This window comes from Emys orbicularis, chromosome 3 (genome assembly GCF_028017835.1).
Source record: "Emys orbicularis isolate rEmyOrb1 chromosome 3, rEmyOrb1.hap1, whole genome shotgun sequence".
In the NCBI taxonomy this organism is placed as follows: domain Eukaryota; kingdom Metazoa; phylum Chordata; order Testudines; family Emydidae; genus Emys; species Emys orbicularis.
Window position 1 is genome coordinate 86,429 of NC_088685.1, and position 67,223 is coordinate 153,651.

General features: G+C 45.6%; 1 protein-coding gene across 2 annotated transcripts; it reads right to left on the minus strand.

Moving 5' to 3' along the window:
• Window positions 1–8,125: 8,125 nt before the first annotated feature.
• GPN1 (GPN-loop GTPase 1) lies at window positions 8,126–59,968 on the minus strand. Of its 2 annotated transcripts, XM_065400591.1 has the most exons (14): window positions 59,846–59,968; window positions 59,628–59,721; window positions 56,514–56,553; window positions 53,115–53,181; window positions 51,143–51,180; window positions 47,014–47,092; window positions 46,816–46,910; window positions 45,860–45,905; window positions 40,034–40,180; window positions 31,034–31,116; window positions 27,445–27,484; window positions 24,615–24,705; window positions 23,073–23,183; window positions 8,126–8,922 (listed from the first exon to the last, which is right to left on the minus strand). In XM_065400591.1, the coding sequence occupies exons 1-14, from the start codon at window positions 59,954–59,956 to the stop codon at window positions 8,837–8,839; spliced, it is 1,128 nt and encodes a 375-aa protein (XP_065256663.1). In that variant the 5' UTR covers window positions 59,957–59,968; the 3' UTR covers window positions 8,126–8,836. The 2 variants fall into 2 exon arrangements, with proteins under 2 accessions (XP_065256663.1, XP_065256664.1); XM_065400592.1 differs by lacking the exons at window positions 53,115–53,181; window positions 56,514–56,553; window positions 59,846–59,968 and having other exon boundaries at window positions 59,628–59,691.
• Between the last annotated feature and the right edge of the window lie 7,255 nt (window positions 59,969–67,223).

The following is a 67,223-nucleotide window of genomic DNA, read 5'->3' on the forward strand; positions in this document are numbered from 1 at the left end:
TGGAAGATTCAGGTGCTTTTAGGCCTTCTGTCCTGGGGTAAATTTCACCCTAAAGGTGAAGAAGTGAGCTGGAGATGCTGGTCCCAACACAATAACACTAGAAGCTGGACTAGTTCCTTGTGCTGGTGACTGACAACAGGCTAAACTGACACAAAGTGTGCTCAAAGCATTTGTAACAGCAAGTAAGGCTGATGTATCCAACTCTTACAAGTAAGAGGAGGCAAAGCAGCCAATGAATTAATCACACAGAAAATCTGGATGAGCACCTTTTTTTTGTCCAGAAGCAAAGCAGTGACTTCAGGCTCTTAGGCCAGCAGTGGTCAGGAACACAGTGAATACACCAGAAGAGGTCTTACAAATACTGGATCTAATGCAAACCATTTGCGGGGCAGAGAAGAGACAAATGGGGTGATATCCTGAAGGTTCTCTACCCTAATGAAGGGAGGCCCTGATTCATGCCACCTGCCTAGCCAACACAGGGGAATTAACAGAGAGCTTCAGTACTAGGAGGGAGGTTGGAGGAGGGCTTACAGCACCTTGAATTTCCTGCCCAGTGTCCTTGGTCCATTTGTAAACTTGATCCATCCACGTCTTTGTCCCCAGCTGTTCAGAGGAGCAGGGCAGGACTGTCCCTGCACTGTTAATGCGGATGAAGACATAAACTAAGGTACAACAAAGATTGTTATTAATCAGCATCTACATTTTGTGTAGAGATGGGGCCAGACAAGGGGGTGGAGACTATGGGGCTCCACAGACCCAATTACTGCCCCCAAGTACAGCATTGGGTGGGGACGGAGGATGCCCTTCAGGCACTTACCCATCTCATTTTCCTTCCCATAGATGAGCTGGTTCATGTTCTCTCTTTGTGGGTGCCTTGATAATACTGGCTGAGCTTTAGCCCTTTGTAATGGAAGGATTTTTCGGGTTGGAATTGGAACATGAACAAACCCTGCAGAGGCAGGAGGAAGGGGAAACCTCACTCATTCTGGCACCCCACAAAACAAGCCACCACAGACAATAACTAGACAGAAAGGATCTCCTTGTGCTTCTCAGGTACATACAGGATCACTGCACCCACCATAGGGAGGTGAACACCAGCCATTCTACACATGCATAGTAGTATCACACTTTGGGGATCTTCTCTGGAAGCTTTAAGTCTATGACCAGCCCACACTTTTCTGCTGAAAGTCTCTAGTTCCAAACCTCTAGTCTCTAGTCAAAATAAGGGCCTGGAACCCACAGAAAGAGGCCAGAGGATTCCCAGGCCTCATCAGGAAAGCTTTGGGTTGATGTTTGTTAGAACCCCTTTTGATTGTTGGAGACTAACTTTCTCAGAAATGACATACTATCACTGCTCAATTGAGGAAATGCAGTCAATATGACCCATAATCATCACTGGTGTTAATGACCCAGGTAAGAGCTATCCTCATATCCTCATCACCATTAATGACCTGAACTTTCACCAAATACAGCCCCAGTAATCAAAAGGAGGCAGAAGATCTGGGACTTCCGGCCCTCCATGGGGAAGATCCATCTAGACTGTCTGCACAGCTAGGGCCCTTCTCTCCCTTATGCCCCCACTCTCCCAGTTACTATAGTATAATTAGAGCTTGCTACAAGAATTCTCAGCTGTGACCTCAGCACCTGAAAAATCTAAAGGGTACTTTCCACCCTTGGAGCTTAAAGTGCCTGAGCATTCCTCTGTGTGCCATGTAACAGGGGGTCAGCCGTCTTTTCAACTTGATCATGGAATTGCTGAAAGTCATTGTGGTTAGGGAGAGGAGCTACAGATGACTAGTCCACATTATCAGACAAAGTGATGTCAGAGTCCCCGAGTCACTATATCAATAGGAACAACTGGTGGAACATACTCCGTTTCCAAGAGAGTGTCAGTAATTATCAAACACTGGAGAATAAGCTGGAAGTGGTTCCCATACAACTTGAGTACATAACATAAAAACGGCAATACAGGGTCAGACCAATGGTGCATTTAGCCCAGTATCTTGTCTTCCAACAGTGGCCAGTGCCTCAGAGGGAAAGAACAGAACAGGGCAATTATCAAGTGATACATCCCATTGTCCAGTCCCAGCTTCTGGCAGTCAGAGGTTTAGGGACATCTAGAGCATGGATTGTGCCCCTGATCATTTTGGCAAATAGCCTTTGATGGACCCATCCTCCATGAACTTCTCATTCTTTTTTTAACCCAGTTATGCTTTTGGCCTTCTCTACATCCCCTGGCAACAATTGCCACAGACTGATTGTGCATTATGTGAAGACATATTTCCTTATGTTTCTTTTAAACCTGCTGCCCATTAATTTAATTGGGTGACTGCTAGTTTGTGTGTTATATGAAAGGGTAAATAACACTTCCCTATTCACTTTCTCCACACCATTCATGATTTTATGGACCTCTATCATATTCCCCTCCTCAGTCATCTCTTTTCCATCTTTATTCTCTCCTCCTATGGAAACTGTTCCATACCCCTAATAATTTTTGTTGCCCTTCTCAGTACTTTTGCCAATTCTAATATCTTTTTTTGAGATGGGGAAGACCAGAATTGCACATAGTATTCAAGATGTGGGCGTACCATGGATTTCTATAGTTATTACAATATTTTCTGTCTTAGTATCTATCCCTTTTCTAATGGTTCCTAACATTGTTAGCTTGTTTTGACTGCTCCTGCACACTGAGCAGACGTTTTCAGAGAACAATCCCCAACGCCTCCAAGGTCTCTTTCTGGAGTGGTAACAGCTAATTTAGACCCCATCCTTTTGTATGTATAGTTGGGATGATGTTTTCCAATGTGAATTACTTTGTGTTTATGAACATTGAATTTCATCTGCCGTTGTGTTGCCAGGTCACCTAATGTTGTGAGATTCTTTTGTAACTCTTCAGAGTCACCTTTCGATTTAACTCTCTTGAGCAGTTTGAGGTCAGACTAGATGATCATAATGGTCCCTTCTGACCTTAAAGTCTGAGTCTATGAGTATCATCTGCAAATGTTGCCACCTCGCTGTTCACCCCTTTTCCCAGAGCATTTACGAATATGTTGAACAACAGTAGCCATAGTACAGATCCTTAGGGGACCCTGCTATTTACCTCTCCACTGTGAAAACTGTTTATTCCTACCCATTGTTTCCTATCTGTTAACCAGTTACTGATCCATGAAAGTCCAAGAACACTATATCCACTGGATCACCCTTGCCACATGCTTGTTGACCCTCTCAAAGAATTCTAATAGATTAATGAGACATTTCAATTTATAAAAGCCCTGTTGACTCTTCCAATATATCATATTCATGTCTGATAATTCTGTTCTTTACTACAGTTTCAACCAATTTGCCTGGTACTGAAGTTAGGCTTACCAGACTGTAATTGCCAGGATGACCTCTGGAACCTCAACATTAAAAAATAATAATAAAAAAAATCAGCAGTACATTAGCTATCCACCAGTCATCTGGTACAGAGGCTCATTTAAGTCATATGTTACATACCAGTTAGAGTTCTGCAACTTTATATTTTTGTTTCATTAAAAGCCTTGGGTGAATGGTCCTGGTGACTTATTACTGTTCAATTTATCAATTTCTTCCAAAACCTCCTCTCTTGCCACCTCAGTGTGGGACAGTTGCTCAGATTTGTCACCTAAAAAGAATGGCTCAGGTGTGGGAATCTCCCTCACATCCTCTGCAGTGAAGATGGATGCAAAAAAATTCATGTAGCTTCTCTGCAATGGCTTGTCTTCCTTGAGTGCTCCTTTAGCACCTTGATCGTCTAGTGGCCCCACTGATTATTTGGTAGGCTTTCTGCTTCTGATGTACTTAAAAATATTTTGCTGTTAGTTCTTGTGTCTTTTGCTAGATGTTCTTCAAATTCTGCTTTGGCCTGCCTAAATTATATTTCTGGAATTGACTTGCAAGAATTGTCTTTTCCCCAGTAGAATTTGGGGAATGAGAATGCATTCATAGTGTCTTGGAAGGAGAGGAGAGAAGAACGGGAGAATGAAGCCTCTTAGAGTGCCTGGTTGTGGCTTAAAGCTAATAAGGCCACATAACCATAGCGGGTTAATGGTAATAACCAAAGTGGTCTTCAGTATACCAGAAGCAAGTGCCACAAGATCAGGTAGGATTGTACCACATGTCCCTCAGAGGTGGAACATATCGAGGGTGCAACGCTCGAATTACATGAAAGAGGTGGGTGTGATGTTACACCCCATATTCTTCATAGAAATATGGTTATGATATGCATATGGCGTAAGTAAGGTATATTTTATGTAAGATGGCTCATGTAAGGTATCATTGGAAAGGTTATGATTTACTGAATGCAATTATCCAATTTGTATGCATGTATTATTTCTGTATTTAAAGTTGGGAATATTGATTATGTAACAATTACAAATGTGTGTGTATTTGCGAGACACCCACCAGACAACCAGCCATCATAGCCTTGATAAGCCTTCCTGAGAGGCATCCTGGGACATAGCTGTGACACTACCAGATAAGGTGATAAGATCACCTGATACAAAATACCACCTTGGACACTGCTGGTACTTTTCTTCTGTAGGGAGATGGGGATCAAACAAAGGTTTCCTGCCTTAGGTAAATCCTTTTAAGGCTGGGGAAGGGGTTAATCTGGACTCTCCTCCATTGCCTACCCAAGAAGAAGGACTGCTGAAAGAACCAGAAGGGACGAAGGAACTAACCTGAAGGGAAAGTCAGGGGTGAGTCCTGACTGAGACTTGGGTCCAGTCTGTAAGAAAAAATAACTGGAACTCTAAGCTACTGAAATGCTGCAACTTACTTAAAATAACATTTAGGGGTGAGGAATTGCTTCTTGAAACCAGTCTCTGTAAGATCTTAAGTTTAGTATGCATGTTTTGTTTTATTTGCTTTGTTATGTTTTCTATCCCTTATAATCACTTAATCTACCTTTTATAGTTAATCAACATGTTTTTGTTTATTAAACCCAGTTTGTGCAATCCATATCAGGGGAGAAGGGACAAGAAGCTGTGCATCTCTCTCTTCACATTGAGGGAGAGGGTGAATTTTTATAAGCTTGCACTGTGCAGATTTTTCTATACAGCGAAAGACCGTATTATTTTGGGTTTATTCCCCAAAAGGGGTGTGCATGTGAGTGCTGGGTGAATCCTCTCACACAGAGCTGACTTCAGTCTGTGTCTGCAGCTGGGTGTGGCCCTACCTGTGTGTGTGTGTGTGCTGCAAGAAGCCGGAGAGCCTAATTCAGCAAAACATGGAGAGGGAATCCAGGCTGGTGGAGCAGGAGGGGCTCAGTGAAACCCCAGTACATCAGGTGGCATCCCAGAAGGGGGGGGTCCAAACTGTCACAGTAGGTTCTGGTTACAGCAACCAAATATATCAAACCCAGATCTTCTGCAGATTCTTCAGCTGTGGAATATATCTCATAGGTAGGAGCTCAAGGAAACTGCACTGATGAAGTGGAGGTGTTGCCTGTAGGCGATACCAATGGAGTCATCAGCAAGCAGGGTCAGATCCAGAGCCATAGGTGCAAAGTCATAATTCTCTCGAGAGCAATGCTGCTGCTTCTCTTTTTCTTATATTTTCCCTTTAGTAACAGAGAGAAGAAAGAGAAACCCTGACAAAATCTGTTTCTAGAGTTGATGGGGAGGAAGCAGCTGGCACCAGGGATGAATTTAGGCCATGTCTACACTACCAATTTTTGTCGAGAAAAGTAACTCTAACCATCGACCCAACGATCTTCTCAGTTCCTTCTTGCCAGCAATTCCAACATAGGGGCAGGAGAGCAGGTAATGGAATGGATGTGAGCAAAACATCTCGAAGAACAACAGTTATGAAAAGAAGGTAACCGTTTTTTCTTCTTTGAGTGCTTGCTCATGTTGATTCCATTCTAGATGGCTCATAAACAGTATCCTTGGAGGTGGGCTCAGAGTTCACAGTCTAGCCGTTTGCAGTACTGCTCTACCGAAGCCAGCATTGTCCCAGGCCTGTTGGGTAAGCACGTAATGGGACGTGAATGTGTGGACAGATGACCAGATGGCCGCCATACAGATGTCCTGGATAGACACTTGGGCTAGGAAAGCTGCTGAAGAGGCTTGCGCTCTGGTTGAGTGGGCAGTGACAATCGCTGGAGGTGGCACCTTCGTCTGGTCATAGCAGTAGCAAATGCAGGTGGTGATCCTAGAAAAAAGTCTTTGAGTGGACACCGGACGACCTTTCATTCTGTCAGCCACCGCGACGAACAGCTGTGTTGATTTGCGGAATGGCTTGGTCCGTTCAATGTAGAAGGCTAGCGCCCTTCTGACATCTAGGGAATGCAGCCAACTTTCCTCCTGCAGCTTATGTGGCTTTGGAAAAAAGACGGGCAGATAAATGTCCTGGCCCATATGAAACTGGGAGACCACCTTGGGCAGGAAAGCCGGGTGTGGATGCAGTTGGACCTTGTCCTTGTAAAAGACTGTATAGGGTGATTCCAAGGTAAGTGCTCTGATCTCAGAGACCCTGTGGGCTGAACTTATTGCGGCCAAGAACGCGACCTTCCAAGAAAGGAAGAGGAGAGAACAGAAAGCCAGAGGCTTGAAAGGGGGGTGCCACAAATTGCAGGATGTAGCCCAAAGGAATTGTGTTGAGCACCCAACAGTCCGAAGTCAGGTGCGACCAGGCTGACCGGAGAGGGCATAGACAGTTGAGGAAAAAGCAGGAGGTGGATCCTGGGCAGTGGCTGGGGTGTCATCCTTGGGCACATCCTCAAAATGCATGTTTCTGGCTGCCCTGGTCTCTAGAGGGGGTAGGCTGGGCAGAAGAGCGGGAAGACGAAGTGTGCTGTTGCCTAAACCCCTTGTCTTTCTCCTCCTTTCTGTAGGAGCTGGACTGGGGGACACCCCACAACCTTGACTGAGGCAGAGGAGGTAGAAGCCAGAATGGCGTTCTAGCTTGTTGAAGGGTGGGCAGCTCTGCAGTCATAGGACTGAAAAGGGGGGTTAGTGGGTTACCGATTGTTGTAAGAAGCCATAAATCCAGTGTCATTAATAAGACCACGATTTTTAGCATCCAGCTAAATTATTAAATTAAGTTCCCAGGCTCGTTTTTTAAGGTGGAGTGCAAGTATCCCATGTGGATGAGGAATGAAGTCAGATATGGAGTGGTGGTTTTGTGAAAAAGTGTTCGCTCCTATGATATGGCTTTTTACAACAATCTGTAACTAACTAACCCACTTTTTTGTCCTATGACTACAGAGGTGTTAATGGGCCACTTCACTTTGAATAAGTTCCCAGACCTGAAGAAGAACTCTATGCAGCTCGAAAGCTTGTCTTTCACCAACAGGAGTTGGTCCAATCAATGATATTACCTCAACCACCATGTCTCTCTAATATCCTGGGACCAGCACAGTTACAATACTGCAAACAAAATAGAAATAAGGAGCACATTTTTAATAGTGATTATAATTAACCATTGGAACAATGTACCTAGAAACACAGTGGATTCTCTCACTTGAAGTTTAAAATCAAGACTGGATATCTTTCTAAAATATATGATATAGCTCAAAAAAGAAATTATGGGACTGATGTAGTAATTACCGAGTGCGATTTAATGGCCTGTGCATGTAGGTGGTTGGATTACATGATATTAATGATCCTTTCTGGCTTTAAAATCTACGAAAAAAACCTCCTGATGAAGGATAATGTATATAGAAAATAAATGTAACTCTAGGTAATGGGAAGATTTCCCTCTTCCCGACTTGGATAGCACCCTTCATTTTGCTTGTCTTGGGGGTCAAAAAGTTTTAGAACTATTTGGAATAAGAATGAAACTGAAGAGCAATTGTAGGTGGGCAGCACAGTGCCCACACCACTATGCAGGGTATTAGTTCATTTCTGACTCAGAGGGAAGGAGCACCAGCTACTGAATCACTAACAACGCTTCCTGTAGCATCTGCGTTTTCAGTGTCTCTGGTCACCAGATGAAATGCTGTTTAGCTTCACAGCTCAAGATACTATGGCTTCAGGCACGCAGCTCACTCCCAGTGTTGTGCCTCTGGGTGTGCTGCAAGCATGCAGAGCAAGCTTATTCAATGAACCTCCCATAGCAAGAAAGAGTCCAACTCTGTCATTCCCAATCACCACTAAGCCATTTGTCAATAGCAAAAAATACTTTATAATAAATTACAGAACAAAATAAAATGTCAAACATGGGATTGCAGTGACATTTCAGTTACCCTGTTTCAGTAACTCAGAGAAAACTCCATTTAGAAACAAGTTCTTGAAAAGACCTTTCTAGCCTCTGATCAAATTTTAGCTGCAGAATTTAATAGGGAATACATTTAAAATTGAGGCTCTGGCTGTTATCACACAAGACTATTGCCCCAACCCTCTGAATTTGAGCCACCACCATAACTAAATGGAGACAATTCTCAGAAGAGCTTTCCAGCAGAGGTCTCACCCATCCCCTGCACCCAAGAGAAACCATGAGCTTTGAATGTGGGGATGGTGTTGAACTCCCAGGGGTGGACCAAAACTCCAGACAATAATGCTGACACACCAGGAATTCAAGTTCCCAACAAGGCGGAGCAAAACTATTTGGAGAAAAGGGAAAAGTGCAATCCTTATTTTGTTTTAAAAGTCACAATGGCAAAAGGTTAAACACCTGAAGTCAGAACTCCAGCTCACAGTAACCAACTGATTTTGCAAGTACAGATATTTAAGTATCAGAGAAAGTGCTTCACGGAAGTTAGATTGCATACAAGGCTGCACTGGTGTCTTCACAGCACAGAAGGTGGTGGACAGTTTGCTCTTGCTGTTCTCGCCAGTCGAAGGGTTTGCAGCGCTTTGCTTCTGAAAGTCTCTTAGTGGCTACTTCTATTCTGGTACTTCATCCTTGTCTCCTGCATGAAGTTTCTGAAGGCTGGTTCTTCGTGGCTTTCCTCAGTGACTGGGGGGGTGGGAAACAAAACATAATTCAGTACTAAGCCAGCTCCTACCCTGCTTAAGGTTCTGAGTTAAGGTGGGAGTAAGGCTACTGGGAACACTTAGAGTAAGATGGGAAATGTCTGTCTAGGTCATCATCTACTTGCAATTCCCTTCTCCTTGGCCCACTCAAGTCCTAGAAATTCCCAGGAGAGGAATATGAGAAGCTAGAGAGAATTGGACAGGGAAGGGGAACACAGACACAGTCTCTGCCTCTCCCCCGCATGCTCCCTGTCCCCGTCCCCCCCACACACACACTTTAGTTGAAAAGTGTCTGGCAATTTAGTAGGATCCCCATGGAACAATGGGATTGAAAAACCTACATCATATGACACTGTACCTGCCCCATAAGGCATTGCAAACCCTTCCCAAAGCACCCTGCAGCCAGTTGCACAGTGGGATAGCTACCCACAGTGCACTGCTCTCAGTGTCGATGCGAGAGCTGTTAGTGTGGATGTACTCTGCCAACACAAGGAGCATAATGTGGACATGCAAAAGTGGTTTAATTAAAGTGCTTTAATTAAAACAGCATAATTTTTGGCAACAAAACTCTGCAATGTAGACATAGCTTAGGACAGGCCTGCACAACTCGTAAAGCAGCGAGGGCCATATTACTCCAAAGAAAACAGTTGAGGGCCGACCCCTCCCCCCAGCGCCGCCCGCCCTGCGGAAACAAACCCTCCTTCCCCAGCGCCGCCCAGCCGAAACAGCAGTGGGCCGAAAAGGAAGGGTTTTTTTTTTTTTTTGGGGGGGGGGGGGGATACTTTATTAAGAATTTTTCAATTAAAGCAAACAATTGTATGTATGGCACACTAGGAAGGCACTGACAGTGTGTGGAAGCCTGTAGTGTAGAGGGGGAAAGAAATGGCGTGCATAGCGTGACCAGATCACAGCAGTAAAATAGGACCCACCCCCTCCCTGCTCGGCCCCACCACCACACCCCTCTTCACCCCCTAGCCCCCCCGCTGGCTTGCTGCGTCCCTCCTAGTCAGTCCCCCACCCACCACTCGCCTCCTTTCACCTTCTCCCTTCCCTGCCAGAAACCCCCATGCCCTCTCCTAGAACCCCTGCTGGCTCACTGCTCGCCTCTTTGCCCACCTACCGCTTGCCCACCCGCTCGCCTCCGACTCACCGCTCACCCCCTCCTAAGTATAAAGCCTCATTCAAAGACCTGGGGTCACTATATTGCTGCACACGGCAGTCAATCAATGCAGTTGTAGATAAATCTCTGCATTATGCATTTTTGTATAACTTTTATATGACTTTGTATTGAACCTTGGTAATGTGTTATAGTGGGCCCCTGAGGTAGTATAATTAAGGTAAAAGAAAAATGTCTTTTTGCTAGAAGTAGAATAAGATCTTCCCCCCACTTTGTCATCGATTGCCCTGTTGAATGAATGAGGTGTGAATGAGGAAGGCATGGAAGGCAGCACCTCCAGACAGCTGCAACCCTTGGACAGGGGATGGGAGCCAGACCAGATCAGGCCCAATGCTGCTCGCTCACCCGGATGTAATGGGCCAGTGGTAGCCACTCCATAGTTCAGACTGATCCTAACTTACAACTAAGATCCATTTTTAACTTCCGTGTAACTTCTCAAAAAATTACCAGACCCCCTGAGCTCTCTTAGGCCAGGTAGGATTTGTCTGGGAGGTTTGGTAACCTTCAGAAAAGGGGTTTTGCAATTAAGGTATTTCACAAATATCCATCATTCCCTTTCTGAACATTTTCCTAGCTTCCTACCCCAAAATGGCTTGGCCCCAAACACCAGGTGTCTGGCTGAGTCGGACGGGGACCTCTGGGTGTTACTGGGGGAATCACAAAGACCCTGTGTCATGTTTATAACATTGACTCTGTAAATTATTGAAACTGCCCTTCTGCTGAGTCCTAGCTCTGCGGCAAGGGCTGCTCTGCAGAGGAAGAGGTGGGGCCCTGGATCGGGTGGGATGTGGCTAAGATTCTTGGGGGCAGGGCAGGGGGGATGGTGAGGAACAGGGAAGAATGATATGGCTGTGGGGTTGGATCCCTGAACTGTTCATTTCTAGACTATCCTGCCTTTGGGTTTTTAGGGAAGCTGTCGAGTATTTGTAAGTGAGATTTGTTGATGGGCTTTTAACTGGGCTCCTCTAAAATTTACAGCTTAACTCTTCAGCTAACAAAGTGGTTCGGATTTATGTGCAGTATGTCATAGTTCTCTCTTCTCTAACGCGGGGATGGACATTTGATTTGATCCTGTCCTCACTTTGCCTTTGCACTGCTGGGGACAGACTCAGCTGCACAGGTTCCCAAAGTGTGGTGGGATTGAGTCCAGAGAGCTGGGTGTGTGCACATGGGGCCAGCTTCTTCTGACTGTGAGATAGAAAGAAGCTAAATATACATTTAAACATCCTCCTAAGGTGGCTTTTCCATGGAAGCAGTTGCTATAGTGACGACAGGCACATGAACCCATGAGGCAGTCCCTGCATTAACCAGTTTTCCACACTACGAAAATGTTGAAGAACCCCTGATCCAAACACAACAGTCTGTCTGGTCCTGGGATTAGCAGTGATTCCCCCCAGAGACTGTCAAGCCTTAATGACCCAGTTTTCTTTACCACCCTGGGGCAGTTACTTGAACATTTGGGACCGTCGGGGGCATTCTGGCATTTCCCTCTCCCAATTGCCCTCCCACCACTGCCCGCCTGCTCACCTCCTCGCCCCCCCCCCAGCTCATCTACTCACTCCCCGCCACTGCCCACCCGCTTGCCTCCTCAGCCTCCCTCCCCCGCCGCCAGCTCACCTGCCCCCCGGCCACCGCGCGCCCGCTCACCTCATCCCCCCTTCCCCGCCGGCGGCTCACCTGCCCCCTGGCCACCGCCCGTCTGCTCACCTCCTCATCCCCCCTCCCCCGCCGGCGGCTCACCTGCCCCCTGGCCACTGCCCACCCGCTCACCTCCTCATCCTCCCTCCCCCACCGGTGGCTCACCTGCCCCCTGGCCACTGCCCGCCCGCTCACCTCCTCAGCCCCCGTCCCCCGCTGCCGGCTCACCTGCCCCCCTGCTCGCCTCCTCAGCCCTCCCTCCCCTGCCGCTGGCTCACCTGCCCCCTGCCGGCGGCTCACCTGCCCCCCCGCTTGCCTCCTCAGCCTCCCCTCCCCCGCTGCCGGCTCACCTGTCCCCCCACTCGCCTCCTCAGCCCTCCCTCCCCCACCGCTGGCTCACCTGCCCCCCCGCTTACCTCCTCAGCCCCCTCCACCCCGCCGCCGGCTCACCTGCCCCCGGCCACCGCCCGCCTGCCTCCTCCGCCCTCCCTCCCCCCCCTGGTCACCTGCCCCCCCCGCTTGCCTCCTCAGCCCCCGTCCCCCGCTGCCGGCTCACCTGCCCCCCTGCTCGCCTCCTCAGCCCTCCCTCCCCTGCCGCTGGCTCACCTGCCCCCTGCCGGCGGCTCACCTGCCCCCCCGCTTGCCTCCTCAGCCTCCCCTCCCCCGCTGCCGGCTCACCTGTCCCCCCCACTCGCCTCCTCAGCCCTCCCTCCCCCACCGCTGGCTCACCTGCCCCCCCGCTTACCTCCTCAGCCCCCTCCACCCCGCCGCCGGCTCACCTGCCCCCGGCCACCGCCCGCCTGCCTCCTCCGCCCTCCCTCCCCCTGGTCACCTGCCCCCCCCGCTTGCCTCCTCAGCCCCCCTCCCCCGCCGCCAGCTCACTTGCTTGGCCTCTTACCTTCTGCTGCTGCCCCTGCCTCCTGCCGCTGGCTCACCCTCACTCTCCAGCCTGCCACTAGCCCCTTCACCACCCCGCCCACCTGCGGGCCAGCCAGCCGTTGGCTTACTCACTCACCCCCCGCAGGCCGCACAGTGAGCCCACGCGGGCCACATGCGGCCCGCGGCCCGTATGTTGTGCAGGCCTGGCCTAAGACATAGCCTTTCCTATCCATCCACACAGCTAAAACTTTCATCCAAGTCTCACATCTCAATTACTGAAACATTCTTCTTGCTAGCCTTGACAAATGCAATCTTGCCTCACTTGTATCCATTCAGAATGCTGGCTGCAAGGAATTTTCCTAGCCTCTCTCTTTGACCAGGTCACCCATCTCTTGCATGCCTCTTCTGGCTCTCCCTTCTCTATCACATCAAATATAAACCTGCTTGCATTTTCAAGGCCCTTCACAGTCAATCCCCATTTTACCAATTATCTCATTTGCTAATGAGCTGTTGATGCTTGCCTCTGGATCCACCCCTGGTGGCAGCCTCCACTGCACACTTGTTACACTTTCAAACAAGCATTTTCTCCAATGCTGCTCCTCATACTTGGGAGGTGCTCCCCCAAACTTCCACTAAGCTATCTCATTCTCCATTTTCAAATCCCTCCTCAAAACTCTTTGCCATGATGCCTACAAAAAAGTTGACAATGGTTAGGCTACCAGTGAGCTAAGCCCACTGTTTATCATGCTGACTCCATGTACTCCTCCGTCCATTTGTTATCTTTGTCCTATATTTAGGAAAGTACTGTCTTTCTGTTCTGTGTTTGTACAGCACCTTGCACAATGGGTCACTGGTCCACAAAAAACGGTTACTAACCTTCCGTAATGGTTATTCGAGATGTGTTGCTCATGTTCATTCCATACTAGTTGTGCACACACCACATGCACAATTGCTAGAGATTTTTCCCTTAGTGGTATCTGTAGGGACAGCCCTAGCGCACCCTGGAGCCCCGCACTTATGTGCCCGTATAAGGGGCGCCACCAGCCCCGCACCCTCTCGGTTCCTTCTTGCTAGCAACTCTGATAGAGGGCTAGGAGGGAAGGCCATGGAATGGACATAAGCAATACATCTCAAAAAACAACAGTTACAGGAGGTTAGTAACCGTTTTTTCTTCGAGTGCTTGATCATGTCAATTCCATTCTAGGTGACTCACAAGCAGTGTCCCTGGCAGTGGGCTCGGGGTTCACGGATGTGTCGATTGCAACACTGCTCAACCAAAACTGGCATTGTCACGGACCTGCTGGATGATGGTGTAGTGGGATGCGAAGGTACGGATCGATGACCACATTGTGGCCCTGCAGATGTCCTGGACTGGAATCTGCACAAGGAATGCTGCTGATGAAGCCTGGGCCCTTGTACAGTGGGCTGTCACAATGGCCGGCTCGTAGCACGCCCAGATGCAGGCAGTTATCCAGGAGATCTTCAGATGATACTGGCAGACCTTCCATCCTGTCCACCACCTCTATAAAGAGCTGTGCTGATTTGTGGAAGGGATTAGTCCTTTCAATGTAGAAGTCCAGGGCCCACCTAACATCTAAGATATGTAGTCGACGATCCTTATCTGATCTGTGAAGCTTCAGAAAGAAGATGGGCAGAAAAATGTCCTGGTTGTTATGGAACTGTGAAACCACCTTTGGCAGGAAGGTTGGGTGGGGGTGCAGCCAGACCTCATCTTTGAAGAACACCATATAAGGGGTTCTGAAGTCAGGGCTCTGATTTTGGAGACCCTTCTGGCCAACCTAACTGCCACCAAGAAGGCCGCCTTCTATGACAGTAGTAGCAGGGAACAAGATGCCAATGGCTCAAAGGGGGGCCCCCCCATGAACTTTGACAGTACCAGATTTAAGTCCTGTGGGGGAATCAGGTCATGAACCTGTGGGTAAAGTCTTCCCAAGCCTTTACGGAACCTGACTGTCATCTCGTGTGAGAAGACTAATTTACCCTAGCCGAAGGATGGAAGGCCGAGATGGCCACCAGGTGTACCTTGACTGATGATAGGGCCAGACCCTGGTGCTTCAGGTGGAGTTGATAGTCATCTATGCAGTCCATCTTGGACTGAGATGGGGAAAGACCCCAATCGGAGGCCCAACAAGTGAAGTGCTTCCACTTGGCCAAGTAGGTCACCTTGGTAGAGAGAGTTTCCTGCTACCCAGTAAGACTTGCTGGACTGGCTCTGAGCAGGCCCGTTCCTCAGGGTTCAACCACGCAGCAGCCAAGCTGTCAGATGCAGGGACGTGAAGTTCAGGTGAAGCAACCAACTCTGGTTCTGCGAGATCAAGTTGGGAGCTATGACAGGGCTGCTACCGAAAGGTCTGGAAGTGTGCCATATCAATGCGGGTGTGGCCACGCTGGGGCTATCAGGATAATCCTCACCTTGTCCCTCTTGATCTTTAAGAGGACCTTGTGGACCAAGGGAGTCAGTGGGAAGGCGTACAGTAGTCCCCCTGCCCACGAAAGCAGGAAGGCATCAGACAGGGAGCCCTTGCTGAGCCCACGCATCCAGCAAAACTGCTGCCATTTCCTGTTCTGTCTGGAGGCAAACAGGTCCACCCGGGGAGTCCCTGACCTCTGGAAGATAGTGCTGACGACCTCTGGATGAACGGACCACTCATAGTGAGAGGAAAATGACCTGCTGAGGAGAACTGCCAGTGCATTCTGGGCCCTTGGGAGGTGTGATGCCTTGACGTGAATGGCATGTTCCACACAGAAGTCCCACAATTGAAGAGCCTCCTGCCACACATCCGAGGAGCGAACTCTGACTTGCTTGTTGATGTAAAACATCATGGCCGTGTTGTCCGTCAAGACCTGCATTACCCTGCCCGATAGGTAGGGATGGAACATCTGGCAGGCCAAGCGTATCACCTTGAGTTCCCTGACATTTATGTGCAGGGAGAGTATGAGCCTCCCACCCCAGGTCTGAAGCATCTGAGACCAATGCCACTGACGGGTACGGGGCAGCAAAGGGGACTCTGTTCATCATGCACGGTTCTGTCCACCAAGTCAGTGATGCTAAAACAGTCAGCAGGATTGTGAGAATTAGGTCCAAGTGGTGCCTGCCAGGAGAGTAGACTGACACTAGCCACATCTGCAGAGGTCTGAGACGCAGCTGCGCATATTGCACCAGGTAAGTACACACTGCCATGTATTCCAGCAGCTTGAGGCATATCTGAGCGGTCATGAGTTGGTGGGCCCTGACATGGATGATTAGGTCCGACATCGCCTGGAACTGGGCCTCCACAGCCGGTATGCCCTGGCCTGAGTGGAGTCAAGCTCTGCTCCTATAAACTCCATTCTTTGAACCAATTGATTTCTGCTCATTTATAACCAGACCCAGCTCCCAACACATGGCCCATATAACGCTGACGCTGTGTTGGACCTGAGCTTGTGAGCGGCCCTTGATTAACCAGTCATTGAGGTATGGGTAAATTTGCACGCCTCGATGTCTCAGGTAAGCTGCAACCACCACCATGCACTTTGTGAAAACCCTTGGGGCTGATGAGAGACCAAAGGGGAGTGCAGTTAATTGATAATGGTGCTGCCCCACCACGAGCCAGAGGAATCTCCTGTGTCCATGGAAGATGAAGATATTGAAATATGGATCCTTTAAATCGAGGGCGGCGTACCAGTCTCCCGGATCCAGGGAGAGGATGATGGAGGCCAGACAGCATGTGGAACTTCAACTTCCTGAGATGTTTGTTGAAGCAATGCAGGTCCAGGATGGGCCTGAGGCCCCCTTTGGCCTTCGGGATTAGGAAATATCGAGAATAAAACCCTTTGCCCCTCAAATCTTGAGGAACTTCCTCTATGGCCTTCACGTGTAGGAGAGCTTCCACCTCCTGGGTAAGGAGTTGCTTGTGAGAAGGGTCCCTGAAGAGGGACGGGGTTGAGGAGTAGGAAACTGCAGGGTATACCCAACTGCCACGGTCTTGAGTACCCAACGGTTCAAAGTTATTAGGGACCATGCAGTATTGAAAGGAAACAAATGGTCCAAAAACAAAAGAGGGGATGGATCCTGGGTCAAGTCCGGAACACCGTCTTTGGGTGCACCCTCAAAAGGTCTGCCTCAAGCGACTGGGGTACCTTCCCGAATTTGACAGAGGCAGAGGTGGACAGTGCAGGAGTTGGCGCTTATAAACTTTCCCTTTTTTCTTATAGGGATCATCCCTGGGAGGTCCTGAGAACCTGAGAGGCAGCTGCAGCCGGAAATGTCTCCTGGAGGCCGGGGATGTGTACAGGCTCAAGGAGCGCAGCGTGGCCCTAGAGTCCTTCAGTCCTTGGTGTTCGTCTGTTTCGAGAAGAATGCAACCTGGGAGGTCTTGGACTGATTGCTGCACCTTGTGAGAAAGACCCGATAATTGCAGCCATGAGCTGTGTTGCCTGGACACTGCTGACGCCATTAATCTGGCTGCTGAGTCGGTCACATCCAAGGCAGCCTGAAGCGAGGCCCTGGCCACCAACTTGCCTTCCTCCAAGATGGCCAAGAATTCCTGCCTCGATTCCTGTGGCAGGGAGTCTTTGAACCTGGCCATCGAGTTCTAGATATTAAAATCGTACCTCCCAGCAATGCCTACTGTTTGGAGATACGAAGCTGTAGGCTGACTGTTGAATATACCTTCCAACCAAACAAACAGAGTCTCTTTGCACCCTTATTTTTAAGGGTGGCACTTGCCTGCCCCTCCCTGTCCTGCTCATTTGTTCATACATATATTCACACCCCTTAGCTGGGACATAATATTTCTTCTCTGTCCATTTTGAGGTCGAGGCAGGAAAGATGGGGTCTATCACAGCCCCCTAATCAGCTTCAACACCCTTTTGTGAACTGGTAGGGCCACTTTGGAGGGGGCCACTGCAGCTAAAACGTCAAACAGGCTGTCCATGGGCTTGAGCTCCTCTGCCTCCAGTCCCAAGTTTGTGGCAACCCGCTTGAGGAGCTCTTGGTGAGCCCCGAAGACATCCGGTGGAAGGGGATTGGCCGGATCCACAACCACCTGGTCTGGGGACGATGAGGAAGAGGCCACCACCATAGGAGGAGCTGGCTCCTCCTCCACCATCGGGGTTGCCTCCACTTGGACCACTGCTGGGGTCTCAGTATAGGGGTACGAGTCAAGGTTCGTCACTGGCTGGGGCGGGGCTGTGGTTCGCCTCTCAGATACCACCAAGGACGACATCTGGGACTAAGGTCCCAGCATTGATGGGAAACACCCTCACCACCCCCCGGGTTCCAATACTGCCAGTACACTGGCCACTGCCCTTGTGGCCAAGCGCCTGCAGAAGGTCCGGCACCGAAGTCCGGTGTGTACAAGCGGATGCCAGTGTCTCCTTGTGGGAGGGATGGATTCACACCTGTACTCTGACGAGGACTCTTCCCTCAGAGACAATGGTGGAGCCGTTGCCACTTCCGCCTATCGGCTGTGATGGGGAACCAGGGAGTGGTGCCAGGAAGCTGGAGATCAGAGCAATGGAGTAGGCGATCGTTGCCATGGGACCGGAGATAGGTGTCACGAAGCTGGGGATCGGTGCCGTGAAGCTGGCGACTGGGAAGCCGGCGACCGGTGCGCCAAAGCCGGAGACCACTGAAGTGGACCCATAGAGGGTTTCTTTCTGGTGGGGGCTGCCATCGACGATTCCGCCGGTTGAGGTTCTTGGGTGGCACTGGGAGCGACATTAGGTCTCTTGACTCCTGGAATGCCTCCAGCGTCAATGGGCTCGCAAGTGTAGGGTGCCCCAACTGCTCCCAGGAGTCAGTGGTGGATCCTGGACCAGCCTCGGTGCCCTGGGTGGAGTTGCCACCGCTGATCGCCGCTCTGCAGAGGACAAGTGGCCCAGCACCTTGTCAACCATTCCCCGCCTATTCTTCTTTGGCACTGGGGAGTGCCCTCTTTCGGTGTGCTGTTTCTTGTGCCTTCCCCTCAGCACTGGAGATGGCAAATGGTGCTGGGGATGGCCCGGTGCTGGTGAAGCACTCCGTACCGAGGCTAATGTGCTCAGCACTGAATTGGAGCGGCACATCTCTGAAGTTGGACTGAGTGTAGCCTATACCTCCAGAATGAGAGATTGTATCCTGGAAAGCAGTGACTGTCTGAAAAGGACTTAGGAATCATAGTACACAAATAATTGAACATGAGCTCCCCATGCAATGCTGTGCCAAAAAGTATAAACAGGGAAGCAGTGTGTAAGAGTAGGGAGATTATTTTACTTTTGTATACAGCTTTAGTGAGAACAATACCAACTAATGAATCCAATTCTGGTGTCCACATTTTAGGAAGGCTGCTGAAAAACTGGAGAGGGTGCAGAAGAGAAAAGTTATTGGAAGCTTGGAAAAAAATGCCTTAGAATGAGATATTACGGGTATGTCGATTACACACATTTTGGTGCCTCTCAGCTCTGGCTGACAGAAATAGAAATAGCTACATAGATCGTGCTTAGAAGGTGTGGCTTGGACGGGAGCTTAGGCTCAGAAGCATTTGGAAGATATGATTTGGTCAAATACAAGTTATTGGGCTAGATACAGGAGTAACTGGATGAAATGTTATGGCCTGTGTTATACCGGAGGTCAGACTAGATCTGATGATGCCTTGTGGCCTTAAAATCTATGAAACCTGAAACTAGAAACATTTAAAACAAGAAATAGAGTTTAATTAATCTTTGAAACAACTTACCTAGGGAAGTGGTGAATTTGCCATCATTTGAATTGTTTAAATCAAGACTTGATATCTTTCTAATAGATACGTTATCGCTCAAACAGAAGTTAAGGGCTGAATGCCGGACTTACTGGGTGAGGTTCTCCAGCCTGTGGTATGTGACTTCAGATCAGATTATCATAATAGATTTTATTTTAAGGCCGGAAAGGACTATGAATTGTAATGTTGTAAAAAACGTTTTTGCAGCACTGCCCACATGAACCACTCAGGCAAGAATCCACGATAGGGACATAAAATATTTTTTTTAAATTGTACCAAAAAGTGACAATTTGGAATTGCCAAACAACCTTATCTATTGTCATCCTCTCCTACTCCCACCCTTTCACCCATTATGCTTGTAGCTACCTTCATTATAAGTCACATCTTTGGGTACAGTTCAAAACAATACGAAAAAAAATTCAGAAGTCAGTTAAGATTGTTAATTGACAATAGTTGGGGTTGGATATTCTATGATTCTATGAAATTATTTACTTATCAGACAACTTTCAAAATTCCAACAGGAATAGCAAGGTCTAGTACAAACGTGTATTTCTTCACAACAAAAAAGCCTTAAATTCTACAGCCCGGCAAAACTTTTCACATGAAACTGACAAAATGCCATCAAAATGTTTTGCAAATTTCTGTAGATTTCACCAAATTAAAAGGGTAAAAAAACCCTTAACAATGAAAATAAATAAAATAAATAAATAAAAAATCCCCCTCAACTTTTCATTTCAACATTTTCAAAAAGAAATGTTTTGATATTTTGGTTTGAAATGACTTTTCATGTCAAAATTTCCTTTAATTGTATTAAATACACACATTTTAAAATGGCTGAAATCAAAATGAAACATTTCATTTGACTGGAAATGAAATTTTTTGGACTTTTTCATTCACCAATTTAAAAAATAAGAGAAAATCCATTATTTGCCCAGCTCTATTTAATTGTAATTCATGGATGATATAGGCTTTAATATAACTATCTTCATTTCGCTATATAAATGTTTTAAAAGGGGCATCTCTCCACCACCCACAATTCTCTGCTTAATTCATCTATAACTTCTAATTCACTGGCTAGAAGGGACTTTACAAGATCATCTAGTCTAACCTCCTCTATAACACAGGCCATGGAATTTTACCCAGTTCCTCCGTATGCAGCCACATAAATTGTGTTTGGCTAAAGGATATTTTCCAGAAAGGCCTCCAGTCTTGATCTGATGATACCACCCCACTAGACTCTCCTCTATCCTCAAACCCGTCCCTGCCTCCCTGTTTGCTTGCTTCCTAAGAAATGCCCATTCCATCTCCAATAAGAGTCTGAAGTCTTTTCATGTCCTTCTCCCTCCAACCCATCGTGCTCTCAGAAACTCAGATTCCCTTCAGACACAGCTCCTGCTGCCTTCTTCTCTCATCCTCTACCCTCAAGCTTCTATGCAACTCCCGTCAAAGGAGGGGGATGCTAATCTAATGTAATTCCTCCAGTTACCAGCCCCTTTGATGCCATCCCCTGGAAAGGTTCACATATATTAGTTCATAGAATCATAGAATATCAGGGTTGGGAGGGACCTCAGGAGGTCATCTAGTCCAACCCCCTGCTCAAAGCAGGACCAATTCCCAACTAAATCATCCCAGCCAGGGCTTTGTCAAGCCTGACCTTAAAAACCTCTAAGGAAGGAGATACCACCACCACCTCCCTAGGTAACCCATTCCAGTGCTTCACCACCCTCCTAGTGAAGAAGTTTTTCCTAATATCCAACCTAAACCTCCCCCCCTGCAACTTGAGACCATTACTCCTTGTTCTGTCATCTGCTACCACTGAGAACAGTCTAGATCCATCCTCTTTGGAACCCCCTTTCAGGAAGTTGAAAGCAGCTATCAAATCCCCCCTCATTCTTCTCTTCTGCAGACTAAATAATCCCAGTTCCTTCATCCTCTCCTCATAAGTCATGTGCTCCAGCCCCCTAATCATTTTTGTTGCCCTCCGCTGGACTCTTTCCAATTTTTCCACATCCTTCTTGTAGTGTGGGGGCCAAAACTGGACACAGTACTCCAGATGAGGCCTCATCAATGCCGAATAGAGTGGAATGATCACGTCCCTCTATCTGCTGGCAATGCTCCTACTTATACAGCCCAAAATGCAGTTAGCCTTCTTGGCAACAAGGGCACACTGTTGACTCATATCCAACTTCTTGTCCACCGTAACCCCTAGGTCCTTTTCTGCAGAACTGCTGCCTAGCCACTCAGTCCCTAGTCTGTAGCAGTGCATGGGATTCTTCCTTCCTAAGTGCAGGACTCTGCACTTGTCCTTGTTGAACCTCATCAGGTTTCTTTTGGCCCAATCCTCTAATTTGTCTAGGTCCCTCTGTATCCTGCCCCTACCCTCCAGCGTATCGACCACTCCTCCCAGTTTAGTGTCATCTGCAAACTTGCTGAGAGTGCAGTCCACGCCATCCTCCAGATCATTAATGAAGATATTGAACAAAACCGGCCCCAGGACCAACCCTTGGGGCACTCCGCTTGATACCGGCTGCCAACTAGACATGGACCCATTGATCACTACCCGTTGAGCCCGATGATCTAGCCAGCTTTCTATCCACCTTATAGTCCATTCATCCGGCCCATACTTCTTTAACTTGCTCGCAAGAATACTGTGGGAGACCGTATCAAAAGCTTTGCTGAAGTCCAGGATTCTCCATGGACCAACAGACAAAAAGGATTTTTGATTAAATACCCTGGTTTTAAATAAACTCTGGGCCGTTTCCTGATCCAGCAAACATACAGGATCCCAAGTCCACAAAGGGCCCTAATCCTTAGGGAAGGATTGGAAGGACTAGGCCTACTGAGGACACATAAGACCATGTGCTTGGTCTATGCTGGAGCTGTGATGAACATGAATCCACAAGGAAATCCCTTAGATGGGCTGTTGAAGGACTGCTCCTGCCAGAGCCCATGTTAGGGTTGGGGTGATCTCTGGTAAGCTTATTAGCAACTGTGTAGGTTCTTTATTGTTTTTAATGTGTTTTCCTTTGTAGTGTTTTTACCTTAAGAATAAAATGGGCTTGCATAAAAAGAGCTGTGCTGTAACTAACGATAACTGTAGACAGTCGCACTGTTTTTCATGTCTGAAGAGAAAGCATGCAGCTGTGCTTGGGCAGCCTGCCTCTGCTGGGAATAATACAGTGAAGGCAGGGAACTGTGCAGCGTGGGAATACCGGAGTCGAAAGGGAGTGCTCGAGAAAGGCAATTGCTGGAGAGCTGGAAGCATGAGAGTTACGTGTCCTTGATGGACTACTGAGGGGAAACAGAGGTGCAGAAAACACGGTGGGCACAGGTTTCTCTTCCACTCTTGTCATTTCCAACCTTTCCTCCTTCACCCCATTCTTTTGAAGAATGACTCCATCTGACTCCCCTCTTCCACATCACAGTTACCTTCCTCTCCCTGACTCTGACCCGTTCACCTTCATCTCCAATTTTGGATTCATAGCTCTCGCTCCTGCTCTCTTCACAATTTCCCACCCTCAGTATCTCTAATGGCTACACTGATGACCTGTCTGATCCCTGGCCTCCCACCTCATTTGGCCTTCAACCCTGAATCAGCTCTCTCACTCACCATAACAGCCATGCACTTGACCTCTGATCTCCCCTCTCAAGGGGCATGTTGTGTAATTCCAAGCCACAGGCAGCCTCGCTTTCCCTTACCTTGATGGTCAATATCATCAGTATCACTCTCTCTCTCTTCATCTTCCTCATCCAAAGTTCCTCGTGTCATGATCAAGTCAGAGGGGCCCAATGCAGAAATGTCAGAAGAATCTAGTGAGAAATAGAAGCTTCTAAAAACAAAGTCTCATACTGACAACAACCTAATTCCCTAATATTTCATAACGTAAGCATCTGCACACAGCAACCACAGCTACTGATACCTACCCTACAAGTATGGACCACACCCCATGGTCCCCATAGACACAAATGGGGGAGGGATAGACGGGGGGGGAGGGATAGCTCAGTGGTTTGAGCATTGGCCTGCTAAACCCAGGGTTGTGAGTTCAATCCTTGAGGGGGCCACTTGGGGATCTGGGGCAAAATCAGTACTTGGTCCTGCTAGTGAAGGCAGGGGGCTGGACTCGATGACCTTTCAAGGTCCCTTCCAGTTCTAGGAGATGGGATATCTCCATTAATTATTATTATAATTATTATTATTACAAATACATGCGCTAGAATGTGAGATGCTACACAGTAGCATGTTCCCTATAGAACCCCACAGATTACAGCCCCACCCATATTGTTGAATTCTTGTTGGATGCCAATTTAATTGCTATGTCACCCTGCCTGGAATGTTTTATCAACGCAATCTATTTATTTCTAGCATGCCCACTCTCCTATTGGCTAGGCACCAGGGTTTCTTCTTTCCCTGATCTTCTGCTGGGGCTAACGCATAGAACAGAGGTTCTCAAACTGTGGTCCGTGGACTACCAGTGGTCTGAGAGCTCCATTCAGGTGGTCCGCGGATAGTTCCCTCTAAGGTGTGCGCCTGGGTGGCTGCACACGAGAGAATGAAGGGACACCCACCTAATTAGTGGAGCTGTGCAGGCCTGGCTCCACTAATTAGGTGCCTGGACCCTGGAGAAGATGCACATGTAAGGTGAGGTGGTGGCCTTGGGGGAATAGGGTGTAGGTGGGAGGGACAGTGGGGTGAGAAGAGAGGGTGGGGGAATTTGGGATGTGCAGGCTTGCGGCGGCCAGAGAAAGAGGCGACTTTCCCCAGCTCCAGGGCTGCGGCTGCCAGGGAGAGACAGCCCTCCTTCCCACCTCAGCTCTGTGGCTGCTGTTGGGGGCGGAGAGAGGGCACACCCATCGCATTGGAAAGGTAAGACTATTGATATTAAATATGAGTTGTGTGCTTTTATTTGTAGAACAAAAAATGTTTATTATTAAGGTTTTTTTAATATAGCACTTTTACCCAAAGCGCTTTACAATAGTTAGCTAACGGTACAAACAACATTTGGAAAGATCATTAAGTGGTCTGCCGAGACCCTCGGCAATTTTCAAGTGGTCCACGGAAAATAAAGTTTGAGAACCACTGGCATAGAAGATGAGACAGGGAAATGGTCTGTGCCCTTCACTGGGACTAAGTTGCTTTATACTTTTGTGGAAGAGAGAAAAGCTTCAGAAAATTTTCAAGGCAAACTCTACAGAGACTCTTCTGAAGTTAAATTACTCCACCACACAAAACCCTTTCATTACCTGCAAGTGGGTTGCTCTCCATAGCCACAGAGCCCATGTCTTTCTGCAAACGTTCCAGCTGCTCTTTCTGCTGCTTGCTCTGGGCTTTCGCCTACACAAGGAAACATTTTAGTGTGATTAATATAACACCCACCACAGGGTCTCTGGACACAGTTCAAGTAATACAAGTAAAACAATATTTCCGCTCTAGAAGAGAGGACTATCCAAATGTTGGGTAAAGGTATGAGTCAATAAATGGACTTTACAGCAGAATTTGTTGGACCAGAGGAGGGAAATGAATTCCAGAGCTGAGGGACCTCCACCAGAAGCACTTTAAGCCATCCAGTCTCAACTGTCACACTAGTGCATCGAGAGAGGTGTCTCTTGGATAGCCAGGATTCAAAGCATGTAGAGGTACAATCTGTTTTGTTTCAGTGGAATACACTGAACAGAAAGCCAGCAGAGTCTTTGGAAAACTGGCACAGTAAGTTCCAGAGTAAAAAATGCTCAACTGATCAACATTCTATGTTAGCTGGAGTGTGATAGCACTAGTCTACATGGGGCATATTGCAGAAATACGATTTGGTGGTTACAAATTATTCTCTCTGAAAAATATTTCTGCACCCTAGACAGGAACTTTGGGGTAGGAGCAGGGATCATAAAGATGAGTTTTGCTATTGTTCAAAGTTGTACATGGTGAAAGGTAAACCTCAAATTGTCTGGAGGTTCAGATCACTTTATATTTTATCTCAGTCAGTTCTCTCATCCCTAGAGGTCATGGAGTGGCAGACTCTATGACCCTAGGACACAGACTTGGAAGGGCTAATAGCATAACTGAGGGCAAGCCTTGTGGATAAGGGGGATGAGGCAGACATGGTATATCTTGACTTTAGTAAAGCTTTTGATACTGTCTCACATGGCCTTCTCATAAATAAATTAGGGAAATGCAACCTAGATGGAGATACTATAAGGTGGGTACATAACTGGTTAGAAAACCGTTCCCAGAGTGTAGTTATCAGTGGTTCACAGTCATGCTGGAAGGGCATAATGAGTGGGGTCACGCAGGGACCAGTTCTGGGTCCGGTTCTGTTCAATATCTTCATCAATGATTTAGATAATGGCATAGAGATTACACTTATGAAGTTTGTAGACGATACCAAACTGGGAGGGGTTGCAAGTGCTTTGGAGGATAGGATTATAATTCAAAATGATCTGGACAAACTGGAGAAATGGTTTGAAGGAAATAGGATGAAATTCAATAAGGACAAATGCAAAGAACTCCACTTAGGAAGGAACAATCAGTTGCACAGATACAAAATGGGAAATGACTGCCTAGGAAGGAGTACTGTGGAAAGGGATCTGGGGGTCATAGTGGACCACAAGCTAAATATGAGTCAACAGTGTAACACTGTTGGGGTCGGGGGAAAGGGGGGTGGGGTGGGGGGAAGGCAAACATAATTCTGAGACATATTAGCAGGAGTGTTGTAAGCAAGACATGAGAAATAATTCTTCCTCTCTACTCCGCCCTGATTAGGCCTCAATTAGAGTATTGTGTCCAGTTCTGGGTGCCACATTTCAGGAAAGATGTGGACAAATTGGAGACAGTCTAGAGAAGAGCAACAAAAATGATTAAAGGTCAGGAAAACATGACCTATGAGGGAAAAAATTGTGTTTGTTTAGTCTGGAAAAGAGAGAACTGAGAGGGGACATGATAACAGTTTTCAAGTACGTAAAAGATTGTTACAAGGAGGAAGGAGAAAAATTGTTCTTCTTAAATCTCTGAGGATAGGACAAGAAGCAATGGGTTTAAATTGCAGCCAGGGAGATTTAAATTGGACATTAGGAAAAACTTCCTGTCAGCGTGGTTAAGCACTGGAATAAATTGCATAGGGAGGTTGTAGAATCTCTATCCCTGGACATTTTAAAAGCAGGTTACACAAACACCTATCAGGGATGGTCTAGATACTACTTAGTCCTGCCATGAGTGCAGGGGACTGGACTAGATGACCTCTCGAGGTCCCTTCCAGTCCTATGATTCTATTCTATGGTAACAGAAAAGTTCAGGATGGCAAGGGACAGCCCAGAGGAAGAGAAAAAAGGGTACAGTAACCTACCAGACTGGAGCTAGAATCCAAACTTTGCATAAAACAGGGCAGCCAGAAGACATTTTTCATCTCTAACATGAAAGTTACATCTCTGTCTTCTACTTTATTAACACACTTGATATCTTCATGTAAGCCAAAGTGGGAATTTGCGGTGGTACATACAAAGACCTAAAAAGTCACTTTGGAAGATCGTAACAAATGGTGTCCTCCACCCCTCGAGGTACATGAATCCTTCTAGATTAGATACCCCTTGAAGCTAAGTGACTATAACCATGCCCAGGATTCCAAGAGTAATTTCTCTACAGCTTGTATAGTAGAATTATTCGCTCCTTGCTTTATAATCTATTCCCCACCGTACACACCCTACACCTTATTTGCCTTCCTCGTGGCTCTCAGACACTGTCCAAGCCTTACCACATTCAATTACTAGCACTAATGCATTTGGAGGATGCGTGGTTTGTAGAAAAGACTACTGTACAAAATAAAACCGCACCATACCAAATCTAGCAAAGGAGAGACTGATGGGTCTCAGGAAAGGGCTTTTCACCGTAAGTGTGATTAGTAAATTAAATAATGGGCTTCTGCAGTGCAGTGGAAATTTAAATCCAGATTGGATAAGTCTTTTAAGGAAAATAACCAGACTATACTCTGAGAAGCTGGAGTTCTGAAGGAAAGCTGGAGCAGACTAGTTGGCACTCTGACCCCAGAATACACTGCCTGTGTGTGAAATACTTGTAAATCTTTACCAATGATTTTCTCAGACGCTCATATTCTGGACGATACTCCCTGAAAAGAGAAACATTTTGAACATTTACTTATAAACAACATCTGTCCATTACCTAAGCCTCTGAGCATATTTCCATTAATCCAACAATTAAGACAACATTTAACATTACAGCTGCAACTAGAACAGACCCTGAATTTTCAATTACCCATAATAAACCAGACATTGAGTGAACAAATGGTGCCTTATTCAAGGGAGATTTTTTTTCAAAAAGCATATAGGAATGTTGACCAATACATAGGCTGTCCCTCTTAAGGCAGAAGATGAGAAGCTAAGGACAAATACAAAAACTGCAGCTGTTGCTCACACAAGCAAGCTGGCAGAGACTCAGCCCAGAGATGACTGAGATAAGGCTGCTATGATGAGGGAAACTGCCTGAATTGGTGAGGATGACATTGTACAGTGTTGGTGTAGCCATGTCGGTCCCAGGATATTAGACAGACAAGATGGGGAGGTAATATCTTTTATTGGACCAACTTCTGTTGGAGAGAGAGAGACAAGCTTTTGAGCTAAACAGAGCTCTTCCTCAGGGTCAAGGAAAGGTACTCAGAGTGTCACAGCTAAATACAAGGTCAAACAGATAGTACATATTCTAAGGGCAGGTCTACACTACTGCTTAAGTTGATATAACTTACGTCGCTCAGGAGTGTGTGAAAAAGCCGCCAGTTATAGTGACCTAAGCGAGGTCCACAACGGCACTATGTCATCAGGAGATACTCTCCCGCCAACATAGCTTCCGCCTCTCGCGGAGGTGGAGTAATTATGCTGGAGGGAGAGTGCTCTCCCTTCGGCATAGAGCAGTGGTTACCAACTGGTCGATCACGATCGACTGGTCAATCCTAGAGAATCTCCCAGTTGATCGCGATCTTTGGCGGTGTAGCGGAGCTGCTGCTAAGTCAGGCTCCCTGCCTGCCCCGGCCCCGCGCTGCTCCCGGAAGCGGCCAGTGCAGCCCCGCGGGTGGGGGTCTCCCTCCACACACAGCTCCCACCTGCAAGCACCGCCCCTGAAGCTCCCATTGGCCGGGAACAGGGAGCTGTGGCCAATGGGAGCTTCAGGGGCGGTGCTTGCAGGTGGGAGCTGTGTGTGGAGGGAGACCCCCACCCGCGGGGCTGCACTGGCCGCTTCCGGGAGCAGCGCGGGGCCGGGGCAGGCAGGGAGCATGCAGAGCCACGTGCCCCCTGTGCCCCACCAGGGACCGCAGGGGCACGTTGGCCTCTTCCGGGAGCAGCATGGGGCCAGGGTAGGCAGGAGCTTGCCTTAGTGTCGCTGCACTGCTGACCAGGAGTCGCCTTAGGTAAGTGCCACCCTGCGGGATGCCGTACCCCAACCCCCAGCCCTGAGCCCCCTCCCAGAGCCAGCACCCCATACCCCCTCCTGAACCCCCTCCTGCACCCCAACCCCCTTCCCCAGGCTCAGCCCAGAGCCCCCTCTCACACTGCGAAACCCTTGGCCCCAGCCCAGAGCCCGCACCCCCTCCCAAACCCAAACTCCCTACCCCAGCCCGGTGAAAGGGAGTGAGGGTGAGCGAGAGCGAGCGACCAAGAGAGGGGCAGATACAGTGAGTGGGGCAGGGCTTTGGGGAAGGGGCAGGGCAGATCCTGGGTTGCCTTTAAATTCAAAAAGTAATTTTGGGTGTAAAAAGGTTGGAGACCACTGGCATAGCATATCTTCACCAGACATGCTACAGCAGTGCAGCTGCACTGATGTAGCGCTTCTAGTGTAGACTAGCCCTACCGTTCAAGGTGAAGTGGCCTGTTAACACCACCGTGGTCATAGGACAAAAAAGGGGGTTAGTGGGTTACAGATGGTTGTAATAAGCCATAAATCCAATGTCTTTATTAAGACCATGATTTTTAGTGTCTAGCAAACTCATGAATTTAAGCTCCCAGACTCATCTTTTGAAACTGATAGGTCTGACATGGAGTGACTGCTTTGTGAAAAGTGTTCACCCACAGGTGATAGGGTATTTTTCGTCTTATGATTTTCCTGTCAGAGTTCATTTAAGACAGTGGTTCTCAAACTTTTGCACTGGTGACCCCTTTCACACAGCAAGCCTCTGAGTGCAACCCCCCCTTATAAATCAAAAACACTTTTTTGTATATTTAACACCGTTATAAATGCTGGAGGCAAAGCGGGATTTGAGGTGCAGGCTGACAACTCGTGACCCCCCCCATGTAATAACCTCGCGACCCCCTGAGGGGTCCCAACCCCCAGTTTGAGAACCCCTGATTTAAGAGCGTAGTGATTGTCTGGTTTCACCCACACATCTATTATTGGGACATTTAAAATGTACTGGATGAGATATACTACATGTTGTGATAGAGATGCGTAGGACCCTTGATCTTGAAAGGTGTATTGGGGGGTGGGGTATCCTATCAAGTATGGGTTGTAATTGTTTCATAATACTCCACATGGGTTCCAGTGTGGGGTGGTAGGTGACAACTAGGGTTAGGAGTAGGGACAAGTGTCTCACAGGTTTGCAATTTGGGGGCCTGATTAGAAGGGCTAATTCCTGGCAGCACTCACTAGCCTAGAGTACTTTTTGCATCTGTACTCAGTAAAAAGAGAAAGAGAGAGATTTACCTCTCACAGATGCAGGACTTGTAACAGATTTCCAAGACTTTGTCACCTCACGATTACACTACTCTGGCACACTTTACATGGCGCTACACCGTGGGACTATTTGGAAGCTAAAGCTATTGCAGAATGCTACTTATTAATTAGGGTTTCACACAGGCAGCACATTTCACCAGCACTCCATGACCTACAGTCTACTCACAGGTGTCAAGTTGGAGTTCCAAGTGTTGAGTTTGACTGTATAAGGCAACCAAACAATCTGGCAGTATTCCATGAGGGGAGAAGCACAACTGCAATCAGCAGAGATGCCTGACCTGGAGCTTCACCAGTTTAAACAGGAGAGGGCTTGCTGGCAGGATGTTTTCTGTGAAGGTTCCTTGAATTTGCTCACCACTGAGTCTGCCAGATTCCTGTTGTGTTTGCTTTCTGGGCACAATGCAAACCTAGCCTATCCTGAAGCATCGAAGGAGGAGGTGGGTTGAAGGGGTTATCTGTACTGGTGTTTTCTGGATTTTCTATTGAGCAGTTACCAATTTTTAAATTAATGTCTGGACAGTTTGTGTGTTGAATGTCTTATTTGTGTACTCTAGCATACACAGGACAGGTGTTTTATAACAAATACTCTAGGTCAGTGGTCCCCAAACTTTTTTGGTTGTCGCCCCCTCCCTCCTTCCCCCCCCACCCCGGAGCCATGGTTGGGAGCCAGGACTGGGGCCAGAGTCATAGTCCGGAGCGGAGCAGCGGCTGGGCTGAATAGCACTCCCTCACCATCCCCTGTGGGGGCCTCCTAAACATTCCTCCACATCCCTCTAGGGGGGGCACACCCCACAGTTCAGCGACCACTTCTCTAGGCCAACTGAGCTGCAAAAGACCATCACGCATTCAAGCAAAGGAACAAGCCCATGAATTGGTAGCTGAGCAGCATTCTTTAGATCAAGGACATTTTCCCTCACACTGAAAATCACCACCTCACCTCTCATATTCATCTACAGCTTCAGAGACTTTCACAAAAAATTCATCCAGTCCTGTACCCAGCACAGCAGAAACACCAACCACCTGCAAAAGAAATGTATGTTCCAGAAACTAAATGAGACACTGTTCATACAAAGGATTATAAATAACCTTTATGGGAGATGAATTCTGGAGTTACCAATCAAAGACAATGACTGGGGAAATGACCCATGGGGACTGCTATCAATTTAAAATTTAATTATAACTACAATCCTTCAAATGACCCAGAACCATCAAGCTGTGTATACAGCCTACGTTCCTGTCATTGCTACATTCATCATCTCTTCCTCACCTCACTCAATTTGTTATACCCACTTATTTTGTCTTATCTTTACACTAAGTTCTTTGGGGCAAAGACTGGGTCAGTCCTATACATGTGTATAGTGCCTAGCACAACAGGGCTCCAGGGCCCCAGTCCTCATTGGGCTTTTAAGCACTGCCACAGCATAAACAACAAAGACAATGTGACACTGAGAATATAGTATCTTTACATCATAATGTTCAGCTGAATCATAGTAAAAATATGGGCAACACAATCCAATGCATGAAAATAATGAATTCCTTGTATATAGTAGAGAAGAAGCGTAGGGGGAAAAAATCAAGTCTGTTTTCTAATTAAAGAAAAGATGGGTTACCATGGGGCATAGAGCAAATCTCTCATTCTGGGACAGAAACTAAAAACTCATCTTTTAAACATATATGTTATGGGCTCCTAGAGTGATACTGAGGCAAATGCAGATTCCTAAGGCCAGAAGGGAACCTTGTATTTATACAGGTAAGACTAGAACTATTGGTGTCTCTTCTTCTTCTTTCTGTTTTCCCAGCTAGCTGGGGTTGAGTCGCTGGATCAGTCTGTGACAGGATTGCCAATCCAATGCTCAATCCATACCCACTTTGTGAGCCCGTACACAGTCCATCCACAATTTTCTCGGGTATCCTCTTATTCTCTGCCTATGAACTCTAGTTTCAAACATCTCCCTAACAGGATTCTCTTCATTCATCCTTCGTACATGCCCAAGCATCTCAGGCTTCACTCTTCCTGCTTCTCTCCAATAACACAGTTCTTGGTCTCACTCCTGAGAACGTCATTCCACATGAGGTCCAGCAATGTCACTCCCTCAATGCCTTCAAACATCTCACTTCAATAGCTTCAAGTCTTCTCAAGTACCTCTCTTTGGTCACCCACATCTCTGATCTGTACAGAAGAGCTGGTTTTACCATGGTTTGTGTAGTTGTCCCTTAAGTTGCACGGACATCCATTTATCATAAAACATGACACTACCGCTGCACCAGACTTCTCCTACACTCACTCAACAGCCATGCTTGTGGTTCTCTGTTGATTTTGCCATTTGCCGTTAATCAGCCCAAAAGATACTTACACGCAGAAGCCTGATTTAGGTGCTGGCTCTCAACGTTGGTATTCGTCTGTCTTGGTTCCACCCAAGCCACCCACACGATTTTAGTCTTTGCTTTAGTCATTCTGAGGTTACAATTTGTTAGTTCCCTGTTCCAGGCATCAGTTGCTTGGACCAAATCTTCCTTAGCATTGGGCATTAGAGCAATATTGTCTACACAGATCAACTTAGTACAATATTTCATTTTTTATTTTCTTATTGATGAAATTCATCACAATTATGAATAGTGAGGGACTAAGCATTGATCCCTGGTGGAGCCCACCTTGCACCTCAGTACCCTCTGTTACACCAAAGGGCATCCACACTTTAGTCATGGAACTGTCTATTGGTCTCTCCTGGCCTCAAAATCTATGCAGAAAGCTACCATTCAGAGTTTAGGTCTTGTATTATAAAGCAGCTCAGTACAATTAACTATTTAGCACGATAAGTATGCATAGCACTATTTTAATGATTTATATGATGCCATGATTTGCCAGATGCTTACACAATTAAAATTGACAAGGGGGAAGGAACACAAGCCAGAATAGGGAATAAAGAATATTTAGCTAAATCAGAATGAAATTCACCCTAAGGTACTTAAGAAACTAGCTGAAGCAATCATGGACCCTTTGCCGATTACATTCAGGAACTCATGGAGGACAGGTGCTGCCCCGCAGGGCTGGAGAAGGGCAAACATAGTATCCATCTTTAAAAAGGGGAACAAAGAGAACCCAGGGAATTATTGACCAGTCAGCCTAACCTCAACATCTGGAAAATACTGGAACAAATGATTAAACAATCAATTTTTAAGCACCTAGAGGATAATAGGGTAATAAAATACCCAGCTTGGGTAGTCAAGAGCAAATCATGCCAAGCCAACTTATTTTCCTTCTTTGACAAGGTTACTGGCCTAGTAGAAAGAGGGGAAGCATTAGATGTGATATATCTTGCTTTTAGTAGGCTTTTGACATAGTCCCTATAGTAAGATGAGGCCCTGAGACATAAACCCTTGGTATCAGGGGCCCGGTATGAGACCTGAGGCCTGAACTGAAGTAATGGTCAAGACTTTGCTAACATAAAGTAAAGTTAAGCTGTGAGCCAGAGGCAGGCCCTGCTCACAGAAGTTGGCAAGAAGAAGGTTGCTAAAAGCACATAGACACATATAAGCACTAATAAGATGAACGTGTGCCAGGATGGCACCAGAACATCCCGGTATGAACACATTCCACAGAGATAACAAGGAATAAGCAGACACATCCTAAAGACAGGGTCAGAAGGACAATATGATGGATAGACTTGTTTGTTCGAACCAACCTGTACCTGGGGAGAGGCAGCACGCTAATGCGTAGAGGGGTTGTACCTCAATACGTCAGGAGTGATGTGTAACCTGTTTGTACCTGTGTATAAGAATGCATCCCTGAGTGGAAGTCTTGGTCTGGCCTAGGGGGCAGTGGCAAATCCCGCCACTGACTGAGTCGGTCCATTGTCAGGTAGCACATACATACTAGCAGAACTGTAGACATCTGATCCGGGGAGGTAGAGACTGTGTTTCGTTTGGCAATAAACCTGGCTGGGTGCCTTCGTACCTTATTAGAGTCTGTGGTCATTGGGTTTTTTTTCGGGGTCTGCTGTGTCAGCTATCTGCAGAGCCGGGGCAGCACACAGAGAGAACACACGCACGCAGACAACTGTTATAATTGAACAGAGCAGAGCACCACACCAGTGACATCTGATAACATTCCCACTTGACATTATGATATACAAACTAGGGAAATGTAGTCTAGAGATGAAATTACTATAAAGTGGCTTTACTGTCAAAGAGTGGGCATATTTAGTGGGGTCCTGCAGGGGTCAGTCCTGGGTCTAGGTACTATTCATATTTTCATTAATAATTTGCATAATGGAGTGGAGAGCATACTTATAAAATTTGTGGATGACACCAAGCTGGGAGGGGTTGCAAGCACTTTGGAGGACAGGATTAAACATAAGAACAACCATACTGGGTCAGACCAAAGGTCCATCTAGCCCAGTATCCTGTCTTTCGACAATGGCCAATGCCAGTTGCCCCAGAGGGAATGAACAGAACAGGTCATCATCAAGTGATCCATCCCCGTCACCCATTCCCAGCTTCTGGCAAACAGAGGCTAGGGACACCATCCCTGCCCATCCTGGCTAATAGCCATTGATGGACCTATCCTCCATGAATTTATCTAGTTCTTTTTTGAACCCTGTTATAGTCTTGGCCTACACAACATCCCCTGACAAAGAGTTCCACCGGATGAATCATAGAATATCAGGGTTGGAAGGGACCTCAGGAGGGCATCTAGTCCAACCTCCTGCTCAAAGCAGGACCAATTCCCAACTAAATCATCCCAGCCAGGGCTTTGTCAAGCCTGACCTTAAAAACCTCTAAGTTGACTGTGTTGTGTGACGAAATACTTCCTTTTGTTTGTTTTAAACCTGCTGCCTATTAATTTCATTTGGTGACCCCTAGTTCTTGAGAGTAAATAACACTTCCTTATTTACTTTCTCCACACCAATCATGATTTTATAGACCTCTATCATAGCCCCCCATAGTTGTCTCTTTTCCAAGCTGAAAAGTCACAATCTTATTAATCTCTCCTCATACTGAAGCTGTTCCATACCCCTAATCATTTTGGTTGCCATTCTCTGTACCTTTTCCAAGTCCAATATCTTTTTTGAAATGGGTTGGCCACATCTGCAGATCATTTATGAATATGTTGAATAGGACTGGTCCCAGTACAGACCCCTGGAGACACCACTATTTACCTCTCTCCCTGACCATTTATTCCTACCCTTTGTTTCCTAATACGTAAGGATGGCCGTATGGGTCAGATCAAATGGTCCACCGAGCCCAGTATCTTGTCTTCTGGTGGCAACCAATGCCAGATGCTTCAAAGGGAAAGAACAGAATAGGGTAATCAAGTGATCCATCCCATGTCTGGCATTCAGAGGCTTAGGTACACCCAAGGAATGGGATTGCATCTTGGCTAATAGCCATTGATGGACCTATCCTCCATGAATTTATCTAATTCTTGTTTTAATCCAGTTATATTTTTGGCCTTCACAACATCCCCTGGCAATGAGTTCCAGAGGTTGACTGTGCATTGTGTGAAGTAGTACCTCCTTTTGTTTGTTTTAAACCTGCCGCCAATTAATTTCATTGAGAGAGCCCTGGTTGTTGAGTTATGTGATGGGTAAACCACACTTCCCTGTTCACTTTGTCCACACCATTCATGGTTTTATAGACCTCTATCACATCCCTCCCCAGGTAGTCTCTTTTCCAAGCTAAATAGTACCAATCTTTTTAATCTCTCCTCATAGGGAAGATGTTCCATATCCTTAATCATTTTTGTTGATCTTTCTGTTCTTTTTCCAAAATATCTTTTTTGAGATGGGGTGACCAGAACTTCACACAGTATTCAAGGTGTGGGAGTACCATTATGATGGCGAGTGTGTCTTATTTCCTTTCCTAATGGTTCTTAACACTTGGTTAGCTTTTTTGACTGCCACAGCACGTTGAGCAGATGTTTTCAGAGAACTACTTGCTATGGCTCTCAGATCTCTTTTCTGAGTGCTAAAAGCTAATTTAGACCCCATCATTTTGTACGTACAGTTTGGATTATGGCTTTTTATTTATATATACACACACACACACATACATATACACACATATACATACATACATATACACACATATACATACATACATATACACATATACACACATACATATATACATATACACACACACATATACATATACACACACACACACACACACACACAAAATTTCATTTGCCATTTTGTTGCCCAGACAACCAGTTTTGTGAAATCCCTTATAACTCTTCACAGTCTGCGTTGGACTTAACTATCTCGAGTAATTTTGTATCATCTGCAAACTTTGCCACTTTACTGTTTACCCCTTTTTCCAGATCATTTGTGAACATGTTGATCAGCACAGGTCCCAGTACAGATCGCTGGGAGACACTTACTTACCTCTCTCCATCCTGAAAACTGTCCCAGATTGAGGTGTCAATAGAGGAAGTTTTGGAACAAATTGATAAATTAAACAGTAATAAATCACCAGGACCAGATGGCATTCACCCAACGGTTCTGAAGGAACTCTAATATGAAACTGAAGAACTATCATCTGTGGTATATAACCTCTCACTTAAATCAGCTTCTGTACTAGATGACTGGCAGATAGCTAATGTGATGCCAATTAGAATTCAAAGTGATCTTGACAAATTAGAGAATTGGTCTGAATTCAACAAGATTAAATTCAGTAAAGATGAGTGCAAAGTACTACACTTAAAAAGGAAAAAATCAAATGCATAACTACAAAATAGAGAATAACTGCAAGGTGGTAGTACTGCTGAAAAGGATCTGGGAGTTATAGTGGATGGCAAACTGAATATGAGCCAACAAAGACTAATATTCTGGGATGTATTAACAGAGATGTCATATGTGAGAAATGGAAGGCAACTGTTCCGCTCTATGTGGTACTGGTGAGCCCTCAGCAGGAGTACTGTGTCCAGTTCTGGGTGCCACACTACAAAAATGTGGACAAATTAGAGGGAGTGCAGAGGAGAACAAGAAAAATTATAAAAGGTTCAGAAAGCCTGACCTATGAGGAAGAGTTAAAAAACTGGGCCTGTTTAGTCAGTAGAAAAGACAACTGAAGAGGGACCTGATGATAGTCTTTAAATGCATTAAGGGCTGTTACAAAGAAGATGATTATCAACTGATCTCCATGTCCACTGAAGGTAGGACAAGAATTATTTTAATCTGGAACAAGGGAGATTTAGATTAGATATTAAGAAAAACTTTCTAACTATAAGGTTAGTTAAATTGTGGAATAGGTTACTAAGGGAGGTTGTGGAATTTTCATTACTGGAGATTTTTTATGAACAAGTTAGATAAATATCTGTCAGGGACAATCTAGGTTTAATTGATCCTGACTCAGCACAGGGAAGTAGGGTGGACTAGATAACCTCTTGGGGTCCCTTTCAGTCCTACATTTCTATGATTCAAGGGGCTTTAAAAACAAATAAGACATAGTCCCTGCTCTGACCTAAACAGACTTTTTTTTAAATCTAAGGCTTATTATAATTTGGGATGCTGCATAGAGTGAAGAAGTGAATCGGAAAGGGCGATGGTGTGAATGAAAGGGCAAGCAGAAGGAATGATGAGACAACTGAGCAGGAGCACGAGGTTATAGATAGGACAGACAACAAGGTCCCTGTCCTGAGGAGCTTACAGATAACTCAGTGGAAAACAAAGCATCCCAGGGCTTTCTAGAAAGGGAGGATAGGCCACAGGCTAGCCTGGAACTTGGGAAACTGGGGTTCAATTCTGTAGTCTGCTACAGACTTACTGTGAGACCTTGGGCAAGTCACTTAGCCTCTGTGCCCCATTTCCCTGGATGGAACTACAAGACATGGCCTGTCATGACCCTGATCACTTTGTTTATATGTTGTGCCATCTCATCTAGTTTTGGTCTTGAGATTACAAGGCTTTTGGAGCAGGGGCAGTGTCTTCCTTGGTCTGTGCAGCACAATGCAGCCCAGACCTTGGGCCTTTTGATGCTACCATAATGCAAATAATAAACATCCAGGGTACGCAGTAATTTTTATAAAGTACAGGAACATTTGCAATATAATCAAGGCCTAAAGTATGTGGTAAAACCTACCCGATTTCTGTGGTTCTCATACAGACCAGAAAATCTGAGATACTCATTTATTTACATACAAAACAGCAGAATTTTATTGAATTAGGTATGAAAACAAATCATGCAATTAGTAGAGTATATTTGTAAGTCATGCTCTGGCCAGAGGATCCATGCATGAAAAGGATGGTCCAGTGGTTAGGACACTGGTTTAAGACATAGGAAAACTGGGTTCAATTCCCTTCTCCGCCATAGACTTCCTGTATGACCGTGGGAAAGTTACTTAGCCTCTCTTTGCTTCAGTTCTCCACCTGTAAAATGGGGATAGTACCCCTCCCTAAATGACAGGTGTTGTGAGGACAACTTCATTAAAGATTGGGAAGCACTTTGGGATATACTGATGAAGAGTGCTATATAAGAAATAGCATTATTGATTCAGTAGCTGGTGTTATTTATTTTGAAATTGAATTCAGCCTTGTTGTCCACACATTTTCAGATGTCAACATGTGTAGATTTGTGTACTGACAACACCTAACTGCATCACAGAACTGTCAGGGAGGAATGCAGAAGGGTTTTTACAGCTACATAGTGGGAGCAGGCTGTTGGTACTTTTAGCAGCTAGGGAGACAGAGGAAGCCATTTGGAATTGTGGCATAAACTCATTAGCCGGATGTTTCTACTAAAATTATCAGTGAAATACTTGAGCTGACATTTTAAATTATCATCATGTCTCAAAGTCAACATCGGGTTACGATGAATAGGGCAGTTCACATAGAGCTAATGTTTCAGGAAGAAGATACAGCAACAGCCTACACTCTGTCCACTTAATCATTATCATCTGTAGCATTACCATCATGCCTAGGAGCCAGGACCTGATCGTGCTGGATGCTATACAGATACAGAACAAAAAGACAGTACCTGACCCACCGAGATTACAATCAAGTATCAGGCAAGAGACCACAGATGGATATGGGCAGATGGAGGGGTACAAGTGAACAAGGAGACAGTATGGTTCTGCATTATAGGCAATAGCCTTTGCACACCAACAGCCTAACTATTGTCAAGTTTTTTGTAGGCACTGTGGCAAAGGACAGTTTTGAAGAGGGAGTGGAAGGTGGATAATGAGGTACCTTTGTGGATGTTTACAGGAAACACCTGCCAAGCGTGTGGGGCAGCATGGGTGAAAGCACAAAGGTAAAAAAAATTAAAATTTTAACACTGTTTTTTAAAATTGAAAGCTAATGGGGAGCACAATTCTGCAGCCAGGGGACAGTACGGGAGGGACACCTTGCAAACCCCAATGAAATAGCTATGGGATCACTGGCACTCCCTGATATATAGGCTTTTCAATGGCACTCATTACTGGATTATTTAAGTACTTTATAGTAATGGATTTAGCCTCCCAATCCCACTGGGGTAGGAAAAGATATCTTCCCATTTACCATATGGGCTAGATCTTTGTTTCTAAGGTCATGACCGAAACAACCTCCTTCAGTAAGTGGTACAGAACCGAATCGGACTCCTTTAAAAAGAATGAAGGTCTTAGCTGACCCTGCTAGACTACAAGGCATTTCAAATGAGAGACTCTGAAATGACACCATCCACTCCAACAATTACACTGCTTTCTTAGGAACACGACTACTTCATTCTTTGCTTTCTCTGGTGATTTATTTGCAATTTAATTTTAAATTACTCCCTCTGCCACTCTGAGGCAGGATAAAGTAATCCAAAGCATTTGCCCCTTATTCTCTGAAGAATGACGCAGAGAAATCAGTCCCCTCTATGTCCCAGGGTGCAGGACTCAGCAAGGAATCGAGGCTGAGAGCAGTGAAGAGAGATCCCTGTGTAGGGGGTAGTGAACAGGGGGGAGGCTTACCTTGAGTGAGCTGTAAAACTCATCCAACACCAGGCTCATGGAACGAGTCAGGTTACTAACATATGTTGTCTCTTGATTCAAGGCATCTTGAAAGATCTCAAAATCCTGCATCCATTCTACTGCAAAACTATGATCAATGATATCTGTCTGGAATGTATAAGGAAATGAGAAGTCAGTTTTCAGAGATGATGGTGGTTGGTTGGTTCTGTATTAGCATGGGCACTCCACAGTACCTGAGAGTTAAGGCTAGTAAACCGTTTTCATTCTAATTCCATTATCAAATGCTCATAACTTTCCAAAACATTCACTTCCTGGTCTAAAATATTCCATGCTTTGTTTTGCCAGTTCAGCTGTTTCAATTTGAAAAAGGTACAAACCCCAACACTATTTCAATTTTAAAAAGGCATGTTTAGAGTTTAAGGCAGTGCTACTGCAATTTGATCAACATGGGAGGACTCGTAGGTCTGCGTGCAGTCCCACTGAAGCCAATGGGGCCCTGCCAGTGTGTAGCATTATTGGGGTCTAGGCAAGTTGAGTCCTCACTTATGACCTCACACATCGTTGGTTGGCTTGAAAAACTTTAGTTTTTTAATTAGTGACTAAACACTACTCACCGAGCACCACAGCAATAAGAGCTATGCAAACATATAGTACAGCACTCCCTGCCCCCTCAGAACTTGCGTTAAAAATTATATTGTAAGACAAATGGATTTGGGGGAGAACAGGGAAGACAAAAGAACAGGAGCAGTAAAGGGGAGTTTTGCAAGGGACTTTTACAAGTGAAGGAGGAAAGACTGGGTGAGTCGGTCTGTTAGTTTGTTCTGTGCTTGCTTGCCTGCCTGCTGTGTGATTCCTTAATTGAAGATTATAGTGTGGTCTGTTCTGGGGGTTGCGTGCTAAGCCAAGTGCTAGGCTAGGCTGAGAGTTTACTAATGAGGCTCTAGCCTGCTATCCTTTGATACCTAAATCCTTTTGGGTCCCTTGACAAGAGGCAAGGATAACTCAGGGGAAATGGGGACTTAAAAAGCCAGCTCCTAAGAAGCCAGAGAAAGCAGCGAATACAGCAGCAAACAGGAGTTTTGTGCGGGAGTCAGTGAAGCAGATACACCTAACAAAAATACTCTAAACTTAGGCCATTTTAATCACCCACCCGCCCCAGCCAAAAAGAAAACCTGCAAGAGTAAAAATAATGCAGACAGAAGTCCAGCAACGAAGTGGGGACTATATAGTTTATTACACCGGGAGCACTCAAGGAAGACAAGGCCATTGGGGAGAAGCTAAATGAATTCTTTGTATTGGTCTTCACTGCAGAAGATGTGGGGGAGATTCCAGCACCAGAATCATTCTTTTTAGTTGCCAAATCTGAGGAACTGTCCCAGATTGAGGTGTCAATAGAGGCGGCTTTGGAACAGATTGATACAAACAGTATAAGTCACTAAGACCACATGGTATTCACCCAAATGTTCTGAAGGAATTCATACAAAATTGAACTATTATTGTAGTTTGCAGCCTATCACTTAAATCAGCCTCTGTATCAGATGACTGAAGGGTAGCTAATGTAGTGCTGATTTTAAAAAAAAAAAAAAGGCTCCAGAGGCAGTCCTGGCACTTCCAGGCCAGTAAGCCTAACTTCAGTACCAGGCAAATTGGTTGGAACGATAGAAAAGAACAGAATTATCAGACACATAGATGGACATAATTTGTTAGGGAAGAGTCAACATGGCTTTTGTAAAGAGAAATCATGCCTCACCAGTCTATTAGAATTCTTTGAGGGTGTCAACAAGCACGTGGACAAGGGTAATCGAGTGGCTGCAGTATTCTTGGACTTTCAGAAAGCCTTTGACAAGGTCCCTCACCACAGGCTTTTAAGCAAACAAAGCAGTCATGGGATTAGAGGGAAGGTACTCTCATGAATCAGTAACTGGTTAAAAGACAGGAAACAAAGGGTAGGAATAAATGGCCAGTCTTCACAATGGAGAGGGGTAAATAGCAGGGTCCCCCAAAGATCTATACTGGACCTGTGCTGTTCAACATATTCTCCCACAGCCTCCTCTCCCCACAGACCAAGGAGATCAATCCCCTCCCCTGTAGTCCAGGCAGGAGTGCGTTTGATGCAGGAGCCAGCTACTGCCCAGCTGAGAGTGCCATGTGAGCTCTCCACACTGAGGAATTTCAAAATTTCCTGGGGCTTTGAAAGGAGAGGGGCAAATGCCTGTGTAGCTGGATGTAGGGCAGTGGAGTTCGAAAAAGTGAGCATTGTGGGATACCCCCTGGAGGCCAGTTACGGCGAAGTAATAAACGCTGTGTCTACACTGACGCTTTGTTGATCTAACTTTGCCGCAACAAGCTCTATGCCTCTTGGCATGGTGGTTTTATTGTCAGCAAAGCAGGAGACTACTGTTGGTGGGAGGAGCATTGTCGTGTGTATACCTCCACTATTTTATTGAGAAAAGCTACCTTTTGACGACGAAACTATGTAGTGTAAACAAGGCCTAACTCAGGCTATGTCTACACTGTACTTTCATTGGTAAAACTTTTGTTGGTCGGGGTGTGGAAAAAACCACACCCCTGACTGACAAAAGCTTTACCGAAGAAAAGCACCAGTGTGGACAGCGCTTTAATCAGCAGGAGACACTCTCCTACTGACAAAGCTACCACCCCTCGTTGGGGGTGGTTTTATTTTGTTGGCAGGAGAGCGCTGCTGTAGCAGCACAGCTGTGCTGCTGTAAGGGGCACAGCATAGACATAGCCTCTGAGTGTCCCTGTTAAATACAAGGTGGAACAGATTGTTCAGCATAAGTAGTTAACACGTTTCCAGGGACCCTTCAAGGTGAAGTGACCCTTTAACACTCCTTCAGTCATAGGGAGAAAAGGGGGAGAAGCAGCTGGGGGTGGGCAGCAATCACTATCGTGGACCTATCATTCCACATCCTCAAAGGAAACCTGTACAACCTTATGCCTACACTAGAGAGCTCTCTAATGTAGCCGCTCTAAGCTGAAGGGAGACAGCTCTCTCCTGTTGGCTTAATTATTCTAGCCTCTGCGAGTGGCAGTAGCTATGTTGGCAGGAGAAGCTCTCCCGACGACATAAGTGCCGGTGGGGACAGCACTAAGTTGGCATAAGTTATGTCACTCAGGGGGTGGCTAATTCACACCCTTGAGCGACGCAACTTATGTCAACTTAAGCTATAGTATAGCCATAGTGCAATACTTTCAACAGACAAGCCTGGGAGCTTAAATTCATTACTTTGCTAGACACTAAAAATCATGAACTGAATAGACACACTGGATTTATGGCTTATTACAACAATCTGTAACCCATTAACACCCCCCGCAGCTGCTGTCCGCCCCCCCCCTCCCCCACATCTTTCCTCCTTATGACTAGAGGGGTGTTAAAAGGGTCACTTCACACCACTGCATACACAGTAACTGAAATAGTTATTTTTCCATTTTACTGACTTCGTACACTAGACAGCACTGTGTGTGTAGACAGCTACACTGTAATTTTACAAACTGTCAGAGGAACATAGGCAGGCTTGGAGGGGGCATGCAAGGTGGTGGCCTCTAGAGCAGGGGTGAGAGTAGTGTGAGCACTCAGGGCAGTGGGTCTTTGATCAGGTATGTGTGAGAGAAGCGAGGCTGGCATTCAAGGCAGGGGGTTGCCAAGGCAAGTGAGAGAGAGAAGGAAAAGTTTAGGAACGGGGTGACTCTGGGAAATACATAGCATCGGAAATAACTATCACATTTGTAAAAGTGGACTAGGCTTCAAGCTGACAGGAGGGGGGACGGATAGCTCAGTGGTTTGAGCATTGGCCTGCTAAACCCAGAGTTGTGAGTTCAATCCTTGAGGGGGCCACTTAGGGATCTGGGGCAAAAATCAGTACTTGGTCCTGCTAGTGAAGGCAGGGGGCTGGACTCGATGACCTTTCAAGGTCCCTTCCCGTTCTAGGAGATAGGATATCTCCACTAATTTATTTAAAGTGACAGCATCCCTTTAAGAGTATACATCAGTAAATAAAAAGGAATGGAAACACATCCTTAGGATGACTGGTATCTGCCAAGTGTACAGTTTAGTAGTGTCAATGATCGACACCAAAGGATGCCCATTACAGCACAGAGGACTCTCGCCATAAGAAAAAGGAACTTAGGCAATAGAAAGGAATTTGTTTACAGGACTCAATTTGTGTTTTTTCTGTTGGGCAAGGAAACTCAGCCCATTATTGAGAAGTGGTAGGTTTAGAAAATTCTCCCTTCCTTACTAGGGCAGGGCAAGACTATGGGGGTAGATATGAAGGTAGGTACTGAACCACACCTCTAGTTGAAGGGTTAAGGTATCCAGTATAAGCGAAAAGTGGCAGAAATGTGGTCTTCGTCAGTGAAGATGGCATGTAAAATCAGCGTAAAAAGGAGAAGACTGGAGTCAAATGAAAGGTGTAGCAGATGGAAACAGGGAGTCCCAACTAGAGTAGCCTTGCAACTCTTCACAGATGAGGAGAGACTAACTGGGGCCCTCACCCAGGCATGTGAGGCTAGTTCTCCCGGCAGGTCCAGAGCAAAGATCTACAGTCCCTCAGAAGCCCCAATGATCTTTTTTTTTTTTTTTTTTTTTTTTTATTTTAAGTCTAAGCTGTCTGCTGGGAGATGGCAGCCCTTAAACCCTGGAAAGGGCACTGGGAGGGCAGAATTTGGGGGTGATCATTTGTGCGTGGGCACACACGAGTATGTTCATACACAAGAACAGCAACAGGAAGTATTTTTTTAAAATGGCAGAACTTTTCAACTGAATCAAAAATCACGTTGTGCAGTAGCTCTGTAGCTGAAGAGTCTTAGCTGTGTTACCCTGGCCCTGCCTTCCCCTTTCTCCCTCCTATTGCTTGTCAAACTTACCTGTTGTGTCTCATCTTATATTTAGATTCTAACCTCTGTGAGGCAAGGGTCATTTTTTTAATTTTAAGTGATTTAGGAGCATAGGTCACTTTCAATGGGATTTGTGGTTCTAAGTCACATACATGCTTTTGAAAAACCTAGCATCCAGGCAGAACCCCACAAAATTAGGGTCTCTCTAGACTGAGGTTTCACAGCAAAGTTTGACAGCTTGATATAAGGAAGAGAGGAAAACATAAGAGGAAAAGGAAGGAGTCCGGCAGTTTCTCCAATTTAGAGAGAATTTTCTGTAGAACAAAGCTCTTGTCTATTCCTCAGTCCTACTCTTCCATTTTGATACCAGACATGATGACACAACTAGCATCCTTCAAAAATATTTAATGGATTATCAAATTGAAATGCTACCTTCACTTTCCTAGATTTGATCGCTGTCAGTTACCTTACGACTAAGCTTAACTGCCTTTATCTTTTCCACATCAAAAATAAGCCTCCTATTCATAGATTTTAAGAACAGAAGCAACCATTAGATTATCTAGTTTGACTTTCTGTATAACACAGGTCACAGAGTTTCACCCGATTACCCTGTATGGAGGCCAAATTGCTTGTGTTTGGCTAAAATAGATCTTCCAGAAATGTATCTAGTTTTGATTTACTCACTCCAAGCGATAGAGAATTCATCACATCCCTGCTTTCCAACGGTTAATTGCCTTCACTGTTAAAACTCTGTGCCTTATTTCTAATTAGAATTTATCTGGCTTTGACTTCTGGCCATTGGTTCTTGTTATGCCATTCTCCACTAAATTAAAGCCCTTTAGTAGCCAGTATTCCTCCATCCATCTCCGAGGCAATGATGTCCTTGCTGAGGAGAGGTGATGACACTATTATAAGAGAAGTCTAACAAGCATCTTGTTCACTTGGACCCTGACAATAGATTCTACTTACCTTGTTCATGGCCAAAATAAAAGGTAGTTTTGTTTTGTACAGGATACTGAAAGGAGAGAAGAGGAGCAGTCAGAAAAGTCACCTAGACGTCAATAAGACATAGATTAACATCTTTCCACATTAAGCATGAGGCAGATAGGCCTGCATATAAAAACCAAACCCCAAAATTGTGACTTTAGTAGGAAAGGACATTTTACTCTGACCAAATTAAAGTGTAATCTTTCACTCAGATCACTAAGGACCAAAATATAAAAAGGAGGTTATAAGCATCTCTCTGTAGAACAGCAATTGTCCTGTGTGCATGGCTGAGCTTGACTGATGTTTTTCTATTATTTCAGCTCTACTTGTTATTAACCTTCCTTTTTTCTTTTTTTTTATTTTGACTCAGGACTTTTAGCATGGTTGAGATATCATCTGTGGACTGATCTATGACCTCAAAATACACACAGACCTGCAGACCCAACTGGACATATTTTTGGATCCATGAACTTTGAGGCATAGTTACTAGAAAGGGTAAGTTCTCTGTTTAGGAATACAGAATTGCTAAACTGCATCAGACCTCAGGTCTACCCAGTTTAATATATTGTCTGGTTCTGGCCACTGTTGGAGACACTTCAGAGGATGACATAAGAACAGTGCAGCAGGCTTATGTGGAATAATCTATCCCCCATATAAAACTCATCCTCATCTCTAATACATCTCTACCTCGATATAACACGACCCGATATAACACGAATTTGGATATAATGCGGTAAAGCAGTGCTCCGGGGGGGCGGGGCTGCACACTCCGGTGGATCAAAGCACTGTGAGAGAGAGATGAATGGTCAAATCCAATAACTTTGTTCCAATTTAAGGATCTTTTCAAGAAATGTGGGCTCCCTCATTTCTTTGTGAGGATAAGACAGACAGCATTTTGAAAAGATATATATTTGATTTCTGAACCTATGATTTCTTACCTGCAAGCATACAACATGTTAGACATAAAGGTGATAGGGCTGGTGCTGCGAGATGTGTCCATCACATAAACGACAACTGAAGGAAAAGTGGAAGCCTGAAAGAACAGGATAAAACAAGTTTTAGTTAAGTAAAACATGCCATTCTGCAACCACCTACCCCAGCCAGCCTCACTCTGATGTCGTGCAAAACACACTTACCAGTGCCTCAGTGATGATAGTGCCTGAGGCTGACCAGGTGAACACCTCAATCTGTCCTGGTGTATCAATAAGAACATATCTGTGAAGAAGGCAACCGCCAAAAACAAAGAAAGAATTAGTCAAAAATAGGGCTGTCAAGAGATTTAAAAAAAAAAAAAAACCACGATTAATCGCACTGTTAAACAATAGAATACCATTTATTTAAATATTTTTGTATGTTTTCTACATTTTCAAATATATTAATTTCAATTACAACACAGAATACAAAGTGTACAGTGCTCACTTTGTATTTATTTTTTATTACAAATATTTGCACTGTAAAAAACAAAAGAAATAGTATATTTAAATTCACCTAATACGAGTACTGTAGTGCAATCTCTTTATAATGAAAGTTGAACTTACACATGTAGAATTATGTACAAATAATAACTGCATTCAAAAATAAAACAATGTAAAACTTTAGAACCTACAAGTCCACTCAGTCCTACTTCAGCCAATCGCTCAGACAAACAAGTTTGGTTACAATTCACAGGAGATGCTGCTGCCCATGTCTTGTCTAGAATGTCACCTGAAAGTTAGAACAGGCATTAGCATGGCACTGTTGTAGCTGGCATTGGAAGATATTTACATGCCAGATGCACTAAAGATTCATATGTCCCTTTATGCTTCAACCACCATTCCAGAAGACATGCGTCCATGGTGATGACGGGTTCTGCTTGATAACGATCCAAAGCACAGCGGTCCGACGCATGTTCATTTTCATCATCTGAGTCAGATGCCACCAGCAGAAGGTTGATTTTCTATTTTGGTGGTTCAGGTTCTGTAGTTTCAACATCAGAGTGTTGCTCTTTGAAGACTTCTGAAAGCGTGCACCACACTTCATCCCTCTCAGATTCTGGAAGGCACTTCAGATTCTTAAACCTTGGGTCAAGTGCTGTATCTAGCCTTAGAAATCTCACATTGGTATCTTCTTTGCATTTTGTCAAATCTGCTGTGAAAGTGTTCTTACAATGAATATGTGCTGGGTCATCATCCGAGACTGCTATAACATGAAATATATGGCAGAATGTGGGTAAAACAGAACAGGAGACATACAATTCTTCCCCAAGGAGTTCAGTCACAAATTTAATTAACACATTTTTTTAAATGAGCATCATTAGCATGGAAGTATGTCCTCTGGAATGGTGGCGGAACATGAAGAGACATATGATTGTTTAGCATATCTGGCACATAAATACCTTGCAACACCGGCTACAAAAGTACCATGCGAACACCTGTTCGCACTTTCAGGCGACATTGTAAATAAGCAGCAGTCAGCAGTATCTTCCGTAAATGGAAACAAACTTTTGTCTTAGCAATTGACTGAACAAGAAGTAGGACTGAGTGGACTTGTAGGTTGTAAAGTTTTACATTGGTTACATAACTGCACTCAAAAACAAAAATCTACATTTATAAGTTACACTTTCACGATAAAGAGATTGCACTACAGTACTTGTATGAGGTGAATTGAAAAATACTTATTTTGTTTCATTTTTACAGTGCAAATATTTATAATCAAAAATAATAAAGTGAGCACTGTACACTTTGTACTCTGTGTTGTAATAGAAATCAATATATTAGAAAATGTAGAAAAACATCCAAAATATTGAATAAATCTCAATTGGAATTCTATTGTTTAACACGGCGATTAATTTTTTTAATCGCCGTTAATTTTTCTGAGTTAATCGTGTGAGTTAACTGCAATTAATCAACAGCCCTAGTCAAAAGCACAAGCTTCTGGTAATTAGCCTATCAAAAAGATGGGAACAGACAGATCATGTGAATTTTTGTTACAGCTCAGGGAGATTTCTCCGAAAGTGTTCTGAGACTTAGGGCTTGTCTACACTGGCACATTTCTGCACAGTAAAGCAGCTTTTTGCCTCAAATGACTGCTCTGCTCATTGTTTTGAACTCGGCTGCCCTGGAGACCTACACCCCTCCCCTTTCAAAGCACCATTTCTGACAGCTGTTGCTCCAAAGCAAGCCATTAATGTGGAATGCGTGCTGTTGAACAGGAGGGAGGGAGGGAAGGAGGGAGGGAGGCAGGCAAGTGCTGATGTTGGGGGTTTCCCCCTCCCCCAGGACTGGCTGCTTCCTGTCGCTGTCTGAACTTACAAGACAGCATGCTGACACACAGGAGAGAGATCACTTGATCATTGCCTGTTAGGTCCACTCCCTCTGGGGCACCTGGCATTGGCCACTGTCGGTAGACAGGATACTGGGCTAGATGGACCTTTGGTCTGACCCACTACGGCCGTTCTTATGTACACTCTATCCCCCAAAACATCCTGTCCCCTACATACACACACTCCCTGTCTCACATTCCCCCCTGCCCCTTCAGTTGAAAAGAAGTTGGCAATGTAGTAGGATGCCCATGTGTCACGGAGTCACCGGGCGATGCTCTAGAACTACTCCATATGAAGCCAGTCAGGACTCTGGGGGAGCCTCCTCTCTCTGAGCATACTGTCTCCAGGGCAAGAAGCTTACACAGCTTCGACCTTCCTGGGTCTGACCTTGGAGCATTCAGCATCCCCCTTTCACACGGTGCACTTCCCACAGCAAGTCCGCACCGGCGGGGCTCCTGGGGAAGCCAGAGGGCCTGCACCCCAACTCCGCAGTCAGATGTGACTCTCAGCCAGCATAAAACAGAAGGTTTATTCGTAGACAGGACCACAGCGTAGAACACAGCTTCCTATTACAGACATCAGTGACTTTCAGCCAAGTCCATCTTGGGAATCCTGGGCCAGACGCCCTAGATTCCCCCTCTTCCAGTTCCCCCAAGCAGACTGCCAGCCTCCAGCCTCTCCTTCTCTCGCTTCCCAGGCCAAAGGTGTCACCTGGTCGCACCCCCATCCTGGGTCTCGGGTTACATAGCTGCAAATAGCTGGGCAGTCTCACCTGCCCTGAGGGCCTCAGCAAAAATCACACACCCAATTCCCACCACCAAAGTATTGGTGGAGTACACAGGGAAACTAAGGTACACACAGTATTAGTATAAATAACAGGAGTACTTGTGGCACCTTAGAGACTAACAAATTTATTAGAGCATAAGCTTTCGTGGGCTGTATAGGACAGTAAGACTCACATGCAACATAGCAAGATGAATTAAACCCCACTTCATCACATCATGGAACAATGGGATTGGGAAACCTGCATCATGTGACGCTGTGCTTGCCCCATGAGGCATTGCAAACCCTTCCCAAAGCACCCTGCGGCCTGTGCACAGTGGGATAACTACCACAATGCATTGCTCTCTTTGCCTTTGCAAGAGCTGCTATTGTGGATGCGCTCCACCATCACAAGGAGCACAGCATGGACATGCAACAGCGGTTTAATTCCAGCGTTTTATTAAAAGTGGTGTAACTTGTGGCGCAAGAAACTTGCCAGTGTAGATATACCCTTAGGAAAGGACCTGAAAATCTCCTGCACTGAAGGTGTCAGCAAAAGATCATTACTATTCAAAAGCATCAACATAACAGCTACTTAGACTGTAAGCTCTTTAAAACAAAAACTGATTCCCTGTGTTTACACATCACGTAGAACAATGGGGCTTATATGAATTGTATTAAAGGAGCTTTGCAATCAACAGACCCATCCTCTAACAACTTCAAACTGTTAGCATTTGGACTATATCACAGAGGACATTAATTTAATTATCCATCAAATTCCAAGTCTTCTGTTTAGATATCGTCAATATTGAGGCTAAGGGAAAACCAACAAGCAGGTGGCACTGAACTCCCCCCACCCCCACCACACATCACATGGACCTTACAGAAGAAAAATAGATAAAATTACCAGTCTTGTATTGGGAAAGCACAAGAGAGGGCTGAGACCAGGAGAATGAGTCTCCAAATTATTCTGCTCTGGTTACTGGAATCTTGTGGTTCTGCTTCCAGCTGTAGCTCTTTTCTCAAGCACCACACACCTAAGTAGCAGATAGTTCCTGCACCTGGATATATACAAATCTTTCCCAGCATAAGACTGGTAATTTCAGACAGCTTTGCTCAAGTAAAGACCCTGTACTGGAACTCTTTCAAATGGCTTTCCTAGGGGGATTTCAGAATAGTATATTTTTTTGGAATTTACTCACTGAGATGTGTTCTGTCGCTTTTCAATAAACTTCATCACCTGTTTGGAAAGAAAAGGAATCAATAATAGGCTTTTTATTTAGATCCATTACAAAGCAAAGACTATGCTCTTTAATAAGAGATAAGCTTTAACTTCAAATTAATTTTTTTTGGACTATATATGTACACCAAGGAATGCTAAAGCTAAAAACCCAAGCATTTAAAAAATATCCAATTTCTCTTAACAGTTAATTTCTATAAGTACTCAATCATTGGATATACTAAAATCAACCTTAACTCTGCCCATATCCTGATTAGAGAAATTGTACAAGGAAGGCAATAATTTCCCACTCTTCATTAAGAGTCTCAGCTTGTGTGATGTGGTTTGGTTCAATGCCTCCTCGAAGGTCCTCGGCATTTCACTAAATCAGGCCCTGTGATTCCAGATGGAAGCCAGTTTTCAAGTGTCATTAGATAGAGCTAGCAAGTCTCCATATACAAGCCTCAGATGCCCAGAAATCAGAGCACATACATGAAAAGGACAGAAATCAGAATAGTGTCAAAGCAGAACACATAATATCAAAGACAAGTATGTATGAAAAGTTACACAATTGATGTTCTGTGGTGCACATTTTCTATACTCTACACACAACGAGAAGCTGGCATCTCTACGGGAGTAGAGCTAAGGCAGACTGGAACCTCCACATTTTCAAAAGTTTGGGTTTCTTGTATCTTTAGTCTTAACTCTGAATATCCTGGGTTTCTAAATTTTACAGTTAAAATGTACCCAACATTCTGGAAAGGTAATAACTCAAACCACTGATATATGCCTGCAAATTTAACTTCATCTTAACGAAGTTCTTTGTGATATAGCAACATCTTAAATATCTTTAACTTAAAGGTAGTATTTTGTTGGAGGTTTAAAAAAAATAAAAAAAAAATTCAAGGCTTAGCAGTGCCACCATATCCTGACTCTTGCTAGACCACACAGCCCTACGAAGCTAATGAGCTGCAGTTTCCCCAATTTTCCTCTGCATCATATTGCTTTGTAGAGTTTATATACAAACTGCAGTGTTCTCATTTCTCCTGTTTTTCTTACTCTGCATAGAATTTATGAAGTACTTGTCAAACCATTCAAACTTCATACGGCAACTATCTCTTTACTAAATAAAGACAATTTTTGTTTTATTAGCCTATGTTCCAGATATTAATCATGTTTAACTGTAGTACTGTAAACATTCAAAACTTCACATTGTTTTAGCTACAGGATTCAAAGATTCTTCAAGGAAAATTTTGAAAATGGTAGAATTTTTAAGCAAACTTAAAAATGGTTAGGTGAATTGCCTTCAAACATCCAAAAAAATAATTTAAAAAGGAAGTAAGCACAAAAATACATTTCCCAAGTAAAGTTACAAGGTAAGAGAATACAGGGCTTAGACTGTCTGCTACTCTGTTTGTACAGTGCCTAGCATTATGAGCTCCCATTCTTGATTGGTACTTTGGCACTACCATAATAAACACGATTAATAATAATCATAATAATCAGGGGACATGGCTGCAAACTCAACTATTATCTCTCCATAATGTTTCCCCCTCCCACTTTAAACCAGGTCATCAAAAGTTAGGGAGAAACACATCGCTGGCAGTATTGCTGCTTTCTATTTGCCAAGTGGAGCGGGCAGAGATGCCATTTGTTTGCGCCCTTCCACTCTGTATCCCTGAGACATTTTACTCTCACAGCAGCAAATCCCTGGATCAAACTCAATTTAACATTACTCAGTCAATTTACTAGATATGTGGTTCAATGCAGTAGACTGCACTTACCCTGCCTCAAAGCAATTACTTTTCATGGCAACTTCTAACTTTTCTTCTCAGTGAAAATATGCCCTCTGCAATTCCACATGTGGAAGAGTGTGAAATTGGCTTGTAAGTTACATGCTGCCTCTTACTAACATACAGCACAGCCTCATATAATAAGCACAAAGAGCTTGGTACCTGATCAAATCTTGTGGCAAAGAGATTGAGAGAAGTCACTATTCCACCATTTGGGCCCAGACCATATCTGGACACACAGCTCAGGAAAGCAGGTTATAGAAATGTTAATAGGCTTTTTTCCCAAACCTGGTACTACTTGCTTGTTTACATAGGTGTCTGGCATACTCTTGGACTAACAGTAACAAGTAAGAGACAAAGCCCCGGCCCTGGAGAGTTTATAATCTAATTTCCTAGGTGATGCAACCAATAAACGATAGGAAAGGACAGTGTTTTCATCAGTACATTGTAAAGAACTTTACATCGTTACCCCATTTTTCATATGGGAAACTGAGACACAGAGCGGTGAAGTCACTTGCCCAACATCACCCAGCAGGGCAATGATTTGTCCCAGTCAAGTGGTCTCTTCACTAGGCCACACACTTGCTATGCGTTTCTGTAGCAGGGTGCTGATGCAAAAGCACCTAATTAGCCCCTGCCCAGTCAGCTCCAATCAGGGGAAACAGATTGGGGCTCATGGAAAAGGCCTGATGCCAGCCTGAGGATTGGCAACACCTGCTGGCCTGACAAGCTAAGGGTTATAAAGACTGGGAGGAGCCAGAAGGCAGGGGACAGCCAGGGAGAAGTCAGTCAGTCAGGGAGGGAACTGGAGGCCTCCTAGCTGAAGGCTGGCTCTGCCTGTAAAGGAGGAGATTAATCCTGTAAAACTTGTACATAGATGGACACTGGTGGTGGGACGAAGTTAATAAAGACACAGGTGTTGCACAACCCTGAAGCCTCTCTGAGCCTTATTGGGGAGGGCAAGCGGGCCCCAGGAAGAGGGGCAGGTCGTGCACCCTGTTACAGTTTCCTAATCACTCTGTCCATTTTGTTACAGTGGAATGGGGATAATGGCCATGCTTAGAAATGTTCGAAGTGTGTAGCTGCTAACAGGGTCAGTCAGAGAAATCTTGTACATGGTCTATGTCCCAAAAGCATTCAAAGTCTCTCTCTCTCCTTCTCCAAGCTCTCCCCAACCATTCCCTGAAACATTTTGCCTTCCCACTGGTTCCAGCTCACTCTGCCCTTCCCATGCCATTAATTAACACTGCAGAAGCCATTACCATGCAAGAACTTGCTCCTTGGAGCCAACAGGAACCCGTCTCGTTTTCCCCAGGTTCCTTCCAAGTGGGCCACCTCCTCACCCGAGCCCCTCATCTCTTCCCATTCCACCCATCCCCATTTATGCCCTTCCCCATAATCACCCCCAAACCTTTTCCCCATTCCCCCTCCCAGCAAGCATCTATAGGTCTTTTTTTCATTCAAATATACTTTGATTACATTCCCTCCAAAATGGAAAAAAAACCCTGAAATAATTAGATTTTAGCAAAATGCCTTCAGATCTTTTTGAGTTTTCTGGCCTACACTGAACTCAAATTGACACTGGCTGAGTGGTCTGGGATCAAAGACTACTGCTTATCCCTTTGAGGTGCAGTAAAATTTTCCTTGTTTCAAACCCCTTTTGCTCCTCGGTCCACATGTGTTCAGCATAACCCATTCAGTTCATGCGCATTAGGCACATGCCTACAATGAGAGCTAAATGCTGTGATTTTTTGGACCCCCAAAAGGCTAGGGGTATCATGCACTCGGCGGAGGTAACTCCTGAGTGACTGAGATCCTGGTGTTATGATCTCAGCCCTAGTTTGATCCTTATCTAAATTAATGGAGATATCTTATCTCCTAGAACTGGAAAGGACCTTGAAAGGTCATCAAGTCCAGCCCCCTGCCTTCACTAACAGGACCAAGTACTGATTTTTCCCCAGATCCCTAAGTGGCCCCCTCAAGGATTGAACTCACAACCCTGGGTTTAGCAGGCCAATGCTCAAACCACTGAGCTATCCCTCCCCCCTGTATGCAAATATACAATGGTGGAATTCATGAACCCTAAAATCTGTTTTTGGATTTTTTGGGTGGAGGGGAAGCTGTAGGTGAGGAACCCACTTTGTGAAATGACCAAAAATCTGGATCACTAACCCTGTCCCACGCCCTCATGAGGCACAAAAATTTTCAAGGTTATTCAAGTAATAGTGCAGATTTTAGAGCACTTGAGAGTCAAACTTCAAACTGAAAGCTAGTATAAAAGTTAACTCTAGCAGACCTGGCAGTCCGCTATACTGTACGCTACAAGCAGGGCCGGCTCCACCATTTCTGCCGCCCCAAGCAAAAAAAAAAAAAAAAAAAGACGCGATCGCGGCAGCAATTGGGAAGAAAAAAAAAAAAAAGCCGCGATCGGCGGCGGCAGTTCGTCGGCAGGTCCTTCGCTCCTAGAGGGAGTGAGGGAACTGCCACCCCCGAATTGCCGCACATGCCGCCCCTCTCCCTTGGCCGCCCCAAGCACCTGCTTGTTAAGCTGGTGCCTGGAGCCGGCCCTGGCTACAAGCATTAACCCTTTAACTCATCGATACCTACACTATTTCATAACACCATTCTTCCCAGAGATCAAATATCCATAATAAAAGATCAGGCAAATAATAAAAAGCCCATCAAGTCAGGTGTTCAGTCTCCAACAATGGTCAATGTTGGATGCTGCAGAGACAGCTATAACCCTCTCCTTGCACCTAATTCCCAATTTCCATCTGAAGAACATAACATAAGAACGGCCATACTGGGTCAGACCAAAGGTCCATCTAGCCCAGTATCCTGTCTTCCGACAGTGGCCAATACCAGGTGCTCCAGAGGGAATGAACAGAACAGACAATCATCAAGTGATCTATCCCGTTGCCCATTCCCAGCTTTTGGCAAACAGAGGCTAGGGACACCATCCCTGTCCATCCTGGCTAATAGCCATTGATGGACCTATCCTCCATGAATTTATCTAGTTCTGTTATAGCCTTGACCTACATCCTCTGGCAAGGAGTTCCACAGGTTGACTGTGTGTTGTGTGAAAAAATACTTCCTCTTGTTTGTTTTAAACCTGTTGCCTATTAATTTCATTTGGTGACCCTAGTTCTTGTGTTATGAGAAGAAGCAAACAACACTTCCTTATTTACTTTCTCCACACCAGTCATGATTTTATAGACATCTATCATATCCCCCCTTACTCATCTCTTTTCCAAGATGAAAAGTCCCATTCTTATTAATCTCTTTCATATGGAAGCTGTTCCATACCCCTTATCATTTTTGTTGTCTTTTTCTGAATCTATTCCATCACAGGAGCACCAACAAGCAAACCAAAGCCCTTGTTTTCCAACCTACCCAGGCCAACCAGTATCCTGGCTTAAATTCTCACTGTGTCTGGCTACATTTTACCCATGAGCAACCCCAAACCCCAACCCTGTCTGTTTTCCTCAGTGTACAGAGATGGTATCTGTGTCTGTAGGAGTTGAGTATGCAGAGGTGATCTTAAGCAAAGGAAAAGGATACTGTTTCATGACTTCTTTGTACTTCACTGTGTCTCTGATATCTAGAAAAGAATAAAGTGATAAAGTCACAACTGAATAAATTATAGTAATGTGATGAGAGGGGAAAGACGGCTCCCCAGGTGTAAAGCATTCCCCCTTCCCTCCCTGCCTCAATGAAGGCAGCCAGTACAGGTGGGACTATTTCACAGAGGACTTTAATGCTTCATCGACACTAGCCACCCCCACCATACTTGTAAAACATCACATCGATACACAAGACCTCCAAATAATTTACATGTTTGACAATCACCGTTTGGATTAGATTTGCTTTCAGCAGGGCTAGATCCAGATACGATGGTGAACAGAACATGTGCATTTATCTGGACAGTGAGGGATCCAACACTCTTGAGAGCTGTAAAGCGGGGTTCTCAAAATTCATTGCACTGTAAGCCCATTCTGACAACAAAAACTACTACACAACACCAGGAGGAGGAACTGAAGCTTGAGCCCAACCAAGTTCCACCCCCACGGGAGTGGGGGGCAAAGCCCAGAGGTTTCAGCCGCCGGCAGGGGGACCGTAACCTGAGCCCCAGTGCCCAGGGCTGAAGTCCTAGAGTTTTGGCTTCAGCCCCGGGCAGTGGGGCTTGGGCATCGGCTTTAGCCCCAGACCCCAGAAAGTCTAAGCCAGTCCTGGTGACTCCATTAAAACAGGGTCCCGACCCACAGTTTGAGAACCGCTGCTGTAAAGCAATAATTTATATTTCTCTACTGCACTGTTTGCTTGTAATCCTCTAAATCCACCCCTCATCTAGCATTGCAAACCCTTCGCTATCAACACTCCCTCCCTTTGCCCACTATGTTTCTCACTCTCATTTTCTAACCTCTCTTTTCATTTTTCAGCCACCCCTCTGTACTCTCCTGTTCACATTCTTTTGTTACCACAATATCATCCCTTCCCCATTTCACAGAAATATAGGAATTACCAGGATGGATCAGACCAGTAGTTTATTTTAGTCCAGTCACCCACATCTGCCTGTAGTCAATGCCAGATACTTTACAGAAAGATACATGACACCCCATAGTTGACAGTTATGGAATAATATGCACAGGGGGAAGTTTCTTCCTAACTTCAGGCAGCTGGTGGTTTTATGCCCTGAAGTAGGAAAGTTTCCATCCCTTTTTAGTCCTAGTGTTATTTTGAATGTGCAAGTTATTCATATAGATATAATCCTTTTTTGAATGAATCCTAACCTATTTAACTCTTTGACACAAAATATTATTGAGGCTATATGCTGTGCAGAAAGTAAAAATTAAACCCCAAGAGCCACCCAAAAATTTACTTTTTAAATAAGTAAATATGATACACCACCATCGGTCAAGACACAACTATCTAAGCAGCCACTTGCTTTCACTGTAACTATGGGCATCCTCCCCCACCCACTTACACTTTTGATTTTTTTTTCTTTAATAACTTATGTGGGTTTTTTGGTTCACTTAAGTCTATTTAGATTTTAAATTCTTCAGGCCAGCAACATCTATTATATCTCTGGAATGTGCCTGCCCAGTTCTGAGTGCTATGGAAACAACATCTAGTCCATATGCCTAAGCTAGAACATGGCTGTTCCCAGTGATTAAAACAGACTGAAATAGAAGGGAGAGCCAAACCAGGAAAAGGAAGTCTGAAAGCTTCACTCCCTTACACTGTAGAGGGCAACCTGGGATTAAAGTATCCTCCAATACTCTGTTTAGTCCAATCTGAATATCACAAATGAAGGGCATACCAAACTCTGAAATAACCTCCCCTCATCAAGTGCTTCTTGATAGGCAGTTTATATTTTTTGCTTTTCCAGTTTCAAAGTTGAAAATCTTGTTCACTCATTTGTCCCCTTCTGCAATTCCTTCCACGCCATCCCTTAAAAATAGAATGCTCTTCTCTGAACTATTCTGAAAGGGTATTAGTCTTGTCCTTCAGCTTCCTCCATCAAGACTCCTTCTGTGATGCACAAAGGAAGTCACAAATTGAAAATGGCTAAACTAAGGCTTGGTCCACACTGGGGCGGGGGATCGATCTAGGAAACGCAACTTCAGCTACGAGAATAGCGTAGCTGAAGTCGACGTTTCCTAGATCGAACTAAGTTTACTTACTGCGGGTCCACGCGGCGCAGGCAAGCTCCCCCGTCGACAGCGCTTCCTCCTCTCGGCGAGCAGGAGTTCCGCAGTCAACGGGGGAGCGCTTCTGGGATCGATTTATCGCGTCTCATCTGGACGCGATAAATCGATCTCAGAAGATCGATCTCTACCCGCCGAATCAGGCGGGTAGTGTGGACCTAGCCTAAGTGGCAACTGCCAATAGCTAATATTTATAAATAAAAGAGAAAGCTTTCAAATGCTTCAGAACCACCTCATATTACTACTACTCTTGTCCTTCATTCCTCATTCTCTCCATTGTTTGTTACAGCTTCTTCCAGATTAGACAGCAAACTTTCCAAATCAGGGGCTGTTTACCTGAGCATCAGTACCATGCCCAGAACAATGGGCTCCAATCCTAACTAGAGCCTTTAGTTGCTAGTGCCATGCAAAAAATAAATAAACCCTTTTCTCCCTAGTTATACCCCGTTAGTCTACCCTAAATAAACCCCTGCATTAGCATTCACTCTTCCAACATGAGATACAACCCACCTAGCCAACTACCTCACAGCATCCAACTTCCCATTTCTGAACAAAGATATACAAAAACTACAAAAGTATTGAGAATACAGTGAATTACATATCTAGTAAGTTTTGTATCTATGTTTTTAACTAACAAACTCAGTATTAATCACAACCTGCCTACAACCCAGAGCCCTCTCAATCAGGACCAGGCACCGAGACAGCACTACTAGATACATCTTTCATGGGTAAGGGAAAAAGAGAAAGAGCTCGTTCTGCTCAACCCTCAACTGCATGGGACATTATGAACTACGAGGTGTTAGACTTGCCTTAGAAACGTGACTGGGATGAACAAATAGGCTCCGTAGTCAGAGGAGTCTGTATATTAAACCAGCAATGACTAGCCCTGACTCAGCGCTTCCTATAACAGGGTTGCATGAAAGGGCATCTGCCCCTCGAGGCAGGGAGCGCAGCGCGAGCTACTCACCGATGTTGGCTGGAAAAGGAAGCTCGTGCACAGCAGGGTCCAGGTTGATGACGTAGGGCGGGGAATTCTGGCTGTGCAAATGGGCAGTGAGCCTCTGCGGAGAAGAGGGAGAAATTAAAGGCCAGGACGAGACCTCTCTTCCCCTCCCCCCACCCCCGCAGACACCTGCCCTCCCCCGGCCCGGAAGGGGGCCCCTCCCCCGGGTCTCATCTCATCACCTGCACCAGGGTGGTTTTCCCAGAGCCCGCCATGCCCAGCACCAGCACGCACACCGGCGGGGCCGGAGACTCAGAGCCGGCTCCCGCCGGCGCCACCTCTGCCGCCGCCATCTTGCTAATGCCCCTTCCGCTTCCGGGCGGAAGCGGAGTGTGAGCCCCGGGGCGGGCTTCGGGAAGGAGAGTGACTCACTCCCGGGCGACACGGTACAGCCCCTGCCTATTGACAGTGGCTTCCCCGCCATCGCCCAGCAGGGCATCGCTGCCTCTCCCACCCCCGCACTGCCCAGCACGATGAGTGCTGCATGGGGCGGGGGCGGCGGGCAACACCGAGAAGACAGTTGTGGGGTAACCCATCCAGCGGGTGCATGAGTAGATGGGGCCCTGGAATGGTGGTTTTATTGGCCATGAGTATGTGCCACCTGTGGAAAGAGGGAAGACAGGAAGGTGAGGTTGGGGAAGGGGAAGAACGCCGACGTGAGAGGAAGGGGAGGGAGGAATTCCATGAAAGATCGGGGAGGAGAGGAGTTAGCGCAGAAAGGGGAGAGAAGGATAAATTCATTCAAAGATTCTAAGGCCAAAACGGATCATTATGATCATCTATATAAGACAGGCCGAACCAGGTCAGACTGATGGTCCATCTAGACCAGTATCCTGTCTTCTGAGGATGCCCATGCCCAGTGCCAGACACTTCAGAGGGAGTGAACAGAACAGGGCAATGTATTGAGTGATCTACCCCCATCATCCAGTCCCTGCTTCTAGCAGTCAGAGGTTTAGGGACACCCAGAGCATGGATTATATCCGTGACCATCTTGGCTAGTAGCCATTGTTGGACCTATCCTCTATAACTTATCTATTTTTTTTAACTCAGTTATACTTTTGTCCTTCACAACATCTCCTGGCAATGAGTTCCACAGGTTGTCTGTGTGTTGTGTAAAGAAGTACTTCCATTTGTTTTAACCGAGCCTATTCATTTCATTGGGTGACACCGGGTTCTTGTGTTATGTGAAGGGGTAAATAACACTTCCTTATTTACTTTCTCCACACCATTCATGGTTTTATGGAGCTCTATAATATATCATCTCAGTCATCTCTTTTCCAAGCTGAACAGTCTTTTTAATCTCTCCTCATATAGAAGCTGATCTATGCTTCTAATCATTTTTGTTCCCCTTCTCTGTACTTTTTCCAGTTCTAATATATCTTTTTTGAAATGGGGCAAACAGAACTGCATGCCTTATTCAAGGTGTGGGAGTACAGTGGATTTATATAGTGGCATTATGATATTTTCTGGCTTGTTATCTCTTTCCTAATGGTTTCTAGGATTGTTAGCTTTTTGACTACCATTGCATATTGAGCAGATATTTTCAGAGAAGTATCATAAATGACTCCAAGATCTTTCTCCTGGGTGGTAACAACTCATTTAGACCCCATAATTTCACTGCCTTGTTTACACTAGGCTTTTGTCTAAGGTTCTTGTATGGCTGGCTCCTATTTTTACAGTATCTGAGAACTTCACCATCTTTAGCCTCACAACACCACCATGAAATAGAGAAGTATTATTATCCCCATTTACAAATGGGGAACTGAGGCACAGATAGGCTAAGTGACTTGCTCAAGGTTACCCAGGAAATCTCTGTGGAGCAGAGAATTGATCCCAAGTCTCTCAAACCTCAGGCTTGTGCTTCAACCATTAAACTAGCCTTCTATAACACATTAGCTAGCATGGGAGTTTTAGGTTGGACACTAGGAAAAACTTCCTAACTGTCACGGTGGTTAAGCAATGTAATAAAGTGCCTAGAGAGGTTGTGGAATCTCCATTGTTGGAGATTTTTAAGAGCAGATTAGACAAACAGGGATGGTCTAAATCAGAGGTCTCAAACTCCCGGCCCGCAGGCCATCTGCGACCTGAAAACCTCCCCAATGTGGCCCGCGGGGCTCCAGCAATTTTGGGGCCAGGTCTCTCCCTTGGCCCCACCTGTCGCCCCGGGGCACTCCCCCCCCGGCTATTTAAAATGGCCACGGGCCCCACTCACCACCGGCAGCGCAGCGGAGCCCCTCCCTGGGGCAGGGTTGTGCCTCTACGCGCTGCCCCCACCCTGAGCACCTCTGTGGCCAATGGGAAGCTGTGGGGGTGGTGCTTGGGGGCAGCAGCTTGTGGAGGCCTGGGCCCGGCCCACCCTGCCTTGGAGCACCAGGTAAGTGCCACATACCCTGACCCCCTCCCAGCAGGGCCGCCCAGAGGGAGGGGGGGGGGTAAGTGGGGCAATTTGCCCCAAGCCCCTGGGCCCGGAGGGGCCCCCATGAGAATATAGTATTCTATAATATTGCAACTTTTTTTTATGGAAGGAGCCCCCGAAATTGCTTTGCCCCCAGACCCCCTGAATCCTCTGGGCAGCCCTGCCTCCCAGAGCCTGCACCCCCTCCCCTTTCCCACATGTCCCCTCCCACCCCCAGACTCCCTCCCAGAGCCTGCACCCCTCCCGCCCCAAACTCCCTCCCAGAGCCTGCAACCCCACCCCATCCTCCTGCACACCCTGCCCCAGCCCAGAGCCTGCACCCAGCACCCAAACTCCCTCCCAGAGTCCAACCTCTCACCCCTTCTGCACCCAAACTCCCTCCCAGAGCCTGAACCCTGCACCCCAATCCCCTACCCCAGACCTCCTCCCCAACCCAAACTCCCTCCCAGAGTAGGGTGACCAGATAGCAACTGTGAAAAAATGGGACGGGGGTGGGGGTAATAGGCGCCTATATAAGAAAAAGTCCCAAAAAACAGGACTGTCCTTATAAAAATGGGACATCTGGTCACCCTATCCCAGAGCCTTAGGCAGGTGGGGGGCGGAGTTTGGGGGGGCAGGTTCTGGGTGGCATGTGTGACATTATTGGCCTACTGGGAGGATTTGAGGACTGGCACTGGCCCTAAGGTAAATTGAGTTTGAGACCCCTGGTCCAGATAATACTTAGTCCTACCAGGAGTGCAGGGGACTGGATTAAATGACCTCTTGAGGTCCCTTCCAGTCCTATATGATTCTGTGTTCTAACAACACACTTCTAAATCAAACTAGATGATTATGATTACAATGGTCCTTTCTGGGTTTATAATCTAGGCCAGACAAACCCTAAAGGACACAAATGGGAATGCAGGACCATTATGGTGACAGTTTGATGGCTACTCAAAAGATATGTCCTGAGCTTCTTTTTTCAGCTAGTTGGGGAAGGGGGAGAAGTCAAATGAGCCAGAAGGAACAGGTGACCTTGTGATTCAGATGGCTCAGAAGATGATTCAGTCGTAGTTCATGATTAGGAGGAGACTGCACAGGCAGCCTATCTCTCCAGCTCCCATAACTCCACTCCTGCCACCCAGTCCTCACCTGCCCCTCCAGCTGCCAGTAGTAATTTTGGCTCAGTGAGCAATACTCACAGCTGGCCACCTGCCTGGGCATTGCCAGCTAGCTGGGTTTTGAAGGGCTCACAGCAGAGGTGACTCCGAGGAGACTGGTTTTCTTGGGGCTAGGCTAGGCAGGGCCCCAAGGCAAAGGCACGAAGCCTGTGTTTGATGCCACCAAGGGGAGCCAACGGACTAGGGCAGAGGGGGTTGTGGGAATGGCATCAGAGGACGGGGTAAGCGGCCGGGCCCGCGCCGCCTCGGGCTGCGGTCACAGGACACCGACTCCTGCTCCTGCCTGCGGGTTGGGGCGGGTCCGCCAGAGTGGGAGGGGGCGTGGCACTCTCGGAAACGGCTGCTCCGGCGGAGGGTTTGACTCTATGGTTGAGGCGCGGTAAGATGAGGTCACCGCCAGCCTGTTTGGGTCACGTGGGTGATCACCGCTGTTTGTGAGTGGCGCAGAGCGATGAGGCGCTAGTGGGGCGCGCGCCATGCGGAGCAGCGGCTGTTCGGTAAGTGTTTGCTGCCGGCTCCCTCTTCCCGGACACTCCCCGCTCCAGGCAGCTCAGCCTCCTTCTCCCCGCGCTGTGCTCTGCGCCGGTCCGTGGGCTCCGGGGGCTAAGTGGCAGCGCCTGGCTGAGCTCGTCCCGCCAGCTCCTCCCCTTTGTGCCCCGCTGACTTGTGTCAGACGGGGCTGTGAGCTCTCTAGGGCAGGGGCTGTCTCCGTGTCCGGGGCGCCCGGCTCGAGTCACTGGTGTGTTCTCGGCCGGAAAGCGGCAGCTGGTCTCTGAAGGTGGAGAAGGCGCAAACTGCAAAGCTGGTAAATAGAGACAACAGCCTATCATCACGTTACCTTGTATTCCACATCAGTAGCTCTGTGTCCATCTGGTGTCTCTTGCCCTATACTTAGATTATAAACTCTCAGGGGTAGGGGAGCATGTTTTGTTCTGTGTTTGTGCAGGGCCTAGCACAGTGGGATCCTGGACCACGACGAGGGCTCCTAGGCACTATGTTACTATAGATAATAACAATCTATATTAAGAAACGGATCTAGCACAAGTTTGCTTGACTGGGATAGGGACTGATCCTATGCTTTGAGCTGCTGGAACCAGGAGAGCATTTGCCTAGATGATAACATTTAAACTTCTTTCAATGACAGTTAAGGCATTCAAATATTATAATGTTGCAGGGCATTGAAAATAATGTGAGTCTAGACAGAGCTTGAGTGTGACATGAGAGCCAGGTCCACGCACTGATCACCTCAGAAAGGGACAGAGCGCTGCATGGACTGGAACTGAAGATACAGGTTTTAGGGAGTTGTATGGTGGAACCAAAATGGCATTCATTCAGATCTTTTGAACCTGGTTAACTGCCCATAGAAACTGTAATAGAGTTTTAGCAGCAGGAATACACTTTTCCACACACAACACATGGACATTTGGTGCTGAGGCTGATCCCTCCTTATCCATGTGCATCTGTAAGCACCTTGATTAACATCTCATCAGACACATAACTGCACTGGAATTGTTGATTGTTGTTAATTACAAATACTTCTGCAAGTGTTCAAACAATGTTCAGCCGGGTGGATTTGATTTGAATCAAGTTGATTTAAATCACTAGTCAGGAAGACTTGATTTAATCATGGATTTCTACATAAAAGTGCATTCTTGTTGGTTGTTATAACCTTAATACATATTCTTCACAACTCAGAGATAGATGTAGGTTTCATTTTTAGAAGGTACACACTATACATTTTTAAAGTGGTTACTTTTGAAAACTTTTCAGATTAGTTTTACAGCTATATCAGAAAATGAATGATTGACTGGTTATTTCATTTACCAAAGGTAATTGAAGCAGGTATTTATGATGTCATTGGGAGGTGAACTATCTCCAATTCAACAGGTTAATCATTAATATTTGGAGGATTTTCTTGCCATGCTGTATTATGAGGAGACCATTACCAGACAGACATTTAAATTGTATTGTTTGCCAGAAGCTGGGATTGGGTGACTGCATGGATCACTTGATGATAACCTGTCTGTTCATTCCCTTTGGGGCACTTGCCATTGGCCACTGTCAGAGGACAGGATACTGGACTTGATGGACCTTTGGTCTGACCCAGTATGGCCGTTCTTATGTTCTTATATTTAATGAAAACAACATTATTATGTATTCTGGATTTTTTTCTTCAACAGTAAACATAATCTTTTAACAAAACAAACATAGGAATTTTTGAATTTAAACATTCAAGTTTTTTAAAATCAGGTTTGTTTTTGTTAAAATTGTTTTTAACTAAAATAGTTAAATGAAATATTTAAAAAAACAAAAACAAAAATTAAATCGACTATGTCAGCCAGGTCAACATAAGAAGCCTAAAATATTGGCTTCTGCAGCTAACTCAGTCGTCTTCAGCTTCATTTTCCTGTTTGTTCATAATCTGGAAAAGAAAAACAAGCTTTCCTGCTTTTTCAGGACCCAAACGATTTCTTAATTTGGTTAAAAGTGAGATTATCACTTCAACAGTCTCTGAATCCAAGATCTTAAGTGACTTCCACCAGTTCACTGGTGTGACTTTCTTTAAAATATCATCAGCAAACATATATTCCTTGAATGGTTCACCCTTAGCTCTGAAGTTTATTATAGTTGGCATTATGGAGGGATGATTGCTGGATGTCCATGTTATAGCCAACTCCTCCTCTTCAGCAGTTAAGGGTTGACCCTCATATGGAATATTGAGAATATTTGCAAGAAAATGAGCTGGAGATAGTGCTTGTCCCATTCATTTTTTTTTAATGCTTGTAATTTAACTCGGTCATTGCATATTTCTCTTTTAAAGATCTCACTCAGTTCCTTCCAAATTTCAACAGCATCAACAATAAAACAGCTATTTCCCTGCATTTTGTTCAAGGCTACAGAAATAGGCTTCAGGGTACTCAGCAGGTGTTCAACATTTCTCTTAAGCACAATGTTGAGAATTTTGGCTGTGACAGTGTTAGGATATAGATATCCAGGCCTGTCTGTAAAGGCCTATACTTTAGGAATTTACGTGTATTCTGATCCCTTAGCTAGTTATAGAGGTATAAAAGAGAGAATCAAAATCACTGTCTGTCTGTGTAAGGGCCTTCTTGTACTGTGACAGTCTGAGGCTCTGTTCTTAGGCTAAGTAAGGCCTTTGGCTAAGCAGCAGAGGCAGCCATAAGCTGAGAAGTGAACAGTCACATCCTCACATTCCAAACTAGTCACATGGAAATAAGGTGCTATTGGGCTGTTAGGAATACAATCCTGTCCTGATATTCCTGTCACCTCCAGAGAAAGAAAAGAGCCTAGAAGATGTAAAAGGAAACTTAGGTTGATAGTTTTCTGTCTGGTAAGAACTCACTTATCAATAGACACAGTTGGAAAACCTTTATGTCTGTATAGATGTAGTTGTGAAATCCTCGCTTCTGTATTGTTTTGTATGTTTGTTTGCATGGTTTCTGTCTGGTTCTGTAATTGTTTCTGTCTGCTGTATAATTAATTTTGTTGGGTGTAAACCAATTAAGGTGGTGAAATATAATTGGTTAAATAACCATGTTACAGTATGTTAGGATTGGTTAGTTAAATTTCAGTAAAATGATTGGTTAAGGTATAGCTAAGCAGAACTCAAGTTTTACTATATAGTCTGCAGTCAATCAGGAAGTAAGGGGAGGGAATGGGGGTGGGGAAATTGAATCATGTTTTGCTAAGGGGGGAAGGGGAACAGGGAATGGGAACAGGGATGGCTCTGTGGTGTCAGAGCTGGGAATGGGGACACTGAGGAAGGAAACTGGAATCATGCTTGCTGGAAGTTCACCCCAATAAACATCGAATTGTTTGCGCCTTTGGACTTTGGGTATTGTTGCTCTCTGTTCATGCGAGAAGGACCAGGGAAGTGAGAGGGTGAAGGAATAAGCCCCCTAACAGACAGTCCCATCTATTTTTTCACGATTATGTTCAAAAACTGTCATCAGATTAGGCCAG

Bases quoted from the DNA above. Each gene is read 5' to 3' on its own strand.
- GPN1 (XM_065400591.1), bottom strand. From the start codon at position 59,956: ATGGCGGCGGCAGAGGTGGCGCCGGCGGGAGCCGGCTCTGAGTCTCCG. The intron at 47,093-51,142 runs GTGAGTAAATTC...CCTTCTTCACAG, and splicing joins AAGCGACAGAACACATCTCA to ATATGTTCTTATTGATACAC. The intron at 31,117-40,033 runs GTAAGCCTCCCC...TTTCTTTTGCAG, and splicing joins AGTTTTACAGCTCACTCAAG to GTGGTTGGTGTTTCTGCTGT.